Below are 65,246 nucleotides of genomic sequence, written 5' to 3' on the forward strand. Positions count from 1 at the left end.
GGACCACAAAATGCTACAACCCCTACTGAAAATGAAGTAATACAAATCAATACAACATTAAATTAACTTTAAGCATTACAATTGCAGCAGTATAATCAATACAAAGTACAATTCAATGATTAATTACCAGGGATAATTCCGTCAACCTCCCAAACACGCCAAGGTTGAGAGAGCTGGGCTCAACACAGGAGTATAGTGTTGTGCAGTGCTTTATCTTCACCTCCAAAGATTGCCCCGCTGAAAGAATAGTAATATCTCAACAATACAGGAAAATACGGTATCTTAGTGAGGCCATACACATAAATAAATTATCTTTTATCTTACGATCACCAGACAATTGCTTCTCAATCACAATTTTTTCATGATTATTATCTGGCCACAGGCGCAAGCAACCGTAAACCATAATGAAAGGAAACAAAATCCCCTCTTGAAATGTATTCCCCCCTTTGCTTTTACTCAACGTGATCGAAATTCAAGTACATATCTGTAAAAGCCGGACACAATAAGCAGGGAGAGAGTCTCGAGTTCCGTTGGTGTCCGCGCAGGTGTAACACTGTTTTTGTGCGTCGGTGCGGCTGTGCGGCTGCCGGAGCCCGTTGTGCTTCACTGATCCGAGCCGCTGCATCATCTGACCGCAAGATCTGTCTTAATAGAAAAAAAAGTCAGGGCCGTTTGTAGCCTTTTGGGGGCCCTAAGCAGGATTTGATTTGCCACACCCACTTGTAGCCCACTTGGCACAACATCAAACTAACATAGGCTTAAGCCTACCATCTTGTAAACATTTGTATAAGCACACGTATGTACAAACAAACAAACCTGTTAGCAGCCACATAATCCTTTATGATTAGGTCTATCTGCTAGTTCTTGCATTACAGTAATAATCTACCTGTTTGTTAGCCTAAATTAATTATTTGTGAAATAATCAAGTACACCTGCATTTCCCGATCACATTTTTTACATTGACATACGGCTAGTGGATTACACATTTTTGCAAACTTTGACCCACCCGCTAATAGCAAACTACAAACCTGTACATCATAGCAGCTACATTTGTGATTTGAAGAAAGTGGCATCTTACTAAAAATGAAGCCGCAACTGAGTACAGTTCTGTAGTTTTTGATTAGCGTGTGGGTCAAAGTTTTGATTTAATCCAAGCCTCAGTCATAGTCAGTAGCACCCCATCATTTCTAGTTTGAAGTCTGTCAGTCAACAAAGGTCCTGACTGATATTTATTAAACACTTAGCAGGTTTAAATAAGTCTACACTGTAAAAAATGTCCGTAGTTTTTAAGGTAAATTAACTGTAATAATGAAGGTTGAAATATGTTTTTTATTCTTTAATGACAAACTACCGGATAATCAGTGTTCACAACTGTAAAATAACATTTAACAGAATTTCTGTAAATTCTGACGGTTAAAATACGATGATAATGAATGTTGAAAACTGTTTTTTTTACTTGAATGTTAAACCACTGTAAATTAACTGTAAACCATTGTAAAACTACTTTTAACAGAATTTCACTCAGTTAGTGAAGGATAAAAGACTGTAAGTATGCAGGGTAAAAACAAACCACCGTAAATTAACGGTTAAGGACTGTAACATATTTAAAAGTGTTACAATTTGAAGGTTTATTAAGTATACAATTTAAGTGGAGAAATTATTTTAAAATCTAATGTTGAAATATGATGTGTATAGCTGTAGACCATTAAACAGTTTACAATATAAGTCCTGTTACAGCTGAATTGCCTGTCTGATACAAGAATCAAAACATTTAACTCAAATACTAGCACACTAGGTGGGATTAGCTCCAGTCTTGAACTATGTTATTAACATTTAGCAGTCTGAATTTTGTAGTTCTAATTAGTAGTGCTTATCACCTTCTGTGAAACTATACGTCCTCATAAAGTGCTACTGAATTATTTGTATTGTGTTGCATGCTTCTTTGTGTTGGTTTTATACTTCTGCCATAACAGCTTAATGTTATGATTTAAGGTACATTTTGAGTAGGTATACGTATAAGTCCATCCTGACAACACAATTGATAGTGAAGTTTTGAAAAAATGTATTAAATGGTTTATCTTAAACATTTGTGTCAACACAGAGAAATATGCAACAACAACAACAACAACAACAACAAAAATAATGTAATTCCCCTTTAATACCAGGTAATAAAACCAGCTTGATAATTGTATCACAAGCCTGCATAATTGTGACCTGGTCATATACTAACAGTGATCTTACATCTTCAACAAAAGTGAAACTTTTTAAAATGATAATGAGAATCACATAATTGCATAAAAACAATCAAAACCCTGATTCTTACTACATATTTTCACACAGATTTGTCTTTTTTCCAAAATAATGGGGTAATAACGTGAACAGCTTCTTTCATTGTCAAACTCCTACTGATGGTCAACATCTGGGGAAGCTGCTACAAGAGTTCGAAGTTCAACAGGAGGGACAGTGAGAGCGTTGCTGTACTTTTTCTGTAAATTCTGTCTACTCTGCTTTAAATAAATATCTTTTAGTTTGAAAAATCAATGTTGCATTGTGTTCTGTATTGGTATTTGTGATACCTGTTTTGATAATGTTATAAAGTGGATATTTTGATAAAGCAATTGAGGAAATGAAATAATGAATTAAATTATTGAACTTTTAAAAAGAGAAGTGTTAAACTACTGCTATTTAAATTGGAACATTAACAATTGTTAATTGTCCCATTTAATTTACAGTAGTTTAACATTTATATTTTTAAAAGTTATTAATAATTTTACTTCATTAAATCACTTCACTGTATACAATGTAAAAAACGTTATAATTAAAACACAAAGGTAAATGTATTTACAGGGTACCACTCAAAAACGTATGGACAATTCATCTTATAAGACAGTGATGTAGATATCGTAAATCATCTTAAATATGTTTTATCTAATAATATTTGGAAGGATTAGAACATAGTCATATTCCAAAAAAGTGAACGATTAATGATGTTACACGACTTAATAGAACAGCTTTGCACCGCACCGAGAATAAAGAAAACGTAATTAAACATCAAAGGCTGCATCCTATATCGGTGAGTGATCTTAAAATCCTACGTTTTGCAACATCCGTAGTTTAAATAGGCTAATTAATAACTGAAAGCTTTCACCTCATACCTTTAGCCTAATTTGGATCTGCAATTGTACCGTCTTTTATATTTAAATCAATTTGGACGAAATACTTGCATGTTTTAAGTTAATATTGAAAAGGCTGTAATGTAATTTGTCTAACTACTAATTTTACCTTTATCGACGAAGTTTACGATAGAAAAGGGGGGAGGAGGGGTGACTGGGTGTAAACTCGTGGACATTTCAATGGCATCGTGATTTATATCGGTGAGTAGAGCCGATTTGACCAACAGTGGTTTCACGCTAGTTTTTAGTCATGGCACCTTGGTTTAAAATGGGTATTCGGAGGATAAAGAGGGCAAGCACTTGGCGATTTAAAGAAAGTTAGCGCTTTGTCTGCTGGTGTTGATGTGTACGGGACGTTTTATTCAGACAAGGTCGTACACTCGGCTCAAATGTATACGTGGAGCTTGTGCAGTGAATCTGTTCCAACGTTAAGAGGCTACATGCTGCACTGCCGACTCCACCGCAATGACGCCAACTGTACATTTACATGCGTGGTGTGTAACTGTAAGCTGACATTCCTCTCGTCTGGTGCTTTTAAATGTCATTTGTACCGTCATCATAGACAACATACTAATAAGGCAACAAGATATACAAACATTGTTTTGCCTTTGAAATGTTGTATTTCACTTTGCTGTCAGGAATGTAAGGATTTACAAGAACTATTGCAACACTTGAAATTGCATATACTAGAAGGGCATGAAGTGTGCTGGCCTTTCAATCCAAGTCATCTTTCTCAGCACATATTTCAAGGAGACACAGACACTGGACAGTTGATGATGTATCCGATATATCCACAGCGAACACTAGTATTAGTCATAAATGAGTATTTCACAGAGGTTTTTACAAAAGAAAAAACAGATGACATGCCACAGGTTGACAATCAGTCCAGTCAAACCCTAAGAGAGATCAGGATAAATGAGGAGGAGGTACTAAAAGGGACTAGCAGAATTAACAACAAACAAATCACCTGGGCCTGATGGGATATTTCCAACAGTACTTAAAGAAATGAGGGAAATTATTTACAGGCCACTAACTCATTTATTCCAAATGACACTTAGACCAGGGGATGTGCCCACTGACTGGAAGATGGCAAATGTCATACCAATCCACAAGAAAGGGGACAAAACTGAGCCAGGAAATTACAGACCAATCAGTCTCACCTGCATCACTTGTAAAATGTTGGAAAAAATGATTAGACAGAAAATAGAGGAGCATCTTAATGAAAACCATATTCTTGGAGATAGTCAACATGGGTTTAGACGAGGCAGATCATGTCTTACTAATTTATTAGAATTTTTTGAACATGCAACTGCAGCTGTAGATCAGTTGAAAACATATGATATGATATACTTAGATTTCCAAAAAGGTTTTGATAAGGTTCCACACCAAAGACTGATCCTCAAATTGGAAGCTGTAGGCATTCAGGGTAATGTAAGTAGATGGATTATGAACTGGTTGATGTCTAGGAAACAGAGGGTGTCGATAAGAGGAGTTGCTTCTAACTGGAGTGAGGTTGTTAGTGGAGTTCCACAGGGATCAGTACTAGGGCCTTTGCTTTTTCTAATCTATATTAATGATCTGGACTCTGGGATAGTTAGCAAACTTGTCAAATTTGCAGATGACACTAAAATAGGTGGCTCAGCAGATACAATCTTGGCTGCACAGGATATTCAGAGGGACTTAATATTCAATTGTGGGCCGACACCTGGCAGATGAAATTCAATGTGGACAAGTGTAAGGTAATACACACAGGTAACAAACATGTCCTCTATAATTACACTATGGGAGGAATAGAACTAGATGAAGTAACGCATGAGAAAGACCTAGGAGTCTATGTGGACTCCTCACTTTCTACATCCAAACAATAAAAGCAATAAAAAAGGCAAACAGAATGCTAAAGTATATTGCCAAAAGTGTAGAATTTAAAACAAGGCTTTACAGGTCAGGGCTGTTTTGGCGGCAAAAGGGGGACCTACACAGTATTAGGCAGTCGGTCATAATGTTATGGCTGATCGGTGTATGTGCAACAGTAATAGACACACAGAGCCATTTCAAAGTGCTTTCACATTGTATAACATGTCATTTTTGTTTTATGCTAATTTCATGACTGGTTATTTATTTTTTATAATTGTATACATTTGCAAAGATATGTGCATACCAATTTCTGCAGCCGTTTACACAGTTTATTGCATAATTTAATTATTAGTTTTTTAATGTTTATGTATAATGTGCTCATTTAAAAAATAAAAAATAAACATTTTAATATGCAATGTAAATGCGGTAGTTACTGCGGTTAAAATGTGTGATGTTAATAAGTATAAGTTGTATCCAACTGTTTGTTTGTTTGTCATGTTTGTATCAAACATTGTTACAAATCCCCCCAAAAAACTGTTTTTTTCTGGGATACAAGACAGAGCAGATCAATGTTCAAGTTCAGTGCCTAATGGTATATAGGCCTAACATTTGTGTAATTTATTTTGAGACCACTGCTTGAAGTGAAAGTAATGATGGTATTATTTAACCACACCCCCTGCTTTCTGTTGTTGTGAAATGTGCAGAGCTTCATTCAGATGCGATCTTCAGTACACACTGGTGGAGCTGACAAGTGTTGAAAGACATGAAAAACTCAATTCAAGCTCTGAAAAAATTCTCACCAGGACAGAAATCCTAATTTCATGATTTGACACCCATGTATTTTTTTTCACACCAAGAGTCACAGGACGATGGAATTAGATAGAGTTGGTGAAAGAAGACAAGGCCAGGTTTTATGTTGTTGTGTTAGTCCAGATTTTATTAAAGGCCAATTTTGGCAGAGTTTTAGGATTAGGTAATTTCCCACTTATCTCCAGGGGTTCTAGTATTGCAGACTTTGTGCCCTGCATACTTATTGAGAATTCTGCATAGAGTGTAAACGAAAATAAATACTTTTCACTTATCTGAGCCTGTGGAGTGTGTCCTGGGATCCTGACTGAACCTGCATGGGTAAGGGTGGTTGTGAGGGTCCCCATCCTCTAACATTTCACAGAAGGCAAGAAAGTGAGGAAAGGATCTTGGATTATCAGGACCCAATTAAAAAATACTAAGAGATCAAGGCTGTGTTGGTGTCACATGATCATGAGAGATAGTAGACTCACAGGCAGACAATCACAAACTCATCGTCCATCGTCATTTTGTAGTCCTGAGACATGGTCCTCACATCCAGAGACATGTAGGTGTCACTGTCTGGACCTGACAGCACTTTGTGGGGAAAACATTATCTCTAATCATTGTTGGTAAATTACCTTTATCATAAATGTTGAGTTAACCTGATTCCAGAAATCTTACATCGGGCAATTTTTTCTTTTTTCTCTTAATGATTTTCGTCTCATTGTTTTTGTTGTTTAACACAATCTACCTGGCCAAACATGATATGTCCCGTGTGTGCTTTGTTAAAGTTACATTAGGGTATTTAATACGTATTTAATTCAAATGAATAATACCTAAATAAGAGGTAACTCCGGTTGACAAACCAAAGTCCCTATTTATTACTATTATTGTAATTATTCCTGTGATCTGATGAGAACAGTGACATGTAATTCATACACTAGCAGCACATGATTGCACTGCATATCTACAGAGGGTTGTGAGGGAATATCTGAGAGAACACATTACAAACCCAGATTTTAATGACAGCTAGCCTCTCTTTAATAAACTAGCCTCTGTCAAGCTGACTTCAAGCCAAAGCAGGACCACACGCTGTACATTTATTTCCAAAAGTTTTTAATAGAGCACATAAGGTAGCTGCACACATAGCATATTAAAAGAACAACAACATTGCACTATAATCATCCCTTATTGCAGCTGACATCTTTCAGATAACACAAAACATTTCTGCAGAATCAAAGCTATACCTAAATCACCTTATTCATTGAATTCTTGTAATTTCCAAGTTTGGATTTTCACAGTTTTAATCATTTTATTTATCCAGTGTTTCCTAAGCCTGTACCAAACTGACTTTAGCTTTGACTTGCATGCCTTCATGATATTTCAAGTCACTGTTTCAAATTGAGTTTAAGCAGTACAGAATAATGGTTGTCAAACTATTGATCACATAGTTGATTACACTATTAAATTAAATTGTGACACATTCTGTCATTCATTTTAATTGTCATTTTGCACAATTACTCCATGAAGATAATCTGAAAACTTTTGAAAATTGTGTACACCTTTGGTTCAGAATATATTCTGTCAATTATAATGATGCAGAGATTTTGCTGCTTCACATATTGGAGTGGTGGAAACAAGAACTGCAAAAGTGTGAGGTATATAGTACTCTAACCATGCCTATATGTAAAAGGCAAATTACACACATGTACTCTATGGCAGTTTAATTTAAGAAAATGTTTTAAAAATTTTGAAGGGAGAAAGTGTGTTATATGCGATTCACAGGTAGGTCAATGGATCATTGGGTTTAGGCCACAGTCTATCATTATTAACAGCTGTTTGTTACTCTTCCTCCGATTAACTTATATTTAGTGTTTAAATTTCCCAGCCCAGACTTGCCCCACACAGCAGTAGGGGACTGATTCCTCCAGACTGGTTCCTGTCAAAAGCACTGCAGTGAGCTGAGCTGATCAGTGCAGCAGCTAAGCAGTGCAGAGAGCGGTGTCTGAGTGCCCTGGGAAGAGGGTGATGGGGATGAGAGACACCAGCAGAAGGAAGAGATTCTGTACCGCACGCTTGGCGTTGTTGCACAGGTTTCTCTCAAAGCAGTTTAATTCCATACCAATGGTGTTGAGAATTTCCTTTGGTGGCTTGAGATCGCAGACGTTGCTGGTGGCACATCCTTTTATGACTATGGTTTGGTCACCAGCAGTAACTAAAAGGAACAGAGAGGGGTCATCAGAGGTGGAAACAAGTGAACTGCTAGGGGTTGTAATGGCTCTGAGGCGGGGCCTGCTTTCACTGCCAGCAGCTGCCAGCACCTAAGAAACTGCACTAATGGGATTTCAGATGGTCAGCAGAACTGGGCTTTGTTAGTACTGGGGGACCAATCTGGACAGTTTGTTGCTAGAAGTGTTTTTAGTGAACCTGTAGACTGTGCTCTGCCCTTTGGACCAGAACTTCCAAAGCAACGCACACTTCATTTTAAGATGAAATTAATTTTGCTTATCATGATTACAGTTAACTGATACAAAACTGATATTATGAGAGATTATTATTATTATTATTATTATTATTATTATTATTATTATTATTATTATTATTATTATTATTATTATTATATTGGCATTGGAAGATCTGTAATCGTAAATTATACAGTGGTTTTAAGTGACTGCACTTTGTAACTCTGAACAGTTCCTTGCCAGTTGAAATGCTGTTGTGTTTTTCAAAACTAGTCACCTTTTCAATATTATACATTATACATTCAATATCTGGCATTAGCATTAAGAATGTATTTCTTGTATGCTTAGTTACGGCTCTCTGGTCGAGGAGCCCTCAGCAAGAGATCTCTCCATAACTGATTTAAATTGTGCTGTGGTATCTGGCAGATTTATCCTAACCAACTTACAAGATAAACAACACTATACACCGATCAGCCATAACATTATGACCACCTGCCTAATATTGTGTAGGTCCCCCTTTTGCGTTGTCAGGATGTCAGGGACAAGATTGTAGACCTACACAAGGCTGGAATGGGCTACAAGACCATCGCCAAGCAGCTTGGTGAGAAGGTGACAACAGTTGGTGCGATTATTCGCAAATGGAAGAAACACAAAATAACTGTCAGTCTCCCTCGGTCTGGGGCTCCATGCAAGATCTCGCCTCGTGGAGTTTCAATGATCATGAGAATGGTGAGGAATCAGCCCAGAGGATCTTGTTAATGATCTCAAGGCAGCTGGGACCATAGTCACCAAGAAAACAATTGGTAACACACTACGCCGTGAAGGACTGAAATCCTGCAGCAGAAGGTCCCCCTGCTCAAGAAAGCACATGTACAGGCCCGTCTGAAGTTTGCCAATGAACAGAATGATTCAGAGGAGAACTGGGTGAAAGTATTGTGGTCAGATGAGACCAAAATCGAGCTCTGGCATCAACTCAACTCGCCGTGTTTGGAGGAGGAGGAATGACCCCAAGAACACCATCCCCACCATCAAACATGGAGGTGGAAACATTATGCTTTGGGGTGTTTTTCTGCTAAGGGGACAGGACAACTGCACCGCATCAAAGGGACGATGGACGGGGCCATGTACCATCAAATCTTGTGAGAACCTCCTTCCCTCAGCCAGGGCATTGAAAATGGGTCGTGGATGGGTATTCCAGCATGAAAATGACCCAAAACACACAGCCAAGGCAACAAAGGAGTGGCTCAAGAAGAAGCACATTAAGGTCCTGGAGTGGCCTAGCCAGTCTCCAGACCTTAATCCCATAGAAAATCTGTGGAGGGAGCTGAAGGTTCGAGTTGCCAAACGTCAGCCTCGAAACCTTAATGACTTGGAGAGGATCTGCAAAGAGGAGTGGGACAAAATCCCTCCTGAGATGTGTGCAAACCTGGTGGCCAACTACAAGAAATGTCTGACCTCTGTGATTGCCAACAAGGGTTTTGCCACCAAGTACTAAGTCGAAGGGGTCAAATACTTATTTCACTCATTAACATACAAATCAATTTATAACTTTTTTGAAATGTGTTTTTCTGGATTTTGTTGTTGTTATTCTGTCTCTCACTGTTAAAATACACCTACCATTAAAATTATAGACTGATCATTTCTTTGTCAGTGGGCAAACGTACAAAATCAGCAGGGGATCAAATACTTTTTTCCCCAACTGTATATATACACAGTATTTTTTATGGCCACATAATAACAACAACAGAAGTAACAGTAATCATGCAACACATGCGCTGACCACCTTGAATTTGTCAATTTGCGCCGAGTCGAGAGTGGGGGGGTGTGTGATAGTTGTAGATTAGTTAATGTAGGGGGCGCATTGTTGTCGAGAGGGGCAGAAAGCTCGGCATTCATATGGGTGGAAGTCCACTGCACCTATGCAGCTGGGCAACTATTTTTGGGAGGGGACAATTTAACTTATCTTAGCATTAAATTAAATGTGTGTGTGTTACTGTGCATACCAGTATGTGTGTTGCTAATCTAACCTAAAAAAACAGACATACACACACTAAATAAACAAACATCAACAGTAATTTTCTGACATTTTGGATTGAGCTCCAACATAATTTACTGTATGGCACTGGATTAACTGATGTGATACTGAGTCACTGACTCAAGACATTACAACTCTGCTATCACACCGATGTACATACAATGGTACCAGTGGGGACAGGCCATGTCATGTGCTTTCTTTCATGGCGCTTCCCCGGAGGACCTGTGTAACGCTGTGACCTGGACCGGTTTCGCAAGGTTCTACAGCCTGAATGTGACAGACAGGGTGCGCCCTTCCCTGGGCACTCAGGCACAACCATCGGCTTGCCCTCAAGTACCGTGAGGTACTGCTGCACTTTCCCAGGAAGGGACTAGGACTTGAATCAGTTATACATACTTAGCAACAGTTCTACTATTGCCTTCCCATTCAGTAATGTTTGTCTTTCTGGAAAGCTAAAGGAAATGCAATTAATAAAATGTTATGTTATTATCATAACCCTGGTTCCCTGAAAAAGAAAGACAGCCATTACCCTTCAGGGGTCGCTCAGCCAGACGACCTTCATGACAAGGAAATGGCAGGCTGCAGATGACAGGAGGAGACTCTCACAAATGCCAGGGGTGGGACTGCCAGCAGGGCCCCTATAGGGCAGCTTTGGTACAAGGTTTCACATGATTAGCAGGTCAGAAGGCTCTTTCCATTCCTTAATGTCTGTCTTTCTTTTAAAGGGAACCAGGGTCATGATAATAACATAATATTTTATTAATTTGTATTTGTCCATCTGCAGTCCAGTAGTGGCTCCCAATACATTTCTCAGTTGTTTAATTGATTTATGAATAGCACGTCAATCAGAAACTGTAGCCTAGTCCAAATCAAAATACCCATAGATAGCAAACTTGTACCCCAAGACATTTGAATTTTTAAGTGGCCTCTTGCAATAAATTAACTTGTGATTGGGTACAGGTTTGTAGTTTTCGATTTCTGAGAAGGTCAAGGTTTTGATTGGGGCCTGGCATTTCTGAGACCTTGTTTATTGTCTGACTGTTAATTCCTGGTCTGTAGAATAACAGAAACTCACCAAAGGACTTGATACAGCGGTCTTCAGGCCCCAAACAATTCATTGTCTTAGTGCAGTCTTCTTTGTCACAAGTGAAGCACTTGTGGCTGTTTGGGGTGTTGTTTGTGTATGCTGTCATGAAGCACAATAAACACATAATCAGGATCAGACACAGAATAATGGCTTTGACCTCAATGGCCTCTATTACCTACAGATCATTGCTGATACATTTTTACATGTATATTATTATTATTATTATTATTATTATTATTATTATTATTATTATTATTATTATTATCAGGGTTTGAAGTCCGGGGGGGATTGGGGGGGTTTAACCCCCCTAATTAAGACTTGGACCCCCCCGAAAGAGTCCTGCTGACCCCCGCGGTTGTCATTGCATATTTTGCATTATTATCATTCACTTTGACACAGATATGCCTACCTCCTGGAGGGTGTTCTTGATCTGGCCAACTGTGGTGAAGGGGTTTTTCTTCATCAGGGAAATATTTTTTCTGTCATCCACCACAATTGTTCACCAGTGCATTATTTATTTTTAAGAATGTGCCAAGTACTTGATTTGGCCACACCTAATGTTTTTGCTATCTCTCTGATTGGTTTTTATAAATCAGTTTTATAAGGCAAGACTTAAGGCAAAATGCCCCGAGAACAAGCAGGAACTAAAGACAGCTGCAGTACAGGCCTAGCAGAGCTATGATGTCTATGGGTTCCAGACTTCAGGCAGTCATTGACTGCAAAGGATTTGAAACCAAGTATCAAAACTCACAATTTAATTAATGATTATATTTGTAACGGCAGGTTACCGGGGTGCCAGGCAAATAATCACATTTACCAATTTAAATTAACATTAACACTGTTACTAGAATGCAGTAGGGAATACTGGAAAGCTAAACACCTTCTTCCTACGACATCCTATAAAACCAGGGGAGTGCTAAGGGAGATCACCCATGCAACACACAACACAACCCTTTAAATTTGTTAACTAACAATATATTTCACAAAAGCAAAAAAGGTGTCACATACTACATTAGCTAACTTCTTTGTACATTCCACATCATTAGATGAGCAGCAATTAAGACAGATTCATTGACATGCAAGAGCTACTGAGTAGCAGCAATATAGTCAGCATTAACAGTCAAAGCAATGAACAATTAAGTCATTGAAGTTCAATAACTACTTAGTAGCAGCAATGTAGTCAGCATTAATAGTCAGAGCAATGAACAATGAAGTCAAAGTCATTGACTTTCGAATACTACAGAGTAGCAGCAGTGTGGACAGCATTAACAGTCAAAGCAATTGAACCATTAAGTCATTGACGTTCAAAAACTAGTAGAAATTCAATTTGGTCGCCATAAACAGTTACAAAGCGGCATATCCAACAGGTCCATGCTGCTGAGGGGCCTGGGCTTTGCTCCTCTGAACTGAACTGCTTGGTGAAGCTGCCTGGACCTAGAGACATGTTTGAGGTGAGCTTTTAAGTGCTGGAGAGTTTCTGAAGCATTTACAGAGAAAAGAAAGATTGCATGCCCCTGAGTGACTTTGTAGTCAAGGTCCTGACCGACAGAGAAGTTAAAATTATAACTATTCCATTTTTTAATGAAGCGGTGGCAGAGTATGATGTGGAGGTATGGCTGAGGAGACATTGTGAGATCCTATCAGACAGTAAGGTGAGGATGGGGTTTGGACTGGTGCTCAGTGGCAGGTACACCTGCAGGTGGAAGTTGCCTCCATCAGCGGGGTACACCACCTGCCAAGCACCGTAGTTTTAGGAGCAAACAGAGGGCTTGTCTTCTACCATGGCATGCCCAGCTTAACAGCAACTGCGGGGCCATGGGTCATTTAGCCGCAGCTTGCACTGTTATTAAGTGCAAGATCTGCTGCAGAGAACATCTGACCAGGGTCTGAAAGCAGGAGAAGGCCTGCAACCTGTGCGGTGGGGGAGGGCACCTTTTTATGAATTGTCCCTCCTCCTATGCAAATAGGGCACAGGCCCTCGGTGGGAGTGGAGAGGAAGAAAAACAAATTGAGGCTTCTGCAAAGGAGTCACCCCAAGAAGTGGGTAGAGAGGTCCTCAGGAGTTTCATAGGCTCCCTCTCTGACTCCGGGTCGGAAATGGAGGCAGAGGGGGAGGGATAATGGACTGTAGTCGCTGGGAAGAGAAGAAGGTCACAGAGGTGGAGAGTGAGTGAGGGGGTGTGATGAGTACACAAGTTAATACTACTAGCACCAGTCTCCTCCCCAGCAATAAGAACAGAATCAAACAGGGTCTATCCAATTATCTCCCACACAGGGCCTCTGCTATGCCACCTGCTCGTCGTGCCTCGGCTACAAAGGAACCAGGGAGAACTCCCAGCATCACGCGCTCTGTGCCCAGTGGAGTTCCGCCAGCCTTACCAAGTAGAGGGACCCAAGCCCACCTCATGGGCTTCCTAGAGGATCATGTGGTGAGACAAATGGTTGAAGTCATGGGTGAGGGAGAAGAGAGAAGTGGGGAAGAGGATGTTTTATTTACATGATTGTTATGGAATGGGTAATTGCCCTCACTGCCATTATAGCTTTAACAATTATATCTATAAATGTGAGGAGCATCGCTGAGGTGAAAAAGAGGGACAATGTTTTAAACTCACTGGCTATAGTATGGCAGACATCATCTGTCTGCAGGAGTGTGGCATCCCATTACAAAAAGAATATAAAGATTTCTGTGACAGTTGGACCCTGGGCGAGTCCTTCTGGTCCAGGTCCAACATGTCCCGAGCGGATGGGATTGCTGTACTCCTTGTAGAACTCTGCAACGCAGGTCGGGACCTGGTGCACTTGTTCACCTGGGTGAGTTCTTCTGGCTCCTCCTTCTCCAGGACAGATCTCGTCCTCCTTAGTAAGCCACTGGAGGGGACCGCCATGTCTTCAGACGTGGTCTTCTTTTCAGACCATGGGCTCCTGACGACAGAGATGCTCATTCTGAGCACATGGGAGTCGGGGCCTGGGGTCTGGAAGCTCAACACCTCTCTGCTCAATGACCCTCATGTCGTAAAGACCTTTGGCAGGCACCTCGAGGAGTGGAGGACCCTGAGGGACCTTTTTGATTCTCCCATAAAGTGCTGGGAGATGGTGAAGGTTAGAATCAAGGGAATGAATCATTCAGCTAGGGAAACAGAAAGCTCTGCAAGATATTCCCACCTGAACGCCCGCCTCCGAGGCCTGAATCTTCTACAGCTAACAGGCTTTAACCTAGCTGATGGCCTGGGTGAAACTGAGCATCTCTGAAATCTGATCCATCACTTTCTGTCCCTGCTGGAGTCCTGCAAGGAGGGGGCGAGGAGGAGAAGGAGGATCCAGAGATCACCACCACTCAACTCTCCCAGGTGATAAAGAGTCTTAACTCTGGAAGGACACTGGTCCTGATGGAATCCCTGCTTGAATTCTATAAGATCTTCTGGGAGGTGCTTGGTGTACAGAGAGGGTCGACTGGCCCCTTCTATGAAGAAGACCATTCTTTCTCTTCTCCATAAGAAGGGAGATCCCAAGGATCTGAAGAACTGGCGACCAGTCAGCCTCCTGTGCACCGACTACAAGATACTGGCCAAAGCACTTACACTCTGGCTACAGTGGCCACTCCCTCAAGTTGTGGGTTCCAACCAGGTCTGTGGTGCCTAGGGGAGATCGGCAGCTAACAACACCATGGTGCTCAGGGATGTCGTGGCCTACTTGAATGAGAAAAGGCTTCCCCTGGTCCTGATCAGCTTGGACCAGGAGAAGACCTTCGACAGAGTGGGCCATGAATACCTGCAGCTTGTTATGGAGAGGATGGGCCTCGCTCTTGGTTTCAGGAAGTGGGTGAAGATTATTTACAGCAGCTTAAGCAGCAGGGTCCTAGTGAACCGCCACCTGACCAAACCATTCCCGGTCAGGTCAGGGGTTTGACAGGGTTGTCCCCTGTTGGCCCTGCTGTATGTCCTCTGTTTGGAGCCGTTCATGCAGACGCACGTGTGACAGGTTTCCATCTTCCAGGTGCTGGCGGACAGCAACTGAAAGCCCTGGCCTACATGGATGACATAGCTGTGGTCTGCACGGACACACTGTCCATGGCCATGTTGGAAGAACTGCTGGACGGCTTCTGCAGAGCGATGGGGGCTGCTGTGAATAAGGCCAAGAGTGAGGTCTACCTCTCCCAAGCAAGGCCTGTCGGCCGAGGCTCGCCAACCGTGTTCCCTGTGAAACTGGCCAACAAGGTTCTGGTTCATGATCGACGGGACCAAAATGGACACTGGGAACTGGGAGGAAGCTTTATCCAAAGTTCAAAGGAAGATCCACTGCTGGAGCACAAGGACCTTGACGATGACTGGTAAGGTACTGGTCATAAAGGCCATCCATACTTCTCTACATTGGCATGATATTTTCCCCAGACAGGCACACCGCAAAAATGATAAATAGAATTATATTTCATTTTGTCTGGGGGAGTAAAATGGAGAGGATGAAAAGAGTGCAAATGGTGAAGGGCACCCTGGATGGAGGTAGGTTGGTCCCAGATGTTGTGCAGCTCATTAAGGCACAGAGGCTGGCATATGCGATTAAGAACATCCAGGCTGCTGGAAAGAAAGTGAGTTTTATCAACCACTTTTACTTTGCCAGCAGCCTGAGACCACTTGGCCTCTGCGCCATGGACAACACCAGGCCAACACTGTTCTACCCCCGCTGTTCTACAGGGTGATCCAAGCCTTTGCACTTGAAGTAGGCCTCCATAAAGTCATGCTGGTTTCCTGGGACTACAAAACCATCTGTTTGCCAGATGAGATCTACCCAGGAGACCAGCTGCATAGAAGATTTCACTCCTGAAACCTGCCGGAATATCTGGGCTAACGCTATGCCCGCTTGCCTCACAAATACACAGAAAGACGTCTCCTGGATGGCCATGAGTGTCTCCTCACCGGAGTGTTCATGTACAGAAGGGGCCTAGCCCTTTTTGACACCTGCCCCTACAAGGGCTGCCTGGGAAGGGAGACAGAGGGTCATATTTTTAGGGACTGCCCCTCCGCTTGCAGGGTCTGGCTCCTGTTTCCTCCGTTCCTATGCAGGTTCACTGTTCCTGCATGGACGACCACCGTGTAGATCCTGTTTGCACGAGCCAGGGGACTTTCAACATCAATTCTGAGATGCTGGTGGCGTGTCATCTGTGTGGTGAAACAGAGAGACTGAACATCTGTCTCTTCAACAAGCAGGATCTATACACGAAAGTCATCGTGCGGAGGGGTATGGTCCTAGTGATCCACCAGAGGGGCAAGGATGAAGCCTTCAAGAACTGGCATATTCAAGATCTGGGGGAGCTCAGGATCTCTTGATGGGACCCCCACCTCCGGGGACAGATACTCTGTCAAGAGTTTTTACTCTTTTATTAATGAAAATTAGTACTTTAAAAAAATGATTTTAATTGTTTTAAAAGTATTTCACTTTGAATTAAGTTCATGGTTTTGGTGTTTTTTGTTTGTTTTCTCTGGTGCATTGGCCATCTATTTTTATTTAAATACATTTATTTAATATTTTATTTCCTTTTTTATTTTATTTTATTTGTCTAATGCATTTCCTGTTTTATTACAATGCACCAGAGTGTTTTGACCTTAGTTGTGTTGGTTTTTGTTTCACTTGATTTTGTTTGCATTAATGCACTTTTTAATGTTCATTTACTGTTGAGTTCACTTTTCACTGCTTTGATTGATTTGTTTCAGAATTTTAATGATTTTAGAAATGGTTTTTAGAATTGGATTTAAAAAATATTTTAATCATAAACATTAAAATTTGTATATTTTTTTAATTGTAATTTTAAATACTTAATCTTAATAAACAGTATTTTGAGTTTGGAGGGTTTCATGACCTCATTGGCTAACGTTTGAAAAAACAAAACACATTGTGGGATTGGATCTTCAGTTTCCCCCATCCAATAGAATCCTATTTTAAAATATTAATTAGAAATAAATAAATTTTCACTGTCTTATCATTTTAGCTTTAATTTGTAGAAAAAGATGCACAGAAGGTTTAGCCTAAACATGTAGCTTGATTACCGGGAACATTCTGCGTGTTGCACAATTCTGTGCTGCAGCACTTTGAGTTGACAGTCGTCCTCCCAAGCACTCCAAAGTTGATCGAGATTGGTTCTCCACAGCCTGTGGGTTCTGCACATGACTTCATGTTCACCTCTGTTGTTTCCCCCACTGAAAGAAAACAAGCAGCTTCAGAAAATCAAGATGGCTCCCTCAGGTCATAGACAATATATATGCTGGACATGTTGCTTCAAGTCATAGTGAACAACCCCCACCCCATTTATGTTGCCCTTTCTTTCTATCAAACTTGAACAATTAAATGATCATCTCCCCAGACTGTAAAGATGTATCTTACCTACAGTGACACTAGTAGTCAATGCAGCGCTGGTCGTTTGTCCCAGAAGGGCATAGGAGAGGTTGGTATACATTGATAACATTGGAGAGAGGCAGCTGCAATATCAATTGATTAATTAAACACTCACATGAAAATACATACATAAACTCCGTTGCCCTATCCTTCACATCTGAAACCAAGACATGACGGCTCTTAATCTGTGTGGAGCTGTCCAGGTGCTGAAATCTAATACTGTGTATAGCGCTCTTTATAAATTCACACAAATTAACATATCAGTGAACACGCCAGCATTGATCCACCCGCTAGCAGATACCACCTGGATAGGTTCTACTATCAATATATAGTACTGTGCAAACGTTTTAGGCAGGTGTGAAAAAATGCTGTAAATTAAGAATGCTTTCAAAACATAGACATGTTAATAGATTATATTTATCTATATATGCTAATGATCATCAATTCAATATGTAGGTTGAAACACAATCATTAACTGAAACAGAAACAGTTGTGTAGGATGAATAAAACTGGGTGAGGAACAGCCAAACTCAGCTAACAAGGTGAGGTTGCTGAAGACAGTTTACTGTCAAAAGTCATACACCATGGCAAGAGTGAGCACAGCAAGACACAAGGTAGTTATACTGCATCAGCAAGGTCTCTCCCAGGCAGAAATTTCAAGGCAGACAGGGGTTTCCAGATGTGCAGTCCAAGCTCTTTTGGAGAAGCACAAAGAAACGGGCAACGTTGAGGACTGTAGACGCAGTGGTCGGTCAAGGAAACTTACTGCAGCAGGGGTCGATTGGACTAACAGGATCAGAAAACAGGATTGGATCCGGGCTCACTGGATCAAGAAGAAGTGTTGTACGAAGCACATCAAGATCAGGATCCACTGATACAATTTTTTGATACAATTATTAAGCAGTTAACTAGTTAACTATTAATTATTAACTAGTTTCCTATGGACATGAACTGGCTCGTCAGTCTCTGGTGTGGCTATTTGAACTCCTACCACTCTAATGACTCAACAGCAATCATAAACCTTTCAGAAAACTATACTGTGATATTGCTGATGAGGTAATTAATTAAATAAGCTTAGCAGTTCACAACATTTCCCAATGCATGTCAATGTCAGTGTGTTTATCATTGCCACTGGATCGACACAATCATTTGTAGTCCATCATCAGAAATGTTTTCCATTAAGGACAGAGCACATCAGATCTGTTAAAACCTCACAAAGTACACAACCTTTGCAGTTTCTTGAACTGGTGCACATTTCTTTAACTACAAAAAATATATAATAATAATTAGACAATCAATCACTTTTGTCAGAACAAACAGGCAACACAACAGTAGCAACTCAAGAGTATTTAAAAAAACTTGCAACTAAGTGTAAGAGAGATCCTTAATAGCGTTTTTTAAAAGGTGAGTTTTAAGAAATGTCTTAGAAGTATGGAGTGTAGGGGCACTTCTCAAAGCATTGCACAGCTGTGGTACAGTAGTAAATAGTAGTAAATAAATACAACCCTAAGCTACACCTCAGCATAAAAACACAAAAGCATAATGCACAGTTCAACATTATTTTGTTTATTTGAAAGTGCAAATCTTTGTAAATAATTTAAGTCACATTTTTGTTGTTTATCTGTGCTTAACCAGACTTGTCTACATCGATAATGTTACCTACTATTTGCTGAAACCTGCTGGTTGCAAAATATCTCAACACTAAACGCAGCTTCAAACATTTTGGAATTATGACTGCACTTCGATGTAGGTCCTAAAACAGAATCAGTTATGTCTGTGAGATTAAATATGCTTCATGCTATTAATCTACACAGGTTTCAAACATCTTCCTCACGAAAAACCTCTAAAGGCTTTTACCTGTCTTTAAATACCCGTGGTCTGCATGTTTGACACCGGCAATCTAGATGAAGTCTACAGAGTTTCTGCATTTTAAAAAGTCGGATCAAGCTTTGATCCTGCTCAACAGCAGGAACATTCTTGAGATCGGATCAGAGCTCAGATTGAGCTGTTATCCTTTTAGTACAACACAATTGAAATCAACATCGGACCCCAGATCCCATTAGTACAATCCACCCCAGATGAAAGACAAATCATGCTTATTTCCCTTTGCAATCGGAAGATGTCCAGCAGTGCCATCAGCTCAGAATTGGCAGACAACAGTGGGACCCTGGTACACCCATCTACTGTCAGATAACTCTGGTCATAAGTGGCCTTCATGTAAGACTTGCGTCCAAAAAAGCCATACCTCCAACATGGAAACAAGGCCAAGCGAGTAAACTATGCACGAAAAATGGCAGCAGGTGCTCTGGACTGATGAGTCAAAATTTGAAATATTTGGCTGTAGCAGAAGGCAGTTTGTTCGCGAAGGGCTGGAGAGCGGTACACGAATGAGTGTTTGCAGGCAACAGTGAAGCATGGTGGAGGTTTCTTGCAAGTTTGTGGCTGCATTTCTGCAAATGGAGTTGGGGATTTGGTCAGAATTAATGGTCTCCTCACTGCTGAGAAGTACAGGGAGATACTTTTCCATCATGCAATACCATCAGGGAGGCATCTGATTGGCCCCAAATTTATTCTGCAGCATGACAGTGACCCCAAACTTACAGTGAAAGTAATTAAGAACTATATTCAATGTAAAGAAGAACCAGGAGTCCTGGAAGTGATGGTTATGGCCCCCACAGAGCCCTGATCTCAACATCATTGAGTCTGTCTGGGATTACATGAAGAGAGAGAAACAACTGAGGCGCCTAAATCCACCCAAGAACTGTGGTTAGTTCTCCAAGATTTTTGAGCCAACCTACCTGCTGAGTTCCTTCAAAAACTGTGTGCAAGTGTACCTAGAAGATTTGATGCTGCTTAGAAGGCAAAGGATGTTTTCACCAAATATTGATTTGATTTGGATTTTTCTTCTGTTCACTAATTTTGCATTTTGCTAATTTATAAATATAATCTATTAACATGTCTACTTTTGAAAGTATTCTTACTTTACAGCATTTTTTCACACTTGCCTAAAACTTTTGAACAATATTGTACATACTGTACATATATATGTATACGTATATCTATCTATTTATCTGCATATCTATATATCTCTCCCTCTCCCTCTCTCTCTCTCTCTCTCTCTCTCTCTCTCACCAGTGAGAGATTAGTTTCACGTAATAAGCTTGGTAAATCCAATCTACCTCACAACTACATATAATAGGTGCATTGACTAAATGTTTATTTGTATTTTGTAATTCCCGATTTTTATTTTTTTATTTATTTTTTGTTTTGTTCTGCATTCTTTTTATATTATTTTATTATTTACTGAAAGGTCAAACATCTGTTGAATGTTTTTCCCTCCCAAGGTGGGGACTGTAAAATATTATTTGTTAGAATATATTTTTCTGTGGGAAATTCTATACCATCTGGTTTAGTAGAGGAAACAGACCTCCTCCCTTTTATCTGGTAGCCCCTGGTAGCCCCTGGTAACCCTATATTTATGACCAGAGACCAAAAGGGACCTGTCCTCTGATTGGCTCTTAGCCAAATTCGAAATGACCCCCACTTCTAGATTACTTTAACATAAGACACCCAAGTCATGGTGGTGGCAAAATGCTATTGGTTGGAAGGAAACCTTATAAAAGGGAAAACAAAGAGAATTTGAGTTCTCTTAACTTCTTCATCCTGCAACGAGACACAAGACAGAGCTGGAGAGGAGAGACAGAGAGAGACACACCGCTTCCTGCCTGACCAGACTGGCCTATAAGCTGTACTGTGAGGAGAAAGAAGAAAATGGGTATTATCTGTTTCTTACTGTAATCCAGCAGAAACTTAATATTACTTATTTTCAGTAATATAATTGAATGATATTAGTTTCCTATTTTTGTCAAAATAAATGATTATTGCACATCTGTGTCTTGACCGCATCTTCCCTCTAAAAAGAATCTTAAAAGAGAAACCAATTGACCTATGAGTTTTCAGTTCAACTATTTATTTAGATTGACTGAAAAACCAAGCAATTCCAAATTCTCTTACAATCTCCTCGGACAACTCTACCACCCCTGCTGCCTTATCCTCTCTGTTTGTCCTGTCCCACTCCCCTCGTCTTAACAGGTGGGGAGGAAGAACAGGGCTCCAGCTCTCCCCTTCTCTGTCCCTGCCCCTCTCTCTCCTCTTTCATGATGCACAGCTTTAAATTCCATGCAGTGGATCTTGCCTCTCCCTCTCAACTCTTCCTTCTAGTTCTCTACCGTCCACCTGGTCCACACACCTCCTTCCTAGATGAACTCTACTTTCTTCTCTCCTCCCTCCCCTCGCTATCCTCACCTACCATCCTCCTGGGAGACTCCAACATCCACCTCTCCAACCCTTACATCTGTGCAGGACTTCTTCCTTTTATTCACTCCTTTAACTTCTCTCTCTCTCCCCCCACTCACTGGCCAGGCCGCCAGCTAGACCTCATCTTCTCTAGAGGCAGCTCCCCTTCACTCTCCGTGACATCCATGGACATCTCAGACCACTACTTCATCTCCTTCTCCCTTTCCCTAATAAAAGTTTTTTTTTTTTAATAATGAAAAGGCTCTGATTTAGGAAATTATTAGTTCAATTAAGGGTTCAATTAAGTAATTGAGAGCTTGGAGATATGCAGAGATATGTAACAATAAAGTAACAGTTTTAATGATTAATAAAACTGTTACCGTTTACTAAATGTTGTGTTAGTATTTCTAAATGGCTGTAGCTGATATTTAAATAAATAAAAATAAAAAAAATCACAATACCACCTTACCTAGAACACAAATAACTTTTATATTAGTTTATTGTGGACAGACTAAAACAAATGACAAAACGGAATGCCCATAGACTACAATGGGGAAAATAGAAGGATGGGCTATTTCTCCCAAAAATCCTGAATACGCTTTCTTTAAAATAACCTAAAATAACCTAAGATGAAAAAATAAAACAAACTTTACACAATACATTTTATAAATCAGTATGCACATATCTTAGCAGACATATACAGTTATAAAATTAGCAGGAAACTGAAATATTACATAGCCAACAGAATTATGCATTTTGAAAGCGCTTTGAAATGGTTCTGTCTCATTTACAGCTGCATACAGCAATGCAGTAAACGTGCTTTTCAACACTACAGTGCCCTATAATAAAAAATGATCAAAGCATTGTTACAGAAAACTGGGTTTGCAACGAGATCAACCGACAGAAACTTGCTGAGCTGATCAGAGGGGAGGCAGAGGAGAGCTATAGCAGGTGCAAATCTGGTAATAAAATAGTGACAATAATATATGAATATACTTCATGTTTCAGGAATCAACACGATTATAACCCTTCCACAATTACTAATTCTTATTACAAAGCCCAGATTGTTGGCTATATTGTATTCAGTATATGCTACCGCATAAACTGCAGGTTCCGCGGTTGGAGAAGAAAGTGTTTATAATACTTACATTTGAGGAATTCACAGCTGAAAAGCAGTATAGATATGTAATTCATTTTTTTGTGACATGTAAGAACGGATATGCTGGAGAAATTCATATACGCAGAGATATTTACTGTCTGCTGTAGTTTTGTTTTTGTTGATACCTGAATTAATATTGCTTTGGCGAAGCCAAATAAATTAATAAATCACGACCCCGTCTTTCAATTCAATGGTCAAAATGAAATGCTTGTTTCGATCTATCTTCGATTTTGATTAAAAAATGTACACCCCTAATCACTGATACTGGTGGTTAGATAGCTAGCTGCTTAACTGACCTTGACTGACTTCAAATCTTTGATTAATTAACTGACCAACCGCAACATCACACGCACGTGATTGGCCTGTTGGATGCTGTGGGTAGAATGTTTGCAATTTGAATGTATTGCTCCTTCATTTATTGGTCTTTTTGTCTATCAGACATTTTTTCTTTTTTGTGACAGCTTACAAAATGCGTACTCTGTAACGAATGCCTTTTTAAAACTAGCGAAGTACAATACTTCACTCAAAACATAATTAAGTCAAAGTAAAATTACCAAATTTGAAAAATACTCAAAAAAGTGCAAGTAGGCCTGCACGAAAAAGCTCCTAAATTACAGGAATGAGAGTAGTTGTAATTCGTTACTTTCCACCTCATCGCCTCGTTGGATGTAAATGACAAACTTATAGCTTGCTGTTGTTGCATTTGCACTTTATTACTTTGAAATCAGATCTATAATTTCATTGGACGTAAATAATTAATCTATATCTTACTATTTTTGCATTTGCACTTTACCCCGAAATTGGATATATCGTTGCCTTCTCGAATGTAAATAATTAATCCATATCTTAGCAACCCAATGTATTTGTTATATTGTTTTTAATGTTTGCCTGTTTTATTTGACCTATTTATTGTAATTTTGTGAGAATAAAACTGCTCATTGAGTATATTTCTGAACTACATTTATACATTCATGGTTTTAGTATTTGTTAAATACATTGTCCCTTATATATAACCTCCAATAAGGGTGGTGTGGTCCAATTATATTCTGGAATATTAGACCAGATAAATCTGGTATAGAAGTACTGGAGTCTTGTAGCGGGGTCACAATTACATAAGAGATACCCTTTATAGTTTTAGAAGCCACAACTAATTTAAGTTTTAGAATATTTAGAATATTTAATTGTGTGTGATGTATCAAAATTGACTTGGGAGACACAGCCCATCACAGAAATGCAAAACAGATGGAGCACCAGTTTCCACCTCCGTGGCTTGTTACACAAGACCAGTATACAGTATACTCCCAAGTAAGTTACTGCTCTGCTCCACATCAGGAAGTGGTGAAGATTTTATTCCCTTGCAAGTTGAAAGAGTTAAAAAGATAATAAAAATCCAAACATTTTAACGGCTCACACCGCAGAGAATACAGGGTGTTACTTTATTAAGTTATTACGTTCAGTTTGAATTGCAGTTTGAGAAAATAAAATGATAAAAAACATAGCGCTCAAGATAGATAAAAAGAGATACAAATATAAAATGAAAGAAAGAGCATGTGAATGGTATGTAGCCTACTCTGGGTAATAAAAAGTTATCCTGCACAGCCTGTCAAACACTGTAAAACATTTAGCTGTAAATTTACTGTAAAATACTGGCAGCTGGGTTGCCAGCCACTTACTGTATTTTCACTACTGTAACATTTTGTACTAATCAACATTTACAGTATAGTACTGTTATTACAAGATACAGTATCCTACTGTAATATGTAATTTTACAGTATTAAACTGTTGCCTACAGTAATATTGTATTTTTATAGGGGAATATTAACTTGATGTTGATGTCGATAAAGCATGTAAAAGGCAGAAAGTCTGTTCCACAGATGTCTTTGTGGCCCTCTTTTTGTGATCCCTGTAGATATGAGCCTTGAAAGCAGGAACATTTCTAAAAGATCTGGAGCTATCTGGAATACCACATTTAAAATCAGCATTAGGAACATTACTATGGATTTTCATGTGCTGGCAAAATGATAACACAAAATCATGTCCATCTTCTCACACCCCAAAATGTATCCTCTTCACAGGCACAAATGTTGGATCATTTAGACGATTTTATTCTGTCTTCTCACGCAGTGCCGTCCATTTATCCTTCGTCACAGGCAAACGCTAGAAAAGTGAACTGAAGCTCACAAAGCTTAGAAACTACACACAATGTCATACACCACTGGCTTATTTTACTAACACAAAGAACTATTTCTGGGTTTTGTTCATGATACCCCGCTGACAAATCAAGTTTGCAGTACAGGCACAATTAAAATGTATTTGCTAGTTAGCTAGACTTAGAAAATTTGAAATAAGCGCGAAAAAAATAAATCCCAGAATGCAATGTCTACAGTGGCTAGTTGAGGACATGGGGAGAAAAAAAAAAAAAAAAAAAAAAAAAAAAAAAAAAAGCCTCTCTGGTTACCTCGTGATCACGACATAATGGGCCGGCAATGCTGACACTGGGGCGGTGCTGTGCCAACACATTCGGGTTTATTGAAGGACTACAAATCAAAGGAGTGGCCACCCCTTAACTTGCGACACAGGGGCTTTAAATACTCTATTCAATTATTCAATTAAACATCGAACTGCACAGGGACTGGAAGGGGAGAACACAAAACGTGCAAATTTGATATAGGTGTATTTAATCAAAGTAATCAAAGTGAAAAACGTACAGTGGACTGAGACCGCCACATATGTAACAGTTAAAACTGTATAAAACCATACACAAACAATATCATACTTATCAAAAGGGACCACTGTGCGGTGATTCAGACCACTCTGTCCATGTGGTCCGGACCTCAGCAAGTGTACACAGATGAAGGCTTAAAATATATAATTTCAAGCAGGCATAACTATACTCAATGGTTAACAGACTTAACCCCACTATTGTACGGAATAATAACAACAGGACAAGCATAAGTATTATAGTATGTAAGTACACATATAACCGGTACTATTGAAGCACTCCACTCGGATTCGAACCACATTCACCCCCAGCTCCACAGCGCTGTGTTCAGCCGCTACACCACGACACGTAACCTTCTGTGTGAAGGAGGTTTAAAGCTATTCTGATGGGTTACCTCATTTGTAATGTGTTCATTATGCAGAAATCGTGTATTTACCAATAGGCACACGTAAAATATACTAATATGAACATGTGCATGATTATTATGATTGTAGTTTGCATAGTTTTTATGAGTTGTGTCAAGAAAACTAAAACAAATGCCAGCGCATTCAGTTTGCTGTAACTAGACCAGTGCGCGACGGTCCAGACCACTCTGTCGAACCCCTACTGGCACCGCGGACACACACTCACAACGGGCACTTTTGATTGACCAATTAACCTGAACCGCATGTCTTCGCACTGGGTGGAAATGGGAGGAAACCACAATACACTTAGAAAAGAAGCGAGATACGGAGAGAATAAGCAAACTTCACAGAAGCTTAAATGCATTACGCAAATTTCAGTCCAGTGGGTAGCCTATACATCAACCAAGAAGTTGTGTTGTAATGAAGTTCGCGACAGTTTCAGGATCACTTCAAATATTGAAAGGCATAAAACAATGTGTCTCATTAGCCTTGTTGAAAATAAACCCCAATGTGTTGGCACAGCACCGGCCCAGTGTCAGCATTGTCTCATTAACTCTAAATGTCTCTACGGTATGACACTGTATTACGAATTAAACGGGCTGAAAACTGAAATCTGCTGTATATTTACAACCATGCTGTTAAAGATACAGCATGTTACCGTTTTATGAAAATACAGTAGAATACTGTTAGAAATTACCTGTACATTTACAGTGAAGGGTTAGAGTGTGGTGAACCAGGATAAAAAGGGGGAGCTGTGTACAATCTAAAGAGCCGAGGGGAATGAGAATGGCAATCTGACACTAAACGAGGCGAAGATTGTAGGAATTATTTAAAGCATGCTTGATTGAAAGTGGACAGGCAAAGCGTGAGCGATGTCAGCCACCACAAGACAGCAGTGGAATTAAACATGGGACAAAGTGCAATTGGACCAATTAACTGTATGTGAGTGGACATTTCTTAAGCTTACCCGTTCCCCAAATGTTTTGTTTGCATCTGTTTTTATTTCATACCCAGCTAACAAAAACGGTCCCCGCGATGTCCCGTTCTTTAAAGTTGTAAGGACGTTGCAAACTAACGTTACCAGAATGCTTTTTTGTAGGGTTCCCTAAGTGTTTCACAGGACGTGTTTTGTGACATTCTTATGACGTTCTGTGAATGTCCCTGTGCCATTCCCAAGACCATAAAAGAACGTCATAAACCAACATTAATGAGACGTTATTTTATAGGGTTCCCTGGATGTCTTTTATGACCTTCCTATGGCGTCCTATGAACATCCCTGTACCATTCCCAAAACCATAAAAGAATGTCACAAGTAAGCATCACCAGGACATTATTTTGTAGGGTTCCTAAATGTTTATTGGGACGTCTTTTGTGTACTTTCTATGATGTCCCTGTGCCATTACCAATACTTTTAGAGGACGTGTATTACAGGTTCCCTAAATGTTGTCCTAGCACTACTGCAGGATATTGCATGCCATTTTTATTGGTGGCTTTTTAAAAATGTATAGATTAAATGTTAACTGTAAACTTTCGTATTTGCCTGTCAATTTCTGTAACGCTACCACATTTCCTAGTTGCATTAATGCTTTTTGGAAATAAATACAGAATATACTGTTATAACCCGTATATATGGCAATGAATAACAAATTCTTGTAAAAATTATAGTAACGTACTGCATTCAGCCATATGCAAACATTAAAAAGCAGTAGACAAAGATACAGAGCACTATTATTTAACCCATGCTCAATGTGATAATGTCTGTCCCTATAAGCACAGCTTATTATTTTCAAAATAATTGAAATACACAAACACTTGTTTTAATTTAATTAAGTTTTTTCATTATAATTTTCACATTATGTGTGTCAGGTCGGTCATGGTGCACTGACCAGGCGAACGGGGACCCAGGCGCGGAGCAAGTTCTATCCAGGCAGGGAGGTTGGGGCCGGTAAACAGCAGTAGCAGAGACAGTTCCGAAAACGTGGTCAGGAGAACAGGCAGAGGTCGAGAGACAAGCAAACAGGGCAATGCAGGTAATCCAGAAACAATAGAAATAACAGAAGACAATAAGGAAATCCGAAGAACAGTGGCTAAGGGGAAGCAAGGGTCAAACACGAAAGAGCGGGGCACTAGGAAAGGCTTGGAAACTGATACTAGCGCAAACAATGACTTCACGTTGATCTAGGCTTTCAGCTGGGCTTAAATACACTGGGTGTTTGAGTGAGGGAAATCAAGAACAGGTGCTAGGGATAATGGAATAATGACATGAGAGGAGAATTACATCTGGTGGTGAGCTGGAGGAGGTGCAGACAGACAGCATGACAATGTGTTGCACTTCTTCCCATTGTTTTCTTGTCTGATCTTCTTTTCAATTAATGGTGAGATTCCCTCTCTTGTCCCTCACAGTTCCCCTCAGGTGTACTGGCAAGCACCTGCCTAACAGGTATAAATCAAGATCACCTTTAGTCATTTCTGTCTGTCACTGCACTCCTGATCTTCACTCACTGTATGATCACCAGTAATCAACAAAACAAGTATACTTGTATAATATATAATATATTAATAGTGTAAGACTCTTCCCGTAATTGTTTAAAAGTAAATATATTTGACTAACATGTTAAAAGAAAGCTAAGGATTAAACTGGTTTTCAGTTATCTGTTTACTATATGATATCGCTCCTCATAGAGCCAGCTTAGACGTCTCCTTTTGATAAAGGATATCGGTCATTTAATTAAGTTTAGTTGTGTTATTAAGATCTTTGTTATATCCTGTACAAACCTTGTTTTGTTTGGATTGCGGGAGTAATGCTGATAATGCCCAGATCTTCCTGTCTTTTCCCTCTTCTGACCCTCTCATCCCCTCTCACATCTCTTCCTGTTTGTCTGGTATCTCCACCTGGATGCAGTCACACCACTTCAAGCTCAACCTCTCCAAATCGGTTCTGCTGTTTTTCCCCCACTCTTCCTCACCTTCTGCTGATCTCTCCATCTCGATCCCCTTGGAATCCACCACCCTCTCTCCTTCTTCTTCCGCAAAAAATCTAGGAGTCACCCTCGATCCTGTGCTCTCCTACACCCAGAACATCACCACGCTGACACGTACCTGTAGATTCTTCCTGAGCAACATACGTCGAATTCCTCCAGAGCCGCTCCTCCTCATCCCTGGCCGCTAAGTGGTGGAACAACCTTCCCACTGAAGTCAAAACAACAGAGTCCTTGACCTCTTTCCAGCGCTTACTCAAAACACATCTTTTCAGACAGTACTTGTAATTTAATCATTTACTTTTCTGTAAGATAGGACTTTACAAATTTATTATACTACTTGCCTTACATTACTACTACTTGTATTGTTATTTTGATTTCCCCAATGCTCCCTTTCCCTTGGCCCTTGACTGTATCCTAACATCTTGTTTGCATTCAGCTTTTACAATCCAGGATGTAAGATCTCATACATCTGTATACAGTACACACATGTGTAAATTGGAATTCGTAAAATGTATTATGCTTTGAATTACACTGTGGCAAAATGCATAGCCATGTAGTGGATGGGTACTATTAAAAAGAACTACACATTACAAAATGGCCGCTGCTAAAAAACGACATTCCCCAAAAAGCACCCAGGTTCTTTGTTTCCAAGGGGCAGCAGACTCACCTGTCAGGCATTGAGGGCTAATGCAATGCCTCTCAGCGCTTTTCCACCGACAAGGAGCTAGTGCTGGTGCTGGAGCCGGTGCTCGGCCTGGGAACCAGCTGAACTTTTTGTAAACCGGCCCGCTTTTCCACCGGTTTTGGAACTGAACGCTGACGTCACTGGTGTGGGCGTTCCCAAGCACGGAGTAGAAGTGGAGAAACACACGGCAGTAATAATCAGCACCGAGGTGACTGCGTCTCTGAAACCCTATATAACCATGAAAATCAAACTCATTCAGCGTCTACACACAACACAGATACATTGTAAAAAGCAAAACAAAAAACGTGAGATCACATGTAGACAAGCAGAAATGAAAATACAACTATATTAATATGCTACGATAACTCAGCCTTTTATTTTTATTTATTTGTATTGATGCATTAAGGGATTTACACCGATTCACTATTTCAGACACTTTTACTGTGTTGAATAAAATACAAGATAGCGTTCATTATGAATATACTTTGTATGAGTGGATACATTTTCATTCATTTTGTGGCGTATTTTTACTTTTATTCTTGTTTAAAAAACAATCACTATAAGCTAGCCTATTGATTATTAATGCGGCTGTTTTGGGGGTATTTGTGGTGCAGTTGTGGTCAGATCAATAAACTGTTGTAACACCGGACCAGTTAATGACCAGTTCATTAACAAACAACATTTCTGTTCAATCTATATCGTCGCATTAAGTTTCCATCATCATAACATGGCTGTAATGTCTTTCCTTTCACAGAAGGTGCGCTCAGTCGTCTTTCTTCGCTGCCATTTGCCAACTCCTAACTAGTTATTGACCTGGTGAGACCATATTGTTACTAAAGTATCTCTCCTCGAGACCGCTGTTTGCTGCTGATTTCGCTCATTTTTAATCAAAACTCTCCTCACTGCTCGCATCTCTGCTGGCATTTTTTAAACAAATCACTTTTTGTGGAGACGACTTTACCCCGCCCCCCGGCCCCTGACGTCACTGGTTCTTTGGTTCCAGACCAGCAAGTTTTAGGTGCCAGAAAAAGTGGCTCTGTGCCGCCGGGAGCCAGTTCTTTTGTGGTGGAAAAGCGCAGAATGGTTCCAAATTAGGTACTGGCTCCGAACTAGCACCGGCTCCTTGTCGATGGAAAAGCGTTAAGAGGGTGGCGTAGTCGTTAGATTAATATAAATTTGAATGTAATATAAATAGGTAACATGCTACATATATTAATGGTAATCCAAACATAGACGCTTTACAGACTGCAGAAATACAAACCTTACAACCTTAGAAAACTTAGCAATTAATACAACTGATCCATTCATTAGTGTCAAAGGTATTTTTTAAAGGAATCCCATTCACAATAAAAGTTGATGCTACCCACGATGTTATTGATGTGACTCTTTTATTTTGCAACATTGATAAAGCTGCAGGTATACAGAGAAAACTTGCTAACACTGAATTTGTGGGAGCGTTTCAGCTCAAGTTTATTGCAGAGTGTTGAGTGTCCCAGACTGGGTATTGACCTTTCTTGTCTAAGTCTCTTCCTCCCGACAATGAGTGGAAATGCTGCGTGTCTAGTGTTGGTGCGCAGTTACAGCCCGGCCACGATGAGGTGCAGCTGAACAGGCCAGTGGAAACGTGTATATATAGTTGCGGCAATTGAGTTGTAGTTCTTTAGGACCCAGGGGAATCCACGTTCAGTGGTGACTGACGCAAGGGACGCATGGGGATGAGGTGCGTCACAACGTAGGCTAGAGAGAACAAGCGAGAGACAGTTCTGGAAAAACAGGCGTTCTGAGGCGAAATTAAGTGAGGTAAATAAAATAATTACTTCCCCACACGCATCAGAGGGACACTTCGCTGCAGGACGTATTACAGGTTAACCTAAGCCTGTGGATAACTTTCTGCTAATCGCGGAGATCATCTGTAGCCTCTCTCAAACAACCCTGCTCACTGGGCGCTGGAGGACGGTCGCATACAGCTACGGCTACAGCAACGGATACAGAGGACGAGATCCCAGGTTAGTCTGGCGTTTCACACTGGATAATTCATCCACAAATAACTTGCACATATATCTGGACTGTGCGTTAAACGTTTATCAAATCAAAGCACAATTACCTTTCTTGGAATAAATACTGCCCAGTTTAATCGGAAATCCAACAAGTAAACAAATGAACATTCAGCTTGCCTTCTATGAAACATACAACAACCTGAAAAATATAAACGGAATCTCCAACGGACACTTACTTCAGACGTGTACACATTACATGGACTCTGAACTAATAATAACTGCACAGCGGGAGGGATAGGTGTGGATACAATTATTTTCTTTATGTGTATTGATTGCTATAGTTGAAACTGAATAATATTCAATGCCAATATAATTTTGTTACTATAATAAACCCAATCATTTTAATTATAGTAATACCGTTGTTGTGTTATCCTTTATAATAAGTTGTTTAATATATGAAAATATAATTGTCCTATAGTTAAATACTAGCTTGTTATAAATAATTGTCTTTTTGTGTCCAACTTAGTATTGTGAAGTATTTGCTGTGTTGCTATACAATACTTCTTAAATATAAATATATATGTGAAGAGTTAAGGTGGGGAACCTGTATTCCCCTGGAGGCACCGTGCATCCACGCTGATGTATCTACTTCAAAACCCAGGCTGTTGACACCTCTATAGTGCCAGAGAGGACACCGTTTAAGGGACTCCTATTTACCATTAACCACTGCTCCAGAGTACTCATCACACCGATAAATAAGGAAGAAACCCTTACACCTATGTAAAGTGATCTCTGCTCCTGGAATGGGTGTGGTAGTAGGAGGACACTGTGGGTGAGTTTGTGTGTTTGGAAGACAAAAGGATAGACCTTACTGTGTATGACCCATGCTTGTTCGGACTTACTTTCTGGCATGATATATGTTGTTTGGAGGAGGAACTTCTTTTGGTGTACTAAACTTTGGACTGGCTATTGGAACATGAGACTTGCGCTTTATAAGTAATAAATTACAGACATTGACCCTGGTAACTCAGAAACCACTGAACAGACTGTATCATTCCTGCTCAAGAGTGTGTAAGAAGCACCTGAGGGAACCTCTTTGTATATGTATTTTTGCATGTATTTTGTGACACTTTGTATCGCGCTTATATTTTGTAAGTCACCCTGGATAAGGGTGTCTGCTAAGAAATAAATAATAATAAAGTATTTGAAAGAACAGCAACATGGTCCCCAACTGACCCAAGATCAAATGAGATGGACAAGTTGATTATGGAGAAGATCGCTACACACATTATTATTATTATTATTTTTATTTCTTGGCAGGTGCCCTTATCCAGGGTGACTAACAACATAAGTGCAATTCAAAGTGCAAGAATACAGTTAAGTACAAGGCATCAAACATTACAAATTCAAATTTACATTAAATAGAGCAATTCAAAATATAATACATTTTACAACTTCCAGTTTACACAGGTAAGTACAGTAAGTGAGGTCATACATCTTGGATAGTAAAAGCTAAGTGCTGTCAAGATGTAGGGTCACAGTCAAGGGCTACAGGAAAGGGAGCAATCAATCAATAACACAAGAAGAATGATAAAACTCTGTAAAGTGAACGGGGAATAAAAGGACTAATATTACAAGTACTGTCTGAAAAGATGTCTTGAGTAATCGCCGGAAGGAGGTCAAGGACTCTGCTGTTTTGACTTTGGTGGGAAGGTCATTCCACCATTTAGGGGCCAGGGATGAGAAGGAGCGGCTCTGGAGGGAGGAGAGTGGAGAGGAGGCAGAGTTAGTCTTCTGGCACCAGAAGACCGCAGTGGTCTGGAGGGGATGTATGGAGAGACGAGTGTGTGAAGGTAACTTCATTGTGGTCGAGACAGCGGTAGGTGAACTGTATACGTGTCGGTATTGGGAGCCAGTAGAGTAGCGTGTGCGAATCGGGGCAGAGAGAATACCAGACGAGCCGAAGAGTTCTGGATGCGCTGGAGCGGCGGGTAGTAGTTGCAGGCAGGCCGGCCAGGAGGGAGTTGCAGTAGTCCAGGCGGGAGAGGACCAGTGACTGGACGAGCAGCTGAGTCAAGTAGTCGGTGAGGAAGTGACGGATTCGGCATATATTGCTCAGGAAGAATCTACAGGTGCGTGTCAGCGTGGTGATGTGCTGGGAGTGGGAGAGCGCAGGATCGAGGGTGACTCCTAGATTTTTACAGGAAGAAGAAGAGAGTGTGGTGGATTCCAAGGGGATCGAGATGGGGAGGTCAGCACAAGGTGAGGAAGAGTGGGGGAAAAACAGGAGATCCGCTTTGGAGAGGTTGAGCTTGAGGTGGTGTGAGTTCATCCTGGCGGAGATAGACAAACGGGAAGAGATGTGAGAGTGGATGACAGGGTCCAAAGAGGGAAAAGACGGGAAGATCTTTGCATCATCAGCGTAGAAGTGGTAGGAGAAACCATGGGAACCATGAGGGGGCCCAGGGAGCGAGTGTAGAGAGAGAACAGGAGGGGGCCCAGGACGGAGCCTTGGGGTACTCCTGTGAGGAGAGGTTGGGGGGTGGTGAGGAACCTCGCCATGTCACTTGGCAGGACCGGTCACTGAGATAGGAGGAGAACCAGGTGAGAGCAGTCCCAGAGATTCCAGAGGGCCAAAGAGGGAGGAGAAGGTGGAGTAGAGTTTGCAGGGGTTGTTGACGGTGGATTCAAAGAGGGATTGGAAGTTAGATTTCTTGAGGTGAGTGAGGAGGAGAATGTAGACAGTAGAGAGCGGTAGAGTTCGAGGGCAGCTGGGAGTTTTGTCCTTGTCCACTTCTGTTCGGTGGCACGCAGACTAGTTCGGGTTGAGCCGAGAACAGCAGAGATCCAAGGCTGAGGAGGGGAGGTACGGGCAGGACGAGACGTGAGAGGACTGAGATAGTCAAGGGAGGAGGTGACGGAGGAGAACAAAGAGGAGGTAGCACAGTTGACAGATAGATGGGAAAAACAGTCAATGGAAGGTAAGAGAGAGTGAGAGCAGAGGAAGCAAGGGTGGAGGGGGAGACAGAGCAGAGATTATAGCAGAAGGTGACAGACAGAGTGGGAGGAGTGTGGAGGGAGGGGAGGGAAAGGGAGAAGGAGATGAATTGGTGGTCTGAGATGTCCATGGGTGTCACGGAGAGTGTTAAAGAGGAGGTCTAGCTGGTGGCCTGCCCTGTGAGTGGGGGGGAGACAGGGAGAGAGAGAAGTTATAGGAGTGAAGGAGAGGAACATGAACATGCTCGAAGAATGGCATATTGAAACGGAACGTGTTGCTGGAGACAGTTGTGCCAACATGGTTAAAGGGATGAGACTGGTGGAAATGCCCGACTTGAGCTGCAGTCCACACATTCTGCAACTCATCATTAGTGATGGCCTCAGCACTCAGAGAGTAGTGGGGAACATACTGGCAGAACTCAGGAGATTCAGTTTAAGCATTCAGTTGTTGCACAGCAAAGATTCTCTGCCATTCAGGAGGAGGTTGGTGTCCCTCAAGACTCCATTATTCAAGCTGTGCCAACCAGGTGGAACTCAACACTGCACATGCTCCAGAGGATGCTGGAGCAGAAAAGAGCTCTCGCTGTGTACTCCAGTGACCATGGGCATTTTACATGTCTAAGTGCAGAAGAGTGGGATGTAAAATCAAACCTGCTGGACAACCTGAACCCAATCGGGGTGGTAACGCTGGAATTGAGCAAAGTGGACTCCTCTGCCTCATGTGTTATACCCTGTGTGTTAGTACTGAAGTATCTGCTGGAGTCACAGGGACCCACCCGTAGAGGAATCCAGACCTTAAGGAAGACCATATTGGCATACACACTCAACCCATGCTACAAACAGCACCCCCTGTCAAACAAGACTGTAAATTAAGCCAAAAATTGGATTAGGGAAGAGGCAGAGAAGGTTACAAAGGCAACTACCACCAGACACAACACCATCAGCCAACACTGAGGAGGGTGACCCCAAAAGGCCTAGAGTGGAGGAACAGTCCAACAGTCTCCTAGATACTCTCTACAACAGCATGCTAACTTCACAGACTCATCCAGAGGTATCACAGGGCATAAATGAAGAGCTGGAGTGTTACCTTCACGAACCTGTGATTGACAGGAAGAAAGGCAACCCTCTAATTTATAAAACATACAAGTTTGCAAAAATAAATTATAAAAATTTGAAAATGTTTGATCTTGTGGTTATTTATGATGATTCGTGTTAAGTTAATAAAGTTATGTTTATTGTTCAAATGTAAAAATCCTACCTTCAGTGAATATCTTTGTCTCTTTGAGAGCAAAATTTGAGGAATCCATGCTAAAAAATGTGTTTTGCCTGCTAACAAAAAAGGTAAATATTGCCAGATATATTGGTTGTCGGATAATTTTGCTCCCCAATTATCGGTATCAGATCCAAAAAACCTGTATCGGTCGGGCTCTAAACACCCACAACTTTAAAACTTTTTCTGTCTTTTAATATTTCAAAGCCTCTCTTTTTAAGAAAATAAAATAAACCTAACCCATTTATCCCTTTTTTTCGACAGTATTTTAAAACATTGTTTCACTACATGTACAAAATATAGTGATCACAAAATACTTATTTTACTCTATGCAAAGCTGCGGTTAAGCCTAGCCTATTCTAACAATTAATCATCTCATAAATGAGCCTATGTTAATGGGGATTTTATTTTCCATACGGTTACACAGAGAAAGAAAAATGCCCTGGAGTGAGCCTGGAGTTGTATTGGTTAAAATAGGCTTGTCTGCTCATATTGGCTAGAAAGTGGGTTTGGCACAGAGCATGATTGACAGTTGGCCTGTTTGTCTGGAAGTTCAATGGTTTGTTTCAAAGTTTTTCTGTTTATATTAATGGATAGCCACATTAATTACATAGTTGATCAAGATAATTACGGATTAATAGACACATGAATTGGACAAATTAATAAACTACTTGAGACATTCATGGATGAATTTACTATATTTAGCTTTGAAATCAACACAACATATCATGTAAGCAGATAACTAGCCAACCAAATATTAAAGAGCAATGACAAAATTAATGAGTTGCTGTCTAGTTCTAAATCCTGCTGCAATGTGATAATTGATGCATTACATTTTTGCACAAGTTAAATCAAAATATGTGATGCTCCATCACAAAAAAGTCAGAAACATGCCCATTTCCATGGCAAGCAGTTTATGTGCAAACGCTACTGTCTGAAATAATATATCCTGAATGGTCACATTTTACAAGTGCAATATAACTGGTCCGTTTAATGTGGGTTTCAAGTTAAAGTAAGTTGCTGATGGGCATGGTTAATTGTTCACACAGAGTGTCGTCACAATCTGTAACAAATTCCCCATCGAAGCTGAAGCTGGTTGAAGCTGAAAATGTGGGAACATTTAAAAGTAGACTGGATAGGTTCCTTGGATCATTTAGTTATTTATGGACACCAAATGAGCACGATGAGTTTGAATGGCCTCCTCTCATTTGTACATTTTCTTATACTTGCAATGTGTAACGCTTTTGTTTCCTCGTATCATTATGCTCTCCATATTATTGTGGATTTGTTGTGCACTGTTCAGTGCTGTACATCATGTTGTAATCCTAACTTTACCAAACACTTCTATTCACGACTATAGCTCCATCAGTGACTTGAAGAAACACTCCACGATAATTAAAACTAATTTAACGAGACATAATGCATAAGACACTTCTTTGTCCTTTGCATTGCTAGAGGTAAACAGCAGCTCATCTCTAGTGCAGTAAACTAAGACCATGCGTATATGTATATATTGCTAAGGGGTTTATGAAGAGAATGTCACTGGAACTTTTAACGGACGTTAGTTTTGTGTATTCCGAGTAGTGGACTTTAAAATGTCATAAGTTTGTGAGCAATGAAAATAATTCATTAATTATAAAAAATAAGTGCGACTATGACAAAGGGGGGGAACAATTGCCACCGTCACGTGACCACACCACCCCTATTTTATTCCAGTGAGGAGGTCTCCCTATTCCCCCCTCTCCCCGCGCATGCTTTAGCAAGATCCCAATGTACACACCACAGAGTCAATATTTAGAATTGCAACAAGTTTATTACAATGGTTGCCAGGCGGGGCACGAAGTCTGCCAGCCTAGAGGCCCCATTACATAAAATTACAAACACTAAAACCGCCTTTAAAAAAGTTTAAAAGACAGGCAAAAATAAAATACTAAAACTAATCCTAAGAAGAATCCCCAATAAAACTACTCTAAAAGTAAAGTCCGTCTTGGCCCCCCCCAAAATCCAAGTCCCGGAATTAAGGTGCGAATCTGCTGTCCATTCAAGCTCTTGGCAGGTGGATTGGCAGTACGGTGCCCCCCCCTACTGTGTCAGCCCCAGGGCCAGGCTCTGCAGTGCCACCACTCCTAGGCAGGGAGAGAAAAACAAGGAAAGGACATTCAGAGGGAACGGGTCATTGTGGTTTCACTTACCTGGCCTCACATACTACAGTGGTTATTTTCCCCAGTCACGTCCCTCTATCCCTTTTCCCCAGCGCGTCTCTCCACAGGTGCAATGCTTCCCGTCTCAGGCCCAGCTGACCACCGTCTCTACCAGTCCCTGTCAGGCAAGTAGGAAAAATATGAAATCAGTCCAGTATCTCTTCTCAACTTAACTTTCCTTTTCTCCTCAGGATACCACACACGTTATACAGAAGCAGCCAGGAACCAGGAAGGGTGCACAGCAATCAGCCAAAACTCAAAACCAAGGAGAGTTTTCCCATAAGACATCAGAGTACTTATCCTGCCATGAACAATTCCCCTGTTCCCATCTGCAGCTTCCTCTGTTCCTCAAGGCTGTCTTCTAGGCTTATTCCCCATTGTCACACACCCTCCTGCCTGGCTCCCACAGTGCTGTCCTCCTTCCTTCTCCGTCGCAGGTCTCTGCTCTTCCTGCTCGCTGCACTCTTGTTAAAGCAGGTGCTCTTCAGTAGGGGTCAGGAGATGAATGAAAACAGTTGTGCTAATTAAAGGAGTGGGGGACACCGCCCAATCAGACGGGTGTGTCCTTGATTGGTGTCTGCAGTTGGTGAGAATGTTGCCTTTAAGTGAAAACAATTAAGTGAAAAAAAGCAAAGCAAATCAAGTGAAAATTAACAAGTAATATAACAAATACAAAAGTAATAACAAGTGAAAATAAAACCCCACAAACTCCATAATAAAATAAACATAATAAATAACACCAATTAATAGGCAACACCAATCACCCCTCCCAGCACCTCTTATAACATAAATGTTTTAATGTGCACTGTGTAATATAGTATTTTTACCTAAAGTCTTAGTTTTGCTGTTTTTTCAATGTGCACAGTGTACTATTTAAATACTATTCAGTGTATGTTAAAGTGCAATACATGTTCTGTGATGTGCACTATTTAAATGTTTGTGTCTCTCTTAATTTTACTTAAACATTTTCTCTCCGCCATAAAGATGGGCACCACTAATTTTTTTTGTGGCTAAGTGGTGGCCACTACAATCAAATCTCGCCTATGGCCCCCAAAAGGCTAGGGCCGGCCCTGATTATATGTGTATCAACATAGTGGTGAATGAAGGAGTACAGCCTCTTACAGCGGTAGAGTAGGGTAAAGTAGTCGAAACCACCCTGAAATTGATAGAAATCAATGGAGTTACCCAGACATTAGCTGAAGATTGATTCTACACAAGCTGGCACCAATGAAGGTGATGACATGCTGTAGACGATTCATAGACAAAAAAAGATAATGAGTGGTGAACATTTGTTTTTACCACAGGGGTCTGTAACCCTCGGATGTCATCATAGGGATGGCCGTCTTTTCATCAGGCACTTTTCACCACCAGCTTATCCTCACCAGACAATTAATCACCAATTGACATTCTTCACCTATTTGATTTAGAGAGAATATTTTTGAATGTCCCACGATTCCAAAGTAGTCTTTAATTAAATCCTACAGTAGTTGTAGTCTGTTTTTCAACTCTTTAACTTCACTGCTTTTTATTGATAACTCAGTATGTGCAGTACAACAGGTGAATATTTGTTGTGGACAGTCACTCAATGTAGTTTTGCTGTTGTACTTGATGCATTTATTTTAACTAGTCACCTGCTGGTATATTAATGTTTAACAAAGGAATGACATACTGCACAATTGAGTAACTTTGGGTATTGCCTGATGACCTTAAAATAAAAAGAGATGACGCAGGTAGGGAGCAAAGTGTTTGAGAGAGAGAGATGGGGAGGAGGGTGTGTGTTTAAAATAGGGCTATAGCACAATACAATTAATTTATTACGAACAGTTGCATGGAGATCATTCATGGGGCAATCACACAGAACAATCTAATAAGTGGTGGGTGGGGCTATGGCCATCAGGAGCCCTGCTGGCTTCTGGGGTTTAGAGTCTTGGAGGAGATGTTTTGTAGTCTCCTCCACTGAAAGACCTGCCCTGACCACAGCCTTGCCTCTCATACTGCCACAATGTGTAATATTGAAGTGAAATAAATGAAGTGATTACAATGAAGAACGTTGAGTGATGATAACAATGTAATGAATACAAATAATACATGAGTACAAACATGTAATTCAGAAGGGTGACACAACCTTCCCACTGAAGTCAAAACAGCCCTGACCACCTTCTGGCGATTAATCTGCTCAGAATGTACCTGTAATACAGCAGCCTAATGAGAAACAGTAGTTTACAGTTTAGCATTTGGTCGTAGTTTGAATTGCTTTGTCTAGTTTCCAGAAGACACTGGATAAATATATCCCACAAGGAGGCGCTGTCAAAGCCCTTTTTTCACATACTGCTTCTGTAACGATATTGAGATGTCACACATCCTGCAGTACACTATTATTTGTGTTGCTCCATCTGTCTCTGTGCATCTCCATGTTTATAAGCAGCTGAGCCAAAGTAGGAAGACACTTAATTTATTTCTCAAAGCTTTTAATAGAGCAAAAAGAATCAAGAATCACACTAAAAAACAAAAACAATACACACACAAATAAGAACACTGCAATATAACCATCCCTTATCCCACATTTCAATTAATACAAAACAACATTGCTGCAGAATCAAACCTATATCCACTGAAATTTAAATCACTTACTCCTTTAGTTCCTGTCACTTCCAGTCTTAATCATTTCACTGGACAGTTTAAATTAAACACAAGTGCAGCAAGAGAGAAAGAATAAGAAATTAAAAGCATTTCAAATGTATGAAATGGAATATGGATATTCAGACATTAAACGTTCTTTCGCATTTTTCAAAATTGCTCCATAAAGATAAGAATGAAATCTTTAAAAAACTGTAAGGTACAGTGAGGGAAAAAAGTAGTTGATCCCCTGCTGATTTTGTACGTTTGCCCACTGACAAAGAAATGATCAGTCTATAATTTTAATGGTAGGTGTATTTTAACAGTGAGGGACAGAATAACAACAAATAAATCCAGAAAAACGCATTTCAAAAAAGTTATAAATTGATTTGCATGTTAATGAGGGAAATAAGTATTTGATCCCCTATCAATCAGCAAGATTTCTGGCTCCCAGGTGTCTTTTATACAGGAAATGAGCTGAGATTAGGAGCACTCTCTTAAAAACACAAAATAACTGTCAGTCTCCCTCGGTCTGGGGCTCCATGCAAGATCTCACCTCGTGGAGTTTCAATGATCATGAGAATGGTGAGGAATCAGCCCAGAACTACACGGGAGGATCTTGTTAATGATCTCAAGGCAGCTGGGACCATATTCCCCATGAAAACAATTGGTAACACACTACGCCGTGAAGGACTGAAATCCTGCAAGGTCCCCCTGCTCAAGAAAGCACATGTACAGGCCCGTCTGAAGTTTGCCAATGAACATCTGAATGATTCAGAGGAGAACTGGGTGAAAGTGTTGTGGTCAGATGAGACCAAAATCGAGCTCTTTGGCATCAACTCAACTCACTGTGTTTGGAGGAGGAGGAATGACCCCAAGAACACCATCCCCACCGTCAAACATGGTCAGCCTTAATGACTTGGAGAGGATCTGCAAAGAGGAGTGGGAGAAAATCCCTTCTGAGATGTATGCAAACCTGGTGGCCAACTACAAGAAACGTCTGACCTCTGTGATTGCCAACAAGGGTTTTGCCACCAAGTACAAAGTTGAAGGGGTCAAATACTTATTTCCCTCATTAACATGCAAATCAATGTATAACATTTTTGAAATGTGTTTTTCTGGATTTTTTTGTTATTCTGTCTCTCACTGTTAAAATACACCTACCATTAAAATTATAAACTGATAATTTCTTTGTCAGTGGGCAAACGTACAAAATCAGCAGGGGATCAAATACTTTTTTCCCTCACTCTATGTAAAAGGCTTGAGTGGTTCTACCTCCCATTAACTTAAACTTAATGATTCAACTTTCCAGCCTAGACTTGCCCTACACAGCAATAGTGCACTGATTCCTCCAGACTGATTCCTGTCACAAACACACACAGCACTGCATGGAGCTGAGCTGATCAGTGCAGCAGCCAAGCAGTGGAGAGAGCGGTGTCTGAGTGCCCTTCGCTCAGAGGAAGAGGGCGATGGGGGCAAGACATGCCAGAAGGAGGAAGAGACTCTGTCCAGCATGCTTGGTGTTGTTGCACAGGTTTCCGTCACAGCAGCTGAATCCTACACCGAAGTGGTTGAGAAACTTTTTTGTTGACTGGCGGCTGCAGATGTTGCTGGTGGCACATCCCTTCATGGCAATGTATCGGCCACCAATAGTAACTAAGAGGAACAGAGAGAGTCATCAGAGGTGGAAACAAGTGAACTGCTGGGGGTTGTAAAGGTTCTGAGACGTGGCCTGCTTTCACTGCCTGCAGCCACCAGCAATTGCACTAATGGGATTATAGAAGGTCAGCAGAACTGGGCCCTGTTAGTACTGGGGGACCAATCTGCATAGACAGTTTTTGCTAGAGGTGTTTTCAGTCAATCTGTAGTTTGTGCTCTGCCCTGTGGACTAGAACTTCCAAAGCAACACTCACTTTGAAGCTCAAATCAAATCAGATCAGTATAATTATAATTTAGCATTGGAAGATCTGTAATGTTAGTCTACAGTGGTTTTAAGTGTCTGCACTGTGTAACTCTTAACAGGTCTTTGTCAGTTAAAATGCAGTTGTGTTTTTGGATATTAGTCACCTTCTCATACACAGCATTGAACATCTGGCACTAGCAGACAGAATGTGTCTCTTGTATGCTTAGCTAGGGTTCTCTAGATGAGGAACCTGCAGCAAGTGAACTCTCCATAACTGATTTCAATCTTTATTCATGAACATGAGATCTCAGAGGGCAGCTGACTGAATACATTTTTATTGTGTTTTAAACTGTGAGCAGCCTTGGACAAAGGTGTCGCACACATGAGAGAATGAATCCCCAAATGCAGGGAGACAGATCACTGAGCTCCAGGTGGACTTGGTCATTTTATTTATTTGTATTTGTTTTTCTGCAAAGTCCATCTCCAGTAGTAACTCGCAAGTATGGAAGACCATTTCCACCATGAAAAAAAACAAATGCGCCATTTTTTTTTTGGTAAATTTGCCATCTCATAATTATGACTTAGTATCTCATTATTATGACGTAGTATTTCAAAATTATGACTTACTGTAACGCGGACTGGGCATACATCAACAGGACGGTTGCAACGGCAGCAGTCAATGTGTCCCCGTCATACGTTCTCTATTTGAGTATTTGTAACCATGAGTGCATTCACTTATTGTTGAGCCATAGAACACATACATTACAGTAAGGCTATACAAATATAAATATACACACAACCACACACATTTTTTATTATTTATTATGTTTTTATTATGAATTATTATGCTTAATATATATGTTCATTTGCATTTGAGACTATAACTCCAATAATTCAGCCATATATAACTAATCAGGACAATTGGCTGTGGTGGCTGTAGATGACTTAAAATCGGTCTCAAAGAATTGTATATGTCAGCTAGCATAGTGGTTAAGATGCCCCCCTCTAGGCCCAGAGTTCAATTCCTCAGGGTTCAATTCCTGATTGAACTGATGTTATTTCTAATTTATTGTTTGTTTTATTGTATTATTTTGAAAATATAATTTACTTTCATAACTTCTTTGTTATTAAAGTCAATGCATATCTGTTTGCCCCATTATTATTATTATTATTATTATTATTATTATTATTATTATTATTATTATTGATTTGTTACAGTTTGCCTGAATTTGATTAATGATCCACTGTAACTGGATAGCAATGGTCTTTGTTCACTGAACCGTAATTCTAATTAGGAGAATCTGTGTAAAAGCCTTATTAGTTGCCTTATACTTGTTTGTTCTTCGTTGATACTGTTTAACTCCAGGGAATCGAACACACAACTCTTAAAGGGGCCCGTCTTAACCACTATGCTAGCTGACATACTTGCTTTTAATCAAAACCTGACTGCTGCCACTGCAACCGTCCTGTTGACGCAGTCCCCATTACAGTAAGTCATAATTATGAGATAGTAAGTCGAAATTATGAGATAGTAAATCATAATGAGATAATAAGTCATAATTATGAGATAGCAGATTACAAACTTATACCTAAAGACATTTTCATTTGCAAGTGACCTATTAGAATAAATTAGCTTACAATTGGGTCCAGGTTTGTAGTTTTCGATTTGCAAATAGGAGGTGTAAAAAGTAATCAGAAGTCATACTTGAGTAAAAGTAAAAATATTCTATCAAAAACTTACTCCAGTAAAAGTAAAAAGTCTCACATTCAAACAGTACTTGAGTAAAAGTAAAAAAGTAGCTACTTTCAACAGTGCTCAAGTACCAAAAGTTAAAGTAACTTGTGATTTTAGTAATAAAGTGAATGTGCATGTGTGTGAGCCTTATGAAGAGGCACGCAATAGATCATTTGATGTCTTAATCCAAAATTTTATTTTCCATAAATTATCAAGATATTTTATTTTAATGGTTCCTCAATTTTATCTTGAAGAAAGCGATTACTTTAATTACTTTCATTTGTATTCAATATTAACAAAGGGTAGCATTGGGGGATTTATATAATACCCTATTTTGAGTTTTCTTAGCAAACTCACTGTTCACACACAGAGACACACATCCCAAAGAGTTATAAATACAAAATAAACACTAAAATATGTACTCCTGTAGTGATCACATTTGTTATAATGTAATCTATTGCACTGTGGTGCAGGAGACTGGGTTTGAATCTCAAAACTCCCCAGGATGTTACTAAATATGGATATACCTTAAAAGCATCCATGCACTACAGTGTCTTCACTCCCATGGGGTGCTTGGCCAAATAAGGCAAAAATATATAATGAAAAATTGATTTTGTAGCCACACTCTCACATATTAGGTATTTAGACAGGACAGGATGTTATATATATATATATATATATATATATATATATATATATATATATATATATATATATATATATATATATATATATATATATATACATATACACTCATCTAAAGGATTATTAGGAACACTATACTAATACTGTGTTTGACCCCCTTTCGCCTTCAAAACTGCCTTAATTCTACGTGGCATTGATTCAACAAGGTGCTGAAAGCATTCTTTAGAAAGGTTGGCCCATATTGATAGGATAGCATCTTGCAGTTGATGGAGATTTGTGGGATGCACATCCAGGACACGAAGCTCCCGTTCCACCACATCCCAAAGATGCTCTATTGGGTTGAGATCTGGTGACTGTGGGGGCCAGTTTAGTACAGTGAACTCATTGTCATGTTCAAGAAACCAATTTGAAATGATTCGACCTTTGTGACATGGTGCATTATCCTGCTGGAAGTAGCCATCAGGGGATGGGTACATGGTGGTCATAAAGGGATGGACATGGTCAGAAACAATGCTCAGGTAGGCCGTGGCATTTAAACGATGCCCAATTGGCACTAAGGGGCCTAAAGTGTGCCAAGAAAACATCCCCCACACCATTACACCACCACCACCAACCTGCACAGTGGTAACAAGGCATGATGGATCCATGTTCTCATTCTGTTTACGCCAAATTCTGACTCTACCATCTGAATGTCTCAACAGAAATCGAGACTCATCAGACCAGGCAACATTTTTCCAGTCTTCAACTGTCCAATTTTGGTGAGCTTGTGCAAATTGTAGCCTCTTTTTCCTATTTGTAGTGGAGATGAGTGGTACCCGGTGGGGTCTTCTGCTGTTGTAGCCCATCCGCCTCAAGGTTGTATGTGTTGTGGCTTCACAAATGCTTTGCTGCATACCTCGGTTGTAACGAGTGGTTATTTCAGTCAAAGTTGCTCTTCTATCAGCTTGAATCAGTCGGCCCATTCTCCTCTGACCTCTAGCATCAACAAGGCATTTTCGCCCACAGGACTGCCGCATACTGGATGTTTTTCCCTTTTCACACCATTCTTTGTAAACCCTAGAAATGGTTGTGCGTGAAAATCCCAGTAACTGAGCAGATTGTGAAATACTCAGACCGGCCCGTCTGGCACCAACAACCATGCCACGCTCAAAATTGCTTAAATCACCTTTCTTTCCCATTCAGACATTCAGTTTGGAGTTCAGGAGATTGTCTTGACCAGGACCACACCCCTAAATGCATTGAAGCAACTGCCATGTGATTGGTTGGTTAGATAATTGCATTAATGAGAAATTGAACAGGTGTTCCTAATAATCCTTTAGGTGAGTGTATATATATACATAATTATAACATTTGATGTTGTCCTTACAAATGCCATCTTAAAAACTTTTGTTTTATTTAAAGTGTAAACATCACCATGGACATGATTTTGGGACCTTTTTTAATTTACAATTGTACTATTTATATCATAAAGTGAATAATAAATATTAATATGTAAAATAAAAATCACATTTAATTATGCATATTATTTATAAAGACAGTATATTTTATGGATGGCTGTCATACAAGTAAAGATGCTGTGATGTTCACCCACGCATTGTCTTTTTAATGGATTTGTTTGTCGTTTAAATTACAGTGATACAGTAATGGATATTTGTGTATAAATGAATATAGTGGATATTACTCATAAATAAACTTCTCGTCGTCCACGCTGTATGGAGCACGCGCATATACTGTGTGTGTTTCCACGTGGGTTTACGTCACTTCTGATTGGTCAGATTATTTCCAGCCATGGCAAAAACAAATGGAAATTAGACCATTTAAATCTGAGCGATGCTAATTTTCCTTAAAGGGGTCATTAACTGCCTTTTTTTTTTGTTCTGTTCTCCGAGGTTCAATTATAATGTTATCAATATTTTTACTTCAAAAAACATAATGATTTAGAAGTAATAGGCTATTTTCTGTCCTGTTTTGACCCCCTCATCGGAACACACCGTTTGTATAGGCGCGGCGGATTGTAGACGCGGAAGTAAACGCACACTGGTATGATTGGCTGACAGTTTTGCATATTTAAACATTTTCAACTCCCCCGTCAGTACACGTGTGGAATTGTTTTGAATTTTTTGAGAAATGGCAGCCGGTGAAATTCAGCCAAACATGTTCGATCCAGAGTCTGATCCCGAATCACAAGACATCGAACCTGCACCTCAAATGGCAAGGATACTACAGCCTGCGACAGCGTGGTAAATAATCATCTTTATTTATATTTATACTTTATGTATTTGTGAGGTAGTTAGCCTATTACATTATATTAGAGTTTAGCCGAAGACGCTACAGAAAGCGGTTTGTGTCGTTATGTTGTTAACATTTATGCATATTACACATTTTATATTTCATTGGTTGTTCCATATAAAGTTTAGATACTAGGCATTAATAGTTATATCTGACAAAGGATAATTCGTGCTGCTTCATGTAAACGAAGTATAAATGAATGTACCATCGTTTGTCAAGCTGTCGTTCTTATATTCATCGTCCATCATTTTCATTAAAGTAAAAAAAATTGTCAATTGTTGTCTTCGGAGCCATCTTTATCGTTTGGTTTCTGCATAGAGCTGTGTTTGCCTCACTCGTTATTTACCTACTATATGCGTGAATCGGTGGGCGGGGCTAAACAGGCAGTAATGTAGAAGCAGGCGTTGATCTTCTTCTGCGGAGGCGGGGTTTAGCCACACTATTACGTAATAAAGTGGCACATTGCAAATCCGTCGTTTTTGCAGATTGGCTTCAATATAAGCTCTTTTTAGACTAACGAGAAAGTTTTGAGTTCTGAAACGTACAGGATGTTTTTATAGTACAATTACCTCTTATATGTCAAAAGATCAAGGGAATTTTGATTTCTCAGTTCATGACCCCTTTAAAACAGTGTGGAGCTCCTATTGAAACACAGGCAGTTCTACGATTTCTGCCCACGTCCAGTGTGAAGCACCAACAGACTTTAAATTCATGTCTGATGCAGAATGATCACTTTAGAAGGATGCGATTCTTACTAATTTTATGAAACTGTTAAAATCTGAACCAAATTAGGGAGAGTGCAGGCTAATTTCTTTCCAGGGCCGGCAGAAGGATTAACTACACAACAATTTTCAGTCGATGATAACACAGGATGTACAATAATCGATATTACAATTACACACAATGTTTTTGCATAGCTCTCAAGTTTTCAAAACAACAATGCATGAGATTTGTCACATAAAAAAAAATATATGGTGACAGATACTATTGCCGCCGGCAAAAGCAGGAGCCAGAGGTGGGGTGGGCAGAAAAAGGTTTGGGGCAAATGCTTAAGATTTTAGGGGCAATGCATGAGACTTGAGAGCAATACCTGCCACAAGGATACAGGTTACTGCACTGCTTTACAACATGGACAATTCATAACCGACTCGAACAAAAATGTTATGACAACATTGTATTTGTACTTCATTACTTTACACCCCTGCAAATAGGTCAAGATTGTGGTTTGGGCCCAGCCTTTCTGAGACCTTGTTAATTCTCTGCATGTTAATTCCAGGGCTGTAGAACAGCAGAAACTCACCAGAGGACTTGAAACAGTGGTATTCATGCCTCAGACAATTCATCGTCTTGGTGCAGTTTTCTTTCTCATAAGTGTAACACTGTTGGCCATTTGGGGTGTTTTTAGAGTGTACTGTCATAAAGCACAATAAACACACAATCAGGCACAAATAATTATTACTTTCATATCACTGGCCTCCATAGCATGAAGATCATTGTTATTTTCATATATTTATTTTATTCTAGTGGTCATTATTGTAAATGTCATAGAATCAGTGTTTTCACTCTGCACTCCCATGTATACCATTGTAATCAGGGTAAGGTCAGTGCAACCAGCGTAACATCCATACAGTGAGGGAAAAAAGTATTTGATCCCCTGCTGATTTTGTACGTTTGCCCACAAAAACATCCAGAAAAACACATTTCAAAAAGGTTATAAATTGATTTGCATGTTAATGAGGGAAATAAGTATTTGACCCCTACGACTTAGTACTTGGTGGCAAAACCCTCATTGGCAATCACAGAGGTCAGACATTTCTTTTAGTTGGCCACCAGGTTTGCACACATCTCAGGAGGGATTTTGTCCCACTCTTCTTTGCAGATCCTCTCCAAGTCATTAAGGTTTCGAGGCTGACGTTTGGCAACTCGAACCTTCAGCTCCCTCCACAGATTTTCTATGGGATTAAGTTCTGGAGACTGGCTAGGCCACTCCAGGACCTTAATGTGCTTCTTCTTGAGCCACTCCTTTGTTGCCTTGGCTGTGTGTTTGTCATTGTCATGCTGGAATACCCATCCACGACCCATTTTCAATGCCCTGGCTGAGGGAAGGAGGTTCTCACCCAAGATTTGATGGTACATGGCCCCGTCCATCGTCCCTCTGATGCGGTGCAGTTGTCCTGTCCCCTTAGCAGAAAAACACCCCCAAAGCATAATGTTTCCACCTCCATGTTTGACGGTGGGGATGGTGTTCTTGGGGTCATTCTTCCTCCTCCAAACACGGCCAATTGAGTTGATGCCAAAGAGCTCAATTTTCGTCTCATCTGACCACAACACTTTCACCCAGTTCTCCTCTGAATCATTCAGATGTTCATTGGCAAACTTCAGACGGGCCTGTACATGTGCTTTCTTGAGCAGGGGGACCTTGCGGGCGCTGCAGGATTCCAGTCCTTCACGGCGTGGTGTGTTACCAATTGCTTTCTTGGGGAATATGGTCCCAGCTGCCTTGAGATCATTAACAAGATCCTCCCGTGTAGTTCTGGGCTGATTCCTCACCATTCTCATGATCATTGAAACTCCACGAGGTGAGATCTTGCATGGAGCCCCAGACCGAGGGAGACTGACAGTTATTTTGTGTTTCTTCCATTTGCGAATAATCACACCAACTGCTGTCACCTTCTCACCAAGCTGCTTGGCAATGGTCTTGTAGCCCATTCCAGCCTTGTGTAGGTCTACAATCTTGTTCCTGACATCCTTGGACAGCTCTTTGGTCTTGGCCATGGTGGAGAGTTTGGAATCTGATTGATTGATTGCTTCTGTGGACAGGTGTCTTTTATACAGGTAACGAGCTGAGATTAGGAGCACTAGAGTGCTCCTAATCTCAGCTCGTTACCTGTATAAACGACACCTGGGAGCCAGAAATCTTGCTGATTGATAGGGGATCAAATACTTATTTCCCTCATTAACATGGAAATCAATTTATAACTTTTTTGAAATGTGTTATTCTGGATTTTTTTGTTGTTATTCTGTCTCTCACTGTTAAAATACACCTACCATTAAAATAAAAATAAAAATAAAATAAAACTGATCATTTCTTTGTCAGTGGGCAAACATACAAAATCAGCAGGGGATCAAATACTTTTTTCCCTCACTGTACATCCACAGTTAGGAATAGTTAAAGCCATCTAATTATTATTATTATTAGTCAGAAGGAAATTGCCCTTCACTGTAGGAAAATATGCAAAGATGCCCACTAACACACAGGTCCTCCTCACATTGGTTTAGCCTAAATACACTATATGTAGCTTGATTACCAGGGGGATAGGTTGTTTTGCACAAGTCTGTGCTGCAGCATTTTATACTGAAAGTTATCCCTCCATGCGCTCCAAAGTTGATTGAGATGTCGTCTCCACAGACTTTGGGTTCAATGCATGACTTCATGTTCATCTCTGTGGTGTTCCCCGCTAAACGAAAAAAGCAGCTTCCTTGTTTAGAATAATCCATTTATATAAAGATTCAACAGAAATATAGGTAAGCTAAATATAGCAGGAATCAACAGTTAAAGCTTGAATCTTGTATTCTTGAAACAGGAATGCATGTATTATGTAGGTTGACCTTGTGACCGGGGTCAGGACAAAAACATCCTTTGAAATCAGTTTCTTGTAACTTTGTTTGTCTTTCCCTTGTCACAGGTATCCACTGAATGAATCCTACCTGTGTGTCAGTGGAGGCTGTAGAGATTACTTAAAGTTGTGAGAACTGCTCTGTCGGATTCCTCTCTCCAGGAGCACTCTTGTAGGCCTAATATAACCACACACTGTTGAACTGTGGCTTCTTAAATCCCCTCTACACTCATGATATAGAAAAAAACAATGGCTCATTGAGGCTATGGACAGTTAGGTCCATAAATATTTGGACAGTGACACAACTGTTATCATTTTGGCTCTGTACGCCACCACAATGGATTTGAAAGGAAAACATGTTACAAGATGTGCTTTAAGTGTAGACTTTCATCTTTAATTTGAGGGTAGTTAGATCCAAATTGGGTGAACGGTGTAGGAATTACACCCATTGTTATATGTGGTTCCCACAATTTTAGCGGCTCAAAAGTATTTGGACAGACTAAAATAATCATGAATACTTGGTTGCAAATCCTTTGCAGTCAATGACTGCTTGAATTCTGGAACCCATAGACATCACCAGATGCTGGGTTTCTTCCCTGGTGATGCTCTGCCAGGCCTGTACTGTACTTTTTGTTCCTGCTTGTTCAGTTTTGCCTTCAACAAGTGAAATGCATGCTCAATTGGATTCAGGTCAGGTGATTGACTTCACCATTGCAGAACATTCTACTTCTTCACCTTAAAGTCTTGTGTTGCAGTATTGGATTTCGCAGTATGCTTCAGGTCACTGTCCATCTGCACTGTAAAGCACTGTCCAATTAATTTTGAAGCATTTGGCTGAATCTGAGCAGATAATATAGCCCTAAACATGCCAGATTTCATCCTGCTGCTTTTGTCAGCAGCCACACCATCAATAAATACAAGGGAATCAGTTCCCTTGGCAACCATACATGCCCATGCCATAACATGCTTCACAGATGAGGTGATATGCTTCGGATCAAGAGCAGTTACTTCCCTTCTCCATACTCTTCTCTTCCCATAATTGTGGTACAAGTTTATCTTTGTCTCATCTGTCCATAGGATGTTGATCCATAACTCTGCATGGTTCTTTAGATGTTTTTTGTCAAACTCTAATCTGGTCTTCCTGTTTACATATTGTAGTAAACCCTCTGTATTTACAAATTTGCCTACCTCCTGGAGGGTATTCTTGATCTGGCCAACTGTTGTGAAGGGGTTTTTCTTCCCAGGGAAAGAATTCTTCTGTCATCCACCACAGTTGTTTTCCGTTATTGAGCTCACCAGTGCATTCTTTCTTTTTGAGAATGTACTAAATAGTTGGCCACACCTAATGTCTTTGCTATCTCTCTGATTGGTTTGTTTTGATTCTAAGGCATAACTGAGGGCAAAACACCCCAAGAACAAGCAGGAACTGAAGACAGCTGCAGAACATATTCCCTGGCAGAGCATCACCAGGGAAGAAACCCAGCATCTGGTGATGTCTCTGGGTCGCAGACTTCAAAGGATTTGCAACCAAGTATTGAAACTCACAATGTAATTCATGATTATGTTAGTTTGTCCAATTACTTTTGACCTCCTAAAATTGGGGGGACCACATATAAAAATGGGTGTAATTCCTGTAACGTTCACCCAATTTGGATGTAACTTCCCTCAAATTAAAGATGAAAATCCACACCTAAAGCATATCTTGATTGTTTCCTTTCAAATCCATTGTGGAGGCATACAAAGCCAAAATAATGATAGTTGTGTCACTGTCCAAATATTTATGGACCTAACCGTATATAGGCTATACATGTAACATCAAGTCAGAGTGAAAGCCCCCCCCCCCCCCACACACACACACACATTTTTGTTGCCCCTTCTCTTTGCCCAGCTTGAAAAAATAAATAATTGTGTCCCCAGACTGTAAAATATCTATCTTACCTACAGTGACACTAGTAGTCATTGCAGCACAGGTCGTTTCTCCAGCATGGCAGGTTGTATTTATCTGTTTGCACAGCACAGTAGAGGCTGGTTCACATTGGTAACACCGGAGGCAGGCAGCTGCAATATCAGTTGATTAATGAAACACCCATATATGAATACATGCCTTATATACTAATGTTAGGGTTATATACCATCCATGTTAATATTTTATTTTAGAGCTCACCTACTATGCATGTATTAGCCATTAACTATTCACAGACAATCACAAAATAAGACATTTGTCATGAAACATGCGGCTTTCACACTAGTTGTTATTAATTTTTATCCACATTGCACTAAACTGTGTAATGAATGTAAATTGTGGAGCCCCCTCTCCCTGCAGAGGCCCTTCCCACTGTACAAGAGCAGAATCTCAATTCAGAAAGCCTCAAAGGAAAAGCCATGATTGCACAAGTATTCAGACCCTTTGATATGCCAAACCTACATTTATTCAGGAGACATTATTAATTTAAGTAACAAATACTGAATGTAAACTAGTTATTAAAGTATAATATATATTCAAGCACATTCAATGTATTTATTTTAAACCCTGAGACTGTGTGTCCCTTGAAAACAGCTGTAGTATCAGTAGTAGCAGCACAAGTGAGGTTCAGACAGATAGGAGGTGGTGATTATTTTTTAAGGGGACAGCAAGTCCGAAAATAGTCCAGCAAGACCAAATGCATGCTTTAGTAATAAAGTAAAGTGGAACAGTGTAAAACACTTAATTTGCAATTACATTTACTTGATTTTTCTTATAGTTTGTACAATGCATTATGCAAACGATTTATAAGGACTTTTATTTCATGATCAGAAACAAGAGATGAGCCTAGAAAGGGGTCCATTCAAGCAGTGTTAGATGTCCCTGAGAGGGACGTTTCCCCTGAAGCAGCTGTAGTAGCAGAATTACCAGCACCAGTGAGGTTCAGAAAGGCAGGAGGTGGTCTTTCAAGTGATTATTGTTTAGTGGGACTAAAAGCACAGTTGCAATAATATTTATTTACCCAATTGTTCTTCTAATTTGTACATTAGTATTTGTATGCACACCATTTTTAAGAGATTTATTTTAATGAGAAACATTAGAAGACAGGTTTAATCATGCCAAAAGATTGACTGGCAAGAGATTAATATATATAAGAAAGGGTCCCACTCCAGCAGTGTTAAATGCCTACCCTTAGCGAACCCCAAGAGAAGATGTTTTAAAATAGTCCATAGACTGTATGACATTGTGGTGACGTCACAGAGTGTGGGACACAATTCAGCGTCAGCATTCAGCGCCTTTGCCTTTGACTGAAAAAGTACATACGCAACTTTTTCAAGTAATCTGTCTCTGTATTTAATTAAAATATATAATAATAATAATAATAATAATAATAATAATAATAATAATAATAATAATTTGGAAATACATTGTTTGCTAATATCACCTCCTAGTTTTATATGCTACTACTTCAGTAATTTATAATGTTTTTTGGCTGAACTTTCTAATCTATTTAAATCATGATTATAGAATAATTTTATATTTTCTATCAATGTATTATAATTTCCTTGATACATAAGCAGTGAGAAACACGCAGTAGTATTTTGAACATTGCGTTTTATTTCCTAAAACAATCACACACTTCACTTGTTGTAAAACACCACTTAACCTGGGGTAACCTAGCAACCAAAATAAATAGAACTGTAAATGGTGAAGTCGCACTGACATAACATTTCCCCCCCGGGAAAAGGTCAGGCACGATAGGAGGTAACAAAGTCCCACAGATGTCCAGGGCGGGACCGTTCCCAAACAGGCAGGCCCAGTCTTTCCTCCAAAGGAGGCCCGGGTACAGGTGGAGCTGCTGGGTGAGCTTGTGTTGGTATAAATCGGGAACTAAGCCCTCAATGTCTCTGTCGATTCCAGGCCACCACATCAAATCCCGGCACCGTTGTTTTAGCTTGACTATGCCTAGGTGGCCTTCATGTTCAGCACCCGACCATGCAGCATCACAGGAACCACCGTAGAGTGGCCACGGGAAATGCAGGTCTCATTCCAGCATGAGAGTTCATTCTTCATAAGGGCGAATGGCACCGGCTCCTCAAGCACATGTGTTGGCCACCTGGCCATGATGTAGGTGTGAAGGGCTGTGAACAGGGGGTCTGCCTCAGATGCCTAACGGAGCTCCTGCAGGGAACACTGTCCTGGCAGTTGTTTGAGATCAAGCTCTGGGTCCACAACCATGTCCTGTGTGTCACAGCCGGTAACTGACCGTGAGAGCAAATCAGCAACAACGTTTTCCCTTCCAGGTGTAAATTGTAGCCAGTAATTATATTGGCTGCAGGTGGTTGGCCCAACGGTAGAGGCCAAGAGGTCAGTGTCCTGTACCAGAAGTGGACAGCAATGCTGTAAGGGCCTGGTTGTCAGTCCCGAGTGTAAAAGGGTGGCCATACAGCTACATGTGCCACCGCTCACATGCCAAGATGCACGCCAGTACCTCGCGTTGCACTTCCGTGGGTATCAGTGCCTGGGAAGCAAAAGCAACAGGCCTCTCTGTGCCATCCTGTAGCTGAGAGAGTACAGCTCCCATGGCTCTTCAGGACACGTACTGCGTCCCTGCAGGCTGGGGTCCAAACCCAGGATGTGTCTTTTTTAAGAAACTGACGGGGTGGAGATAAATGGTTGAGTACTGTGGCAGAAACCGGAGATAATAAGCCATCATGCCTAGGAAAGAAAACAGCTCTGTGGCGGATGACAGCTGAGGTATGCGGTATACAGCATCCATGTTGGATTGAAGTGGAAAAATGCCCTTAGCAGACAGGTGAAACCCCACAAATTTGACTTCAGGGGCTGTGAACACGCATTTCTCACCATTGAGAGTGAGTTTGTGTTGCTGGAGTGCGTAAAACAAATACCCTGTGCAGGCGCTGATTGTGGGTACCATTTCTTCCAAGGAACACAGTTTCTTACAGCCACATTAAAATTTGGTGACCCCCCTGTGAATCAAGCAGGAGTTTTCCAAAAATGACCAAACTTTTACTGTTAGTGTGTCACCCTCCAACCTGCATACTCAAACACTTTTGTGACTCTAGTGCGTATTTGCTCATAATAAGGAAGGGGTCACCAAATTTTCCAGTGGCTGTAAGAAACTATGCCCCTTGGAAAAAATGGTGACCCCTTCCTTTTTGAGAGCAAATACACACTAGAGTCACAAAAGTTTTGAGTTGAAGAAATTGAATTGAACAATGCAAAGAAAATGTGAACACTTCTGTTTTTTAAATTTAAATACATTCACTACATAATAATGACTTAACCAACTGGCAACTGGCTCAATCAACTGCCAGAAGACTAACTCTTCCTCCTCTCCACTCCCCTTCCTCCAGAGCCGCTCCTTCTCATCACTGGCCCCTAAATGGAGGAATGACCTTCCCACCGAAGTCAAAACAGCTGAGTCCTTGACCTCCTTCCACCGCTTACTTAAGACACATCTTTTCAGACAGTACTTGTAATATTATTTATTTTAATCCGTGTTAGATAGAACTTCACAGCATATTATCATGCTTCTTACGTTACTAATACTTGTATTATTGATAGATTTCCCCTTGCTCCCTTTCTCGTAGCCCTTGACTGTGACCCTACATCTTGACAGCACTTAGCTTTTACTTTCCAGGATGTATGACCTCACTTACTGTACTTGCCTGTGTAAATTGGAAGTTGTAAAATGTATTATATTTTGAATTGCTCTGTTTAATGTTTTAAAACTGATATTTGCTGAACATTCTGACAGTTTCAAACATAGTTATAATGATTATTAGTCACAGTGTCAGACATAGTTATAATGATTATTATTCCTACGTATAATATCTTAAAGTTGTGTAGGTCCATTTAGTAGAACAAGTTGCACTGATATCGCATCTGTTGGCATTTAGTCAGACATGATCCATCTCGACCGTAACTGCTGTCCGACCAGTTAAATCCTATTACCTATACACTTAAAAAAAATATATATATAGAATTAAATCAGTTTATTATACAATTGATCATATATATATATATATATATATATATATATATATATATATATATATATATATATATATAGTGAGGGGAAAAAAGTATTTGATCCCCTGCTGATTTTGTATGTTTGCCCACTGACAAAGAAATGATCAGTCTATAATTTTAATGGTAGGTGGATTTTGTCCCACTCCTCTTTGCAGATCCTCTCCAAGTCATTAAGGTTTCGAGGCTGACGTTTCGCAACTCGAACCTTCAGCTCCCTCCACAGATTTTCTATGGGATTAAGGTCTGGAGACTGGCTAGGCCACTCCAGGACCTTAATGTGCTTCTTCTTGAGCCACTCCTTTGTTGCCTTGGCTGTGTGTTTTGGGTCATTGTCATGCTGGAATACCCATCCACGACCCATTTTCAATGCCCTGGCAGAGGGAAGGAGGTTCTCACCCAAGATTTGACGGTACATGGCCCCGTCCATCGTCCCTTTGATGCGGTGCAGTTGTCCTGTCCCCTTAGCAGAAAAACACCCCCAAAGCATAATGTTTACACCTCCATGTTTGACGTGGGGATGGTGTTCTTGGGGTCATTCCTCCTCCTCCAAACATGGCGAGTTGAGTTGATGCCAAAGAGCTGGATTTTGGTCTCATCTGAGACCACTTTCACCCAGATCTCCTCTGAATCATTCAGATGTTCATTGGCAAACTTCAGACAGGCCTGTACATGTGCTTTCTTGAGCAGGGGGACCTTGCGGGCGCTGCAGGATTCCAGTCCTTCACGGCGTAGTGTGTTACCAATTGTTTTCTTGGTGACTATGGTCCCAGCTGCCTTGAGATCATTAACAAGATCCTCCCGTGTAGTTCTGGGCTGATTCCTCACCGTTCTCATGATCATTGAAACTCCACGAGGTGAGATCTTGCATGGAGCCCCAGACCGAGGGAGACTGACAGTTATTTTGTGTTTCTTCAATTTGTGAATAATCGCACCAACTGTTGTCACCTTCTCACCAAGCTGCTTGGCGATGGTCTTGTAGCCCATTCCAGCCTTGTGTAGGTCTACAATCTTGTCCCTGACATCCTTGGACAGCTCTTTGGTCTTGGCCATGGTGGAGAGTTTGGAATATGATTGATTGATTGCTTCTGTGGACAGGTGTCTTTTATACAGGTTACGAGCTGAGATTAGGAGCACTCCCTTTAAGAGAGTGCTCCTAATCTTAGCTCGTTACCTGTATAAAAGACACCTGGGAGCCAGAAATCTTGCTGATTGATAGGGGATCAAATACTTATTTCCCTCATTAACATGCAAATCAATTTATAACTTTTTGAAATGCGTTTTTCTGGATTCTTATGATGTTATTCTGTCTCTCACTGTTAAAATACACCTACCATTAAAATTATAGACTGATCATTTCTTTGTCAGTGGGCAAACGTACAAAATCAGCAGGGGATCAAATACTTTTATTCCCCCACTGTGTATATATATATATATATATATATATATATATATATATATATATATATATATATATATATATATATAAAATGTATACGTTGCACTTGTTTTCAGCAAGTTATCTTGTACACCTATACTGCATTACATTTACATTTTATTGAACTCATGATTAAAATAATTGATAGTTTGGATTTCTTGAGGTAGTTAGAATGATGAATAGATTAGCAGGCAGTTTATTTAAAGATTTAAACAAATATTAAAGTATGATGAAGTTTCAATTGTGCCTTTGAGATATTGCACAACGTGTACTTTTACGATTTGCTTTATATTGTACATAAAATATACGTCTCTCTAGCATTTAGGCATTTGATAGAAAGTACTATGGTCTGTAGGACCTTCAAAAATCAGCTTGTTAACGGATGAGAAAGCAAAGTTATGGGGTCATGAAAAGTGATTCAATATAATTTTTTGACCAAAAGTAAGAAGTTTGATGTATTACTGAAATACTGATTGCAAAAAGCAGTCCACATGTTGGTGGAACAGCACCATATTTCTAGCCACATTCTGAATTACAGCGTATGGCCTAACAGTACTGGTATCAGAACTATCAGTGCTTAGAATACAACAATAACCACAATTTTCCGACTGTGCCTCCCAATAATAATAATAATAATAATAATAATAATAATAATAATAATAATAAATAAAAAAAAAAAAACGTTTAGCTGCATGACGCCCCTGATATTGAGAAAAGGCCATCTCCTCAGATTACTCAGAGACTGACGAACCACTGGAAAGTAAGTTCACTTTCAGCACTTTAAATACATATTTAAATGTACTTTTGTTGAAATTTACAGAAAGGTATTAAATTGTCTGCAGTACAGGGTTGTATGTATTTTTATTATTATTATTTTGAAAACAACCACAGTTAAACTATCAATGATAGGCTTTTTATTTTCTGTATCGCGGAATGCCTAAAAGTTAACCTAAATTACAATATATAGCCAAGAGTTTTTTCAGTGTGTCTAGAACTGAACCCAGACGTGTTCAGCGGATTCTGCACAGTTCAGTCCAGTCACTGAGAATCAAGATCAGACGTGTGTCGATTATTCTTTTAAATGTTCAATCTACTATTTGTGAATACAATTGGTGTTCGTTATTCCAATGCCTCGGCTGAGTGATTTGAATATACGATCTTAAATGTTGTCTTACTGGGGTGTGATGTGTGAAACAATATTTACTGTTGTTTTTTTGGTCTGGGGATGCGTGTTCTCCAAGTGGGGTAACCTATACGCTACTGCACATTTATTAAATATTATATACCATATTTATAAATGGAAATTTCAGAAATATTCTCCTTCTCCCCCTCTCCCTGTGATTTCTTTCTCCAGATCTCTCCGTTACACCTGTTCTGTCTGACCTAAATATCAAAAGCCCCTCCCCATCTACTTACCTGTCGATTGCAGATACCGTTCTTCTACCTGACCCCAATAACCCAAGAACTTCAAACGCACATACCCGCATTCTCACGCTGCACAAGTCCTGTCTGCGCACTAAAAAAGTGTTACAAAAAAAGTAATACAGTAGGGCTGTATTAACGTACAAGGAACGGTTTAATGCCCCACTGATATTGTACAGTTTTTGAAAGAAACCCAACTACTCTACCTGAAAACAGCGCGCACGCCAGGCTGACGGTTACCAGCACGTTCATCTTGCAGGTTTGGCAGCTCAGGTGTCACAATCACGGATCTCTCAGCCCCTTTAAACTTGAGTGGGCGTTCACTTACACAAAGCATGTGGGAATCGACACCTAACTGTAACAGAAGTAAAGCCTTTTCAATTAATTGCATATTGCTCTATTGCCTGTATCAATGCGCGAAATTAACGTATTTACTGAGATGGAATTGATCTGAAATAACCACAGAAGTAGAAGACGATGAAGAGAACAGATATATAAGAATACAGTAGAATACAGTACAGCGGCGAACTGTGGAATAAATAGGGTAAGTACATAGAGGCCCCCTGTACAATACATGAAAACAAGCAATCAAGACAAAAACTAGTGTGCGATTCTCTAATTATCGCTGTGTTTTCCGCCTGAGGGAGGGACACTTTCTCACTGCAGTTTTCTGCATAATTCTCAAATGGCATCACACCTGAAAATAAAATGCGTTGTCCTTTTGTGTAACAAAATAAAAACAACTCCCAATGAGAGGAGGTTCTTACTCGGGTTCCTGTACAGGCAGTGCACAGCACACCGATAAATAATAGTACAAACACAGAAACGGCCAGAACTGCAGGTCTCCTCCGCGTTTCACGCCCAGTTAGTTCTCAGTTCTTAAACTGAACCATTAACGCACCTATGTACCCACATTACATGTTTATGATTAGTCCTATAAATGGTTGCGATGTTGAATCTAACTTTCAATATTGAAGAGATCTCCAGCTTTGGAGGGAAGTAACTGATTCGTGGAATTGAACCGTATGCATTGGCCTAAAATAAATAAAGGCTAAAAAAAACCTAAATAAAGCCTTGATTATTTTACGGAGAACCCAAACTCTAAAACAGAGCATAGCGGGATTTGATATTGTCGATAGGTTTGAAATGACAGGATTTTTATTTTTATTTTTTTATTAACCAAAGGTTCCTTTTAAAAGTGTGCACATTGGTCGCTTTGGTTTCTAAATGTGTATAAAATATGCTACGGTGGTTTTGTTTTTTAATTCTTCATGTAACCTTCAAGTCAGTTGCCATGCACATTCACTACAGATGAATAAAGAAGGAGAAAATCCATCTATAAGTACAATTATGCCTGTTGCATTGTTGGTCCTCAGCTGTATACTATTTTGAAGAGTATTTTTCCTTAGCTCTGGGATATCTGGTCCCAGAACAAAAGTGTGGTGTTTAATTATCCATAGGGTTCTTTGTCAAGCTTCTGGCTGCTGCTCTACATTATTATTATCATTGTTGTTGTTGTAAGGGTTTTCCTAGAAAGAGAATACACCCGATACATATGTTATCAACCATTGAATGGACATTATCAGCCATTATGAGTCCCATTTGAATGAGGTAGTAGGTACCTGCTGTGCCTACTAGCATGCGTAGCAGGTCGTTATCAGCCATTGAATGGTTGATCATTACATATGCGTAGTGTAATACTAATACCAAAGACCCTCTTTCAACTTTGCTTATACTACGTATTTCATTGGGCTAAATGGGGGGAGAACTGACCGGTTACATTAAAAACTTAGCGTATATGAGGTAGAGAGATATAAACAAAATAAATATGTATGTAGGTCTCTTAGTAATAGTCCCGGTTCTTTTGATCCATTTCAACGATTATATTATACTGGCGTGCGAAAACTTAATACGAAAACACCGTCAGCCCCCCCGGTCTTACCGGAGATATCACTGTCAGCCCCGGGTGACCGGGCTCAAGCCCGGTTAAAACCTAAAGTCTAGCGGCGCCCCTGCTGCCATATAAAATATTTAACACTAAAACATTGTGACGAATGTAATAAATGACATGTTTTGGGATTTTAATATTGGCAATAGGAATGGAAAATTCATGCAATTAAACTCAAACACACATTAACAAGTTTTATATGTGAAACCATTATAAATCATAATTTGTTACAAATTATTTGTAACTCAGTGTAATACATTAGGAAGAGTATCCTATTATAGCTTTTACCATGTAATGAGTAGATACACTGAGGAAAAAAAGTATTTGATCCCCTGCTGATTTTGTATGTTTGCCCACTGACAAAGAAATGATCAGTCTATAATTTTAATGGTAGGTGTATTTTAACAATGAGAGACAGAATAACAACAACAAAATCCAGAAAAACGCATTTCAAAAAAGTTATAAATTGATTTACATGTTAATGAGGGAAATAAGTATTTGATCCCCTATCAATCAGCAAGATTTCTGGCTCCCAGGTGTCTTTTATGCAGGTAATGAGCTGAGATTAGGAGCACTCTCTTAAAGAGAGTGCCGCTAATCTCAGCTCGTTACCTGTATAAAAGACACCTGTCCACAGAAGCAATCAATCAATCAGATTCCAAACTCTCCAACACGGCCAAGACCAAAGAGCTGTCCAAGGATGTCAGGGACAAGATTGTAGACCTACACAAGGCTGGAATGGGCTACAAGACCATTGCCAAGCAGCTTGGTGAGAAGGTGACAACAGTTGGTGCGATTTTTCGCAAATGGAAGAAACACAAAATAACTGTCAGTCTCCATCGGTCTGGGGCTCCATGCAAGATCTCACCTCGTGGAGTTTCAATGATCATGAGAACGGTGAGGAATCAGCCCAGAACTAAATCTTGATAATGATCTCAAGGCTACTGGGACCATAGTCACCAAGAAAACAATTGGTAACACACTACGCCGTGAAGGACTGAAATCCTGCAGCGCCCGCAAGGTCCCCCTGCTCAAGAAAGCACATGTACAGGCCCGTCTGAAGTTTGCCTGAATGATTCAGAGGAGAACTGGGTGAAAGTGTTGTGGTCAGATGAGACCAAAATCGAGCTCTTTGGCATCAACTCAACTCGCCGTGTTTGGAGGAGGAGGAATGACCACAAGAACACCATCCCCACCATCAAACATGGAGGTGGAAACATTATACTTTGGGGGTGTTTTTCTGCTAAGGGGCAGCACAATTGCACCGCATCAAAGGGACGATGGACGGGGCCATGTACCGTCAAATCCTGGGTGAGAACCTCCTTCCCTCTGCCAGGGCATTGAAAATGGGTCGTGGATGGGTATTCCAGCATGACAATGACCCAAAACACACAGCCAAGGCAACAAAGGAGTGACTCAAGAAGAAGCACATTAAGGTCCTGGAGTGGCCTAGCCAGTCTCCAGATCTTAATCCTATCAAAAATCTGTGGAGGGAGCTGAAGGTTCGAGTTGCCAAACGTCATGACTTGGAGAGGATCTGCAAAGAGGAGTGGGACAAAATCCCTCCTGAGATGTGTGCAAACCTGGTGGCCAACTACAAGAAACATCTGACATCTGTGATTGCCAACAAGGGTTTTGCCACTAAAAAAGTACTAAATTGAAGGGGTCAAATACTTATTTCCTTCATTAACATGCAAAACAATTTATAACTTTTTGGAAATGCGTTTTTCTGGATTTTTTTGTTGTTATTCTGTATCTCACTGATAAAATACACCTACCATTAAAATTATAGACTGATCATTTCTTTGTCAGTGGGCAAACGTACAAAATCAGCAGGGGATCCAATACTTTTTTCCCTCACTGTAACCCACGTTAGTAAATGTAAAGCCACATTAACAGAATAGAACAGAAAGTGGTGTTTATAAATGCACTGTGAATCAACAACAACCCATGAACATAAATGAAAAGAACAACACAAAAAGATTAGGATTGTTTATTTGCTTAAACAAAATTAGAGAAAACCTCGTCCCACTGGCATAACTGAAGTTTTCCTTGCTGGAATCAAACACAGATAACTGTTGATTTTGTTTATTTTGAGGCGATCATCAGTTCTGCAATGGAAGCTGTAATCCAGTGCTGCTCTCACTGCTGGGAGGCTTGGGCTATATACCCTGTTTCTTACATATTCAGAACCAACTGGTACTGGCTTTTTACATCATATGGCATTTTCACTGAAAAGTAAAAACATGCATGTCAGTAATGCCATTAATGCTGATGGTTCATAAAACAAGCTGAAGTTCTTAGAGACCTACCAAAAACGTGGGAGCTTGAATATCAAGATTAGGAGGCTTCTTTTGCAAATAGTCAACAAGTTATTTGTGCTTATTTATTATCATTCTTTAACCATGCACTTTATGATTTTGGCAAGACGGTGATCAACACATTTAAAAGCTAAATTGAATGCCCCGTTTCCACTGACAGACACGTCCGGCCCTGGATGCTTAAATTAGTGTTTCCATTGGCTTACAGGTTTTTTAAATTGGTTTAATGCAATTTTCACAAGCAAGTGGTAAATTTTCAAAACAATTAATACTAATCTCATAACAGATAATTAAAAATTCACTTTTTTCAAACATTTCAGCATATTTTCAATTATATTAGTACAAAACACAAAATCACAAAGTATTCTTTTCACTACAAATAATAAGTGTTTCCTCTATATAAACGTTTCATTCACAGTAACTGTCTTTCATAATACTATTACTATCAAACTTTCAATTTGCATCTCTTCTCATTCAGTTTAATACATTTGTCTATCATTTAATCCAAATTAACTTAATGGTTAATCAGTTTATCATTTAGTATGTCTACAGATTTCCAACTGGTCTGATCATTGTGTGTTGGTGTGTTGGTAAGGTATAAACTACAAATTACTTTAAGAGCTTTCAATCAGGATAGACCAATCATAATAAATCCCAATTATTACTAATTTCTTTCACCTGCTGATCACAATTGAATATCATATAAGTAGAACTGTGTGTGAGCATTTGCAGTGGGCAAACATGGAGCAGGATATAGTGGAAGAGGGACCAAAGAGGTGGGTGTGGGCCTTGCCAAAGAG

General features: G+C 40.1%; 1 protein-coding gene and 1 long non-coding RNA gene across 4 annotated transcripts; one reads left to right on the forward strand and one right to left on the reverse strand.

The window, feature by feature from the left end:
• Positions 1–6,927: 6,927 nt before the first annotated feature.
• LOC136764856 (urokinase plasminogen activator surface receptor-like) lies at positions 6,928–29,530 on the reverse strand. 3 transcript variants are annotated; one of them, XM_066719203.1, is made up of 4 exons: positions 29,332–29,524; positions 17,439–17,588; positions 11,389–11,499; positions 6,928–8,031 (listed from the first exon to the last, which is right to left on the reverse strand). In XM_066719203.1, the coding sequence occupies exons 1-4, from the start codon at positions 29,348–29,350 to the stop codon at positions 7,799–7,801; spliced, it is 513 nt and encodes a 170-aa protein (XP_066575300.1). In that variant the 5' UTR covers positions 29,351–29,524; the 3' UTR covers positions 6,928–7,798. The 3 variants fall into 3 exon arrangements, 2 of the variants coding, with proteins under 2 accessions (XP_066575300.1, XP_066575301.1); XM_066719204.1 differs by having other exon boundaries at positions 29,141–29,523; XR_010821251.1 differs by lacking the exons at positions 6,928–8,031; positions 11,389–11,499; positions 17,439–17,588 and adding an exon at positions 27,704–28,798 and having other exon boundaries at positions 29,141–29,530.
• A 2,177-nt stretch (positions 29,531–31,707) lies between these two features.
• LOC136764134 (uncharacterized) lies at positions 31,708–39,424 on the forward strand. The gene is made up of 2 exons (XR_010821148.1): positions 31,708–32,037; positions 38,688–39,424. It is a non-coding gene; the product is annotated as an uncharacterized LOC136764134 (long non-coding RNA).
• The last annotated feature ends 25,822 nt before the right edge of the window (positions 39,425–65,246 follow it).

This window comes from Amia ocellicauda, chromosome 12, assembly GCF_036373705.1.
Source record: "Amia ocellicauda isolate fAmiCal2 chromosome 12, fAmiCal2.hap1, whole genome shotgun sequence".
Lineage (NCBI taxonomy): Eukaryota > Metazoa > Chordata > Actinopteri > Amiiformes > Amiidae > Amia > Amia ocellicauda.

Excerpts from the sequence above, each read along its gene's own strand:
- LOC136764856 (XM_066719203.1), bottom strand. Across the intron at positions 11,500-17,438 it reads CAACACGCAGAATGTTCCCG|CATACACAAACAACACCCCA; the intron begins GTAATCAAGCTA and ends GCTTCATGACAG. Across the intron at positions 8,032-11,388 it reads CCGCTGTATCAAGTCCTTTG|TTACTGCTGGTGACCAAACC; the intron begins GTGAGTTTCTGT and ends TGTTCCTTTTAG.